Below are 72,089 nucleotides of genomic sequence, written 5' to 3' on the forward strand. Positions count from 1 at the left end.
AAAGACTCTGGAACTGATGTAGAAATGAAGATAAGATATGGGATCTTGGAATGGATAAAAAATTCCAACAGTTGTGGTTATGTGAAGATCAGCAGCTTACTTAGTGCATTGGAGGACAGTGGATTCATGTATGCAAAAGGTAACAAAAAATTTTAAGATAGATCATTTTTGTTATTTTGACTTTTAGATTAATTAGATAAATATGATTCGAAAGGTTTCAGCCTTGACATTTCTTCATTGATATACTGTATGTGTATTCAAAAACCTGGATTTCATATTTAAGCAGCTTTGGTGCATACAAAACATAACTAATTCATGAATATCATTACTACATATAAAAAAACACATAGTGCAGACCTGTGTAGCACTAATTTATGATAACACTAACCAATACCCATTGATTGCATTAAAGGTGCTTAGACACAGATTTGAAGTTAATATTTACTCAAATTTTCTGTATAATTTCATGACTTATAAGTTGTTTTAGCATTTCATATGAAAATTTGATAAAAGTCTTATTTTATCTGGAAGTTATTGAAACTTCGAATTTCTCGACGCGTTTGATAGACCCATCATTGCGCTTTCACAAATTTTAACTTTATCCTTATTACTTTAGAAAAGTAGCAATTTTGTTGTTGTTAATAAAAAAATTTTAAAACTATAATGCAGAAATTTCAGAGTAGAAATGTAGAAAGCAAAATCCTCTCACCAGTATTGTCAGTCCATGCTCAGTGGTATTCAGAGTTTAACAATTGAACACACCCGGTGAAACATAAACATTAACAACAACAGAGCTCGTGCCTCGTTTACAAAAACAATTTACTTTTCACGGGTGTATTCAATTTGTTAAACTCTGTACACAACTATACAACACTGAGCACAGGCTGACAATACTTAAGTGAGTGGGTTTTGCTTTCGTACATTTTTACTCTGAATTTTCTGGATTATTGATGTAATATTATTCATTGATACACAACAAAATTGCTACTTTCCTTAAGTATTAAGGATAAAGTTAAAAATTGTGAAAGTGCAAGGATGTGTTAATCAAACGCTTCCCGAAATTCGTAGTTTCAATAATTTCCAGATTATTAAGTTTTTAATTTTATTTTCGTGTGAAATTCTATAGCAACATATAAGTTGTGATATTATACAGAAAATTTGAGAAAATATAAACTTCGAATCTGTGTCTATGCACTTTTAAATGAATACATGAATTTATGTACAGGTACAGTGTATGGAAGTACTTTAGAAAACAGTTGGTCTGATTTGGATTTATTTCAATTCTTCATCTGCTCATTTTAATCCATATATGTTTATTCACTGTATAACACTGAAAGGTGAATGGTCATATCTTTCAATTGAGGCAAAACTTATGCATATTTGATCATTTTGAATCTTGTTATCATTCTGGAATTGATATATTTCCAATATTTATCCTGATCATGAAAGTCATGTGTACATGTATTCTGCATCAATCCAAATAATAAAAATTCTCAGGAATAAACCTTTTATATCACTTGAATTTGATAACTTGTCATAAAAATAGGGTTATTTGCAGAATCGAAACCTATTTGCATTTCTGAAACAGTACCAAAAATCTATTGACGCATGTTACATACTTTTACTTCAAACTAGAGAAATAGTTCCATTGACTTATTGTCCCCCCACTTTCCCTAAAGCAAGGGGACTTAATTTCTCATTTATCTGTCAATCTGTCTGTCACAAAAACTTGGACATAATTTTTAATTTGAATGATAAGAAATAGGGTTTTCATATTACACAGATACATTACTTGTGACAAGACCTTTCCAAATGAGTTATGATTTTTTTTGTGACCTTGACCTTGAAGTTTGACTTGCTCTTCAAAAATTTTAACATTGGTGATAACTTTTAAGTGGGAGAAGTTTTCCATGTGCATGATCTGTGACAATACCTTTTTTAAATATACTATGACATTTGACCCAATGACTTTGACCCTGAAGTTTGACATACTTTTCAAAATTTTTAATACTAATGATAACTTGTGATGGAGAGATGATTTTTTTCTGCACAGAGTCGTATCCATTGCCCAAGGGCTTTTATTTGTACATGTACTAAGAAAAGGGATGTGGCACTTAAACAAGGGGATATTATTAAGGAAATATGAACAAAAGTAGTGGTTGCTAAAAAATCTTCTCAAGAACCACTGGCTGATGAGCAGATAATCACCAAACTTGCACATAAGGATGTGGATATTGAAGATTAAAAACTGATCAAGGCATCACCCCGGGGCAAAGGGTGTGGACTCTAGGTCACTCCAAATTTGACCTTAATTATGTACGTTTTGTTAAAACTTTGATATTTTGCATACTTTAAGGACTAGGATCATCAAATTATGTCAGTTGATGCATCTTAGGACCTCGTGTCATGTTGACTCAAAAGTAGGTCCCGGTAACTTACTTTCTGAATTTTACAGGTATTTATTTTTCAGTTTGGTTTTGGTGCATATCATTGACACTTTGAAACCTATGATCACCAAAACTTGTCAGCTTATACATCTTAGGCCTTTGAAGTGTGTCAACCAAAAAGTCTGACACCGTAACCTACTTTTTAAATTGATGGCTAATCATTTTCAAAACATTTAAGTTCGTTATTTCAGATACTAAGAGGTTTAGAATCATCAAACTTTGTAAGTTGATACATCTTGGGGCCTTGAAACATCTTTGTTAAAAAGTAGTATCTGAGAAATAAAATCTATGTCTGTATATTCATCATGTTTTTCTCTGTTGCACCATTCTTTACCAATAAAGATATGGTGTAAAATTGTCAAAAGAGGTTTAAATATTTAAAAATTATCAATTGTAAAGGATTTGGTGTGAAAAAGGGGTATTTCATGACAAAGGGAAATAACTCTTGCAAATAGAAAAGGGTGATGCGCCAACACTACTCTATGGGGCCCCTTTTTCTACGATGAATTATATTTATTCTACAATGATTTTGATAGTTTTCAAACAAGAGTGAATAAATGATGCCTTTTGAAAAGTTTAAATACTTTTGACACATCATAATTAATGAGCGTTATTGCATTATCTATGATTTTTTAGACCCCATGACAGTAAAATTCGGCCTGGTTTGTGATAAAATGTTGTTTTATGAATAGTGAATAGGCGGGTCTTAGTACAATAGAAAGATATGCATTTCCGAGAAATCTACTTTATATGGCTATTGTTATTGTTTCCCACATAGTCGCTTACGGAGAACAATTGTCCAATCCGATGACTGCAGACAAAACAAGCTGGTTTACTATACATGTTAACATTTTATCACAGACACGTGGTTGAGGTCAATTTACACATTATCTCTACTACATTTCAAACTTTTAATGGTCAGCAAAGGCTTTTTTTTTTACATGACAATACGCATGGAACAATAGCGTTTATTGTTTTGAGCCAAGAAATGCACATGAAACTCCCTGATACTTGTACTTGGGAATACATGTAACCAATTGCCCATCAAACGCCTTACAAATCTATGAAATTGTACAATGTATGTTTATAAACCAATTCTTTGTAATTATGAGCAGGGAAGATGTTGACTAGTGTCTAATCTGTGACTGAAAAGCATAAAAATTTCAATCGGGAAGCAAGTGAAATAAGTGCTTTTTTCCAAGCATTACATTTCCCTAGTATTTTTGTGGTACTCACTCGTAATGCTACTCATTTAGCTGATTGATTAGTTAAAAAAATCACGCCAATGCCTCAATTAGCATATGAATTTATTCTTACGTCAGAAAAAATAGTTTCATCAATCTGTTCAAAATGGGAAAGGCCAACTAGATTTTACAATTTTTTTTAAACACAACATTTGAGCGCAGTTAGGTACATTGTTCTCCTTTCACATATAGATGGAGTTCAATAAAATACAGTGACCAACCAAAGCAGAAAAATGTACCTACTTGCGCTCGTGTATTTAAGGGCTTCAAAGAGTGGGGCGGGGACAAAATTCAATGGGAATTTGATGTTAACATGGTACCCCTACTCAAAATAAAGACATTTATCTTCCAAATTATGTTTCTGTTTTTGGTAAAAGTAGTATTTCATGATGGTACACATATAAGTGATTAAGTGCATGCTAAAATTAGAGTACAATTTAGATATTTAATTTTTTTTTTTTTTTTGTCAATTTACCAGGGGCTCTATGGCACATCATTCTTTGTATATTAATGTGAGAAATACCAGTTCTGTTCACACAAAGAAAACCTGGTTTGCTGTCGCATTGTCAGCTTTCCATTTTTTTTCAGCTCACCCGAGCCTTCGGCTCAAGTAAGCTTTTCTGATCACATTTTGTCCGGCTTCTGTCTATCTGTCAATCCGCCTGTCTAGCTGTAAACTTTTTCACATTTTCGACTTCTTCTCAAGAACCACTGGGTCATTTTCAACAAAAATTGCGATAAGTATCCTTGGGTGAAGGGGATTCATGGTTTTCAAATAAAGGGCCACACCCTCTTTCAAGGGAAGATAATTTTGAAAATGTGAAAAATTGATGGCATTTTTAAAAAATTTTTCCCCAAGAACCACTGGGCCAGGAGAGATACAACTAAATATGGAAACATACTCAGATTGTGTAGTTTAAATTTTGTTAAAATCAATCATGACCCCAGGTGGTAGGTTGAGTCCACAATGGGCATTCAATTTTTACATGGTAATATATAGGAAATATATTTATAAAAATCTTCTAAAGAACAGCAAAGCCATGATTATTCATATTATTACAGAAGCATCCTCAGGTAGTGTAGATTCAAGCTTGTTCAAATCTAGTCCCCTGGTGTAGGTCAAGGCCAAAATAGGAGATAAAACTTGTATAAAAAATCTTATGAAATTTTCTAAAGTTATTAGTCTAAGAAATATGGAGGCATCCTCAACTAGTTTAGATTCAAATTAAAATCATCCCGGGGTGGGGGTGGGGGGGGGTGCAAAGGGTCAGGACTATTTATATATTTAAATTTTTCAATATTAAACAGATTTCTGCTTTTTTAGCCTTAACCCTGAGGTGAGTGATGTGGCCCAATGGCCTCTTGTTTTGTAGATCGAGCAATGGAATTCATCAAAGGCAACCCTATGTGCGTATACTTTGGTCACATGACAGAATACGACAACAGTGGAAAGTATACGTTGAAGATTGACATCCCATTCTTTAGCCAAACAGAAGCAGATGATGTGGCCTTGCTAGAAGTTGACAGTTCAGAATTACCTCTACCCAAACAGTTTACTTTGGATAAATGGGGCAATCGACCAGGAAATGTTTATATAATTGGACATCCATCCTCACGTGGAAGTGGGCAGAGATTAGACAGGGAATGTCCATTGATTTCAGATCGTGAAGTCTGGGAAACTCATTATAAAGCAGTTAACTGGTGGATGAAAAATTTTCCGGAAGAGGACCCAAAAATGATTAGAGCAGCTTATGATTATGCATATAGTAAGGGAAAAGTACTTTTCCACTGCTCGAAATCTACAACTCATGGGGCGTCTGGTAGTCCTGGTATCATGGATTTGGAAAAAGGTGTGGCAACAGTCTTTTTAATGCTTAAAGAGGGAATTCCAGGTTTTGCACACTCTATAAACATGCAGGAAAAATTGGAGACTTGCCCTAATGAATACCTTATTGAGAGTGGTATAAGCATGCACAGTGTATATGATCTTTTAAGCAAAAAGCCATGCTTGAAAGAATTACGAGATGACATTTTTCACACCTGAATCTGATTTGTGTGTGTTTATATATATATATATATATATATATATATATATATATATATATATATATATATATATATATATATATATATATATATATATATATATATAATTATTTCAATAGTCTACATTATTACAAAAATGGTTGCAACTTGGTTTTGAAATGCATTCTCAACCACTAAAGAAGTAATTTGTGGGTGTTATTTCAATTGTGGTTGCTACAATGGACACTTCAGCTTTTTGTTTAGGGAACACTGATCAAGATCACTAATATTCAGAGTTAGGGTCAGAAAGAAAATCGTATGTAGAAAAGGGAGCTAAAACACTGAAGCAAATATTCTGTACATTCTATAAAAAAAAAAAAAAAAAAACTTTTTTTTTTTTTTTTATTTTTTATTAAATATTTATTCTCATATTTTCTTTCATTTCCTCTTGGTTGCTTTGCTTTTGTAAACATTCTTGAACAAAAAGAGTAAAGCAAATCTATGACTATATGTAATATACTATTAGAGTCTTAGTAAATACCTTAACCTTAATATCTATATTCACCGACAGTGTTGACAACAGGGTACATTATGCGTGTCATAAACCCAGAGATGTATCGAAATGTGTGCCTAAAGCGTCATTTTAGCGTGTTGTTTACTGTGGCAACTGAATGAAACAATTGTTATTAAAGGAAAAAGCCCGAGATACAAAATAGATCGTAAGTCGAACACATTCGACCACAAGTCGAACGGCTAGATATGAAGTCGAGCGCCATTTATTCCACGTCGCATGAATTACATAATTGTTAATGGGAACTGCTTTTCATGACATTAAATTAAATAGACAAACTTTGAAAAGATTTTTTTTAATCTCGTCTTTTTCTTTTATAGATAGATTTTGATTCATACCAAACATTTTGACATGATTTTCATTAAATTTATTTTAATATCAAGGAAGATTGTGGAACGTTGTTGGTAATCACTGGAAATAATTTTAAATTGAAGGAGGAAAGTAATACATGTAATGTAGAATTCAGTCAACATTATCAATTTGCAAAATTTTTCATTGATCCTCCACCTTTTCTGTTGATTTTATCTTATTTCTCTCTGTATACTTTTTTTCCCCAGTTTTATATGCTTTGTCTCTCTGTTTTTCATCCTCCGTTGAACAAGTTTGAAACCCAATTTGAAGTTATGGCAAAAAAGAAAAAAAAAGTTTTGCTTTTTTTTGACATCGATCACTGTTTGTTATCTTCATTTTTTTCACCTAGAAGTCTTTTCTAAGGTAACATTTCGAATGCTTAAAGTATTCGTTTCAGGCGAATTTATGTGGTCAGGACTCAATTCATTGTTTGAAGTTTCACAACTTTCTATGATAGGACTAATTTTCTTAAAGTTCGATTACTTTATTCAACGCAAAATAGTCTCAATCTAAACAATCTTGCTATGAAACAAATTCAATTTGACATATTTTAAAATCAGAAGACATAAAACGATTTACAAAATTGCATAAAAATTTGATGTTGAAAATTTATTTCTTCAGAAATTTTTAAATATTTCATGCGGATTTAAACCGTTCAAATTATCTCTATAAGCTTTCGTTTTTCTTTTCTTTAATCAAATGTTAATCCTCTGTTACGGCCCCTGTTTTCCTGAGATCTCAACAAATCTTATTTTTTTCTGGAACTTGCGCAAACATACTTGCAGCAGCGTTGTTTTTTTTAAAGAGGGGGGGGGGGGGGGCGAAAAAAGATTCAAGACAACGTACCTGAAAAAGGTGAAGATAGGGAACGGAATCGATCTCAAGAAAATCTACAGACAATACAAATCTGTGAAAAGGATATAAAATACGAACCCCCGGAAATTCCAGAGGTGGGATCAGGTGCCTAGGAGAAGTAAGTTGACCAGTCACACCCGCCATCAGTCTTCGAAATAACCCGGGAGTCCGATGCCCGGGACCTGGTAAAATTGCGGGCGGGCATGTAAAAAAAATGAAGATTCACATGCCCGCTGGGCATGTGTAATGTTTTCTCCATTGTAGACTGACTTTTATGTAAAAATATTTTACACAGTGGATTGCAATCTATACTCTCATTTCTGATATTAAATTGTGTACGGTATTTTATTCCATGACAGCTCCTTTTCCCTGTTTGTTTCTAATTGGCATTTCTTGATTTTTTGTGTGTGAAAATTTGAATAGTAGTTTAGTAAAAATACTCGGTAAATAAAATCAAAAGAAATTACATTTACGTCAGAAGTTATCGTTAACCCCCCCCCCCCCTCTTTTTCACTGACCTTTTTTAACAGCCCTGTTTATACATGTATTTAATGTACCAAATAAATATGCCGTCATTAGTCAAGTAAATAGGTGAAATTTATTTTTTATTACCTAATGTAACAATATCATTAAAACAGACAAGTATATATATACTAAATTAGTTGACCAAAGAAGTGCATACACATTTTGAAATCAATTTCACAGGTGTCATATGCAATGAAGCGTAACTAACTAATCCCTGTCGTCTTTCTACTGTTGTTGAAATGCACGAGATAATCATGCCACATTGTGTACACAAACTGTAATCACACGGTAGGATTTTCACATGGAATCCAAATTCAGTATGTTAAAAACTGCATGCAGGTTTTCCGTAATGATAAATTACTACATATCAAAATTTTCGGTAATGCATTACAGCAATAAAAAGTATATGTTCTTGACCACCCGAAAGAATATTTTTCACTCTTGGAAATTTTTGGTTCTTGGTCCATTCTTGTATAAACAATGGTTCATACACTGTAAAGACAGCATTTTTTTTTCATAAAGTTAAATTTTGAATAGTGCATGTAAACTTGGTAAAAGTAGTAGATGAGATGCCCGACGGGCATGTGTTGAAAAAAAATTGTTGTGAAGACTGCGCCATGAGCCAGCAAAAACAAAGAAGTAATTACCTCCAATCTCGAAAATTCTATGCAGTTGGGGGGTGGGGTCCAACTGTTTCAACAATAAGCTTTTTGGCTACATAAAACGGGGCGATTTTACCATGCTGCAAAAAATTAGGGGAAGGGGTTGCAACTAGACTTTTCAATGAACATTTTCAAACTAAATTTACAGTAAAATATTATGTTCGAAAATATACTTCGTGCTTGCGGAGCGTCAGATCTTCTTGATTAAATATTCATCTTTGTTTGTCTTTTCACTGTCGTGGTAAATGGATAAAGCATTAAGAACCCACCCTTAACATGTATTGGGCTCTGGAGAGCACTGAAAACATTGGCAGGCGCAGACCCAGGTATTTTTTTCGAGAGAGAGGGGAGGGGGCACTACATTAAAAAAAAATCCAACTCACAAATTTGTTGATAAAAAGAAAAGAAATCTCCTTTCCCCAGCATGAGGATTTTTGCACGAAGTTTAAAACTTGATTGTAGACATAATTGCCAAAATAGATGGCCTACATCTAAATTTGCTATATTACGACTAGACGTTTACAGTTAAATGATCAAGTAAATTGTGGTCTGAATCATGGAATAATTAAAGTACTGGTGGCACAGGTTTGTTCGTTTGTTCGTTTGTTTGTTTTTTGTTTTTTTTTTTTTTTTGTTGTTGTTTTTTTTAATGGAAAGAGTTGATTCATTTTCTTCTAAAATAATATAATTTTCATAAATCTTATAAAGCTTTTATTCTCTCTTGTATAAATTGCGGTATTTTTATCGTTGTTTCTAGTGTCGAACACTGATCGACTTGCGATCATTTTCGGTGTTCGACTCCATATCATTTTTCGATATTAATTCAATGAGCTTTGGTTAATTATTTTGCGAATTATGTATCCAAAACCATATAAAAACAGCTTTTAAAAATATTGATTGGTATAAATCTGTCTTTTAAAGAATTGATTAGCTTATTTGGTAAATGTTTGGAGCTTTGAAACAACTTTGATAATTCATTTACGACAGAAAATTTGGAGAAATCACCTTCAAATTTCCCGGCACCTAGAACTATTAACAGAAGAGTTCGACTTAGAAAAGATAACTCTAATTGATTAAATGGATAAAAAAGAAGACAGATAATCAAGAGTTGCCTACCATTTATTGTTTATCAAAAGGTGTAGGTGAGGTTTAAAATGCGTTCGACTCGCGGTCATGTTCGACTTTCGATCAGTTTACCCTATTATCTCAATTTTCAATGAAAAGTGTAGTACTTATGGTACTTAAAGAAGCAGTGATAAGCTTTCTAGGGTTTATGAATGTAAATCATTGACTAAATGGAGAGGAGAAATATGGATCACTTGATTGGGTGATATTTTTATCGTATTCTATCACGTGTAACGTTTTAAGCATTTTGAAATGTTTTGTGATCACGTGTCGTGTTCTAATTTCTGATATGTCATTTATAAATATCTAAGTCTTGAAGAATTCATAAAACTGTGTTTAATGAACTGTAGTGTGTTTTAGTTGAGAAATTTACACATCAGTTGAATATACAGTGTAAGTAAGCCTTGTACACCAGTGACTAAATATTGCAACAATAAATTGATGAAGCTTGTTTTACTGTATTTTGTACCTGGTTATGTGAGAAACTTAGGTGAGATCTGAATTCAGTGGAATCCTTATATGAAAACGAATGCACAGTGTTTGTAGCTTTGACAGATCACAAATTACTCTTATTATTGGTGAGCTACTGAGGGACAACCAGTAGTTTAGTTTTTCTCTTTAGCTTTTTAGCTCACCTGAGCTGAAGGTTTAAGTGAGTTTATCTGAGTACCAATTTGTCTTTTGGTCTTACTGTTTGTTCATCAATCCGACTGTAAACTTTTCATATTTTGGACTTCTCAAGAACTGGGGAACCGTCACTGTAGCTCATTCGGCCACTCCGTGATTGGAAGGTATCCACTGAGTTTACAAAAGAAAGAGGCAAAAGGACATTCAAAGAAAATGTAATTAACAAAAGAGTCAATGATTTGAAGTTAGATATGGAATGTTTCACTCATAAAAAGTTTTTAGCTTGCCTGAGCTTGAAAGCTCAATTGATCTTTTCTGATCACCCGTTGTCCGGTGTCTGTTGGTCTAACTTCTCAAGAACCACTTGGCTGTTTTTAACCAAAAAAGGTACAAAGCATCCCTTGGTAAAAGGGATTCTAATTTGTTAAAATGAACGGCCAAGCCAACTTCAAATGGGGAGAAAATGAAGAAAAAGCAAAAATAAGACTGGGCATTAAAAAAAATTCTTCTGAAGTACCAGTGGGCCAGAAAAGGTGAAACCTATTTGGAAGATTTTTTAGGTAGTGTAGATTCTTAATTGTTCAAATCATGGCGCTTGGGGGTAAGGTAGGACCACAATATCGAATCAACGTTTTACACTGAAATATATAAGAAAAATCTTAAAATCCTCTTATGAACCACTGGACCAGAAAAGCTAAAAATTATGTGAAAGCTTCTTGGGGTAGAGTAGATCCTTAATTGGTCAGACCTCTCCCTCGGGGATTGGGGTGGGCCACAATATGAAATCAAAGTTTTATTTTGAAAATATATATAGGAAAAATCTTTAAAAATCATCTCAAGAACCATAGGCCAGAAATGCTGAATCTTATGTGGAAGCTTCCATGGACAGTGAAGACTGTAAATTGTTCAGATCATTTCCCCCGGAGGAGAGGATTGGGGCACAATAAGGAATCAATATTTTACATTGAACTATATAGGGAAATCTTTAAAAATCTTCTTCTCAAGAACCACTTGGCCAGAAAAACTGAAACTTATGTGGATGCTTCCATGAGTAGTTTAGATTGTAAATTGTTCAGATTTATGGTCCGGGGGGGGGGGGGGGGGGGGTAGGATGGGGCCACAATGGGAATAAAATGGTAAAAAATCTAATGAAGATCAGCAAAGATATGATGAATCATATTAATGTGGAAGCATCCTCTGTTAGTGTTGATTTGATTTTGTTCGATGTATGGCCCATGTGTATAGGATGAAGCCACAAAAGATGATCAAAATTTTACGTAGGAATACATGTATATTGGGGGAAAAAATCTTGCGTAGAACAGCACGACCAAAGTAACTCAGGAGAGCGTTGTGGCTTTTATGGGTCTCTTTTTTATATTTTCAATCAAGCTTTTCAAATGGTTAAAATAAAATTTTTAAAAAATCCTGTCTCACTTGTGAAAAAAATTTCATATCCAACTAGAAACACAACATGAATTGCCTGTTCAAAAGAGCGAACGTTCGCGAGCTCTCCCCAAAATTCCTTATCCCTCTAACAGAAATGATAGCTCTGTTGAACAGGCCTCCGATTTCCTTAATTTATTTGCAGAAAAATTAAATTTGTAGATTTCAAAGACCAAGAGCCACTTAGGGCCTTTTTTTGGCCCTGTGAATTTCTGAAAATTCCAAACTGTATAGTATTTGTCAACAAAGCAATAAATAAAACTTGAGCACGTAGAGAATGAATATCTACTGAAAAACGACGTAATTTTCGTTCTAGTCAATGTATTATGACGTCAGGAATTGCGTCGTTATTCACATATCCTGAATACTTCTTCAAAAATGGCCATAATATGATGCCATTTTTTCAATATTTCGTATACAACACAACTTCCATCCAAAATGTGTAAATATATTATAAAAGAACTTTTAATGACGATTATAAAACATTTTTTTTTTATTTTTGGATCGAGGGATGTGCTCATATTTTAATTCTTTGCTGATGGTTCTCAAAAACACCTGTTTTCTGCAAAATTTAATAACATTGCAATTTCACACAACCGGTTTTTCAATGTCTGGACTCTTCAAAGGAAATTCTGTTATATAAACTCATAGCACTAAGTCTCTACTTTATGTTAATGTTGAAAATGGTACACGGGGTATTAGTCAATAAATTGGTATATCTACAGGGCCATTTTATGCATAAAGTGAACCTAACTCTTTTCAATTAGCTTACATGAATGTATTAAAGGTGAAAAATGGAATTAGAGTGAACATACAATAACCCGAAAGTAAGCAAACGAAATTATAATGAAGTGTATTCATTCAATAATAATAATATTCAGGGTTTTTTTTTCATTTAATATATATTATTTAATATGCATTTGCTTTCAACGAAATAAGCTCTGTCAGAAAGTACTACATTAATTTCCCAGGAGATTATTTATTTTCAAAGTAATAAAAAATCAAACAAATATTTTCTAACTAGACCATCAGTTTAATCTTAATTCTTTTTTGTTATTTGAAAGAAGTCGAAGTTACATGTATGTCTATCTCCAGGTAAGTTGTAATCACCAAACTTCACAGTATTTCATTCCACCTTCATACTCTGAAATGAACGATTTTTTTTAATAATTATATTTCACGTAAGACTATAAATACATGTATTATTAGGAAAACAACCAAAGACTGTACTAGTAATTATGTCTTTAGTACGGAAGCCCTGGAAGGACATTGACTTATTCCTTAGGTGTTTTGACTTAGTTCTTATGACTTAATTGTTAATTCTTGTTATTTTACATTTGTTATCACACGTTTATATTATTTAACCCAAAAACGTGGCATACAAGATGGAGGCTGTGTGTAGTTTCAGAAAAGAAAGGAGTATTTTGCGTTTGAATTTTATCTCAATGACAAGACCAAAAAGTAGTTATGTCCATGTGTTAAATCATTATGCACACTGGAAGTCTCGTTTGAAGTCAACATTTTGCAAATTCTATGGTCGATACAATGACCTTGTTAGCAAATACAATCTATCATTAAGTCGAATGTTGAATGAAATTTTTTAAACAAATATAATTAAATGTTAGGCCATTATTTTCATCATAACGAAAATCACACGGCGGGTGTGACCTGTTGACAGGGGATGCTTACTCCTCAAAGGCAGCTGACACCACCACTGATGTATGGTCCGTGTTTGCTCTGCACCAAATTTGTATATTGTTTGAATGGACATTTGGGCTTTATTACTGCTCGTTGTCTTCATATTTCTTTATCTTGCATAAAATTATTACGGTACACACACACACACACACACACATATATATATATATATATATATATATATATATATATATATATATATATATATATATATATATATATATACTTTTGTTAAATCGGAATCAAAACAGATCTCACTACACTAGAAACCAATTCAGAAGAAAATATTTTTACACCAAAAAAAAAAAAAAGTCTAATATCAATATTTTTTCCCTCTGAACTGGCCTTAACAGACTTTTGCAAGGAGAAATCCTTACTTTTCTTTCAGCTGTTGATCGTTTTATTATGCATGCAATGTAAAGTTAAGTGAACGCTGCCTCGAATGTTATGTCCCCTCCTGGCACAACTCCAATATTTTCAAGTTCCTAAATGTGGTAATAACAAAAATATGTAACTTGATACAACTTATAGTCAATGAACAAGATAATCGAAGAGAGAATAAATTTTGTGACAAATAGACTACATGTACATGTAGTTAAACTATGTAAAAATAGCATTTTTATGCTTGTCGGCATATATTATATCATATATGGTGATAAAATAATAATTCACATGACAGAAGCTGATTGTTATCCCGCTAAATCGTAGACGGGGTGCCTAGCATATAAACGCTGTAAAAATTTAACTATATTTTATACAAAAATTCCAAATAAAGATATGAATATCAAAAATAATTTTAAAAATTAAGAAAAAGTATATAACAATAATAATTTTTCTCTGACCCATGGTTAGCCCATGCCTCTCATGACGTAAAAGTAATGTTTCAAAAGTGAAGAAAAATATTGACATTGCCTTGAGTAGCAGAAAAAAATGTTTGTATTAGTAACGCACTAATAAAAGATTCATTCTGTAAAATTTATTTCAACTTTTAACGTCTCATCTTCCAGTTATTTGGATTTTACTTGGAAAAGTCTAGTATTGAAAAGTATGAAAATGACGAGGTTCACGAGGAAACGGCTCAATGAGGTATTATGCTCAACTGGAAATAACGGTAATACCTTTATGTATAATAAAGAATATAGAGAAATTATGAAAATACAAAAAAAAATTCTAAATATTAATTGGTTATCAAGCGGAATTGAACATTTAAAACTGAACTTTTGGAAAACGCATATGCATGATGGAGAAATCCCTTTGACGTTGCCCATGAACGACATAAAGCTAAAACCATTGTGGCGAGTGGCCAAACAATGCACAATTTTTCCATTGTCACTTTATATCAATATAGATATTCGATGTATACTGTGGAATCATTATATTTCTTGGGGGCTCAATTTTCGTGAAATTCGTGGGTACCTCTTTGATAAATTGCAAAATTGAAAATGAATAACTTTGCAAGGTTTAAGTAAAAAAAAACACACACACACACACACTATAAAAATATTTGTGCTGTTTTCATCTTCTATTATTTGGTGTTTATAAAAATCCAAAAGTACTAAAAATTTCTAATTAATATCATACATGCGCACCTATTCCTTCAACATCTGAATAGAACTTATCCAATTTAAACTTCCTGATCTGACTGGTTTATCCTTTATTATATCATACAGTGTATACCCAGAACATCAATGAATTTCGGAGATAGGAGAGTCTGTGGTATAATCCAAATCAGTATAAGATATGCAATCCCTATGCCCTCTGCTATGTCCTTGTCAAAATCATAATTTGAGACTGTGTAGATCTTACACACAGAGAAATCTTCTTTAGAGGCTCCATATGCAGGCCTCTAACTGGCGACTAATTTAGTCACCATGGCGCCTGAAATTTTTGATTGGCGCCTAAAATTTTTCTACAAGTCGCCAAATTGGCGACCATTTGAAATCGTCTCGGCGATCGTCAAATTCCGGAAATTTGGACATTCATTTTCAACAGTTTTTCAATTTTGTAAAGAGACGAAAAGAAACTTAAAAGGAGAAAATCATTTTTAGCAATGGAGATGCCGTGTTTTTTCTTTAATTGTCACTTTGATTGGTGTTTTCAGTCAGCATACATGCAAACGGAATTTTGCGTCGCGTTAGTGTACACAGAGCGCTCACAGAGACCAGATAAGGCAATAACTGCCCCAGGTAATTGTTGGCTCTACTTTAGACAGTTAATGTGGTCATTTGTTTTTGCCTATTAAGTTCTCTAAATTTTGCAGGTCACTTAGAAGCCTGATATGGAAGGTTAGATTCAAACGACCATTTTTTAGTCATAACTAGTAATCCATTGTACTTAAAAAGAAACTATAGATAAAAAAGTTAAATAATTTTATTTACAATAACAATAGGGATATATTTTTGTGTCTTTCTTATTTCCAGAGGGCTTGTCAAGGGTGATAACTCTGAGATCATGTAAATGATCTTTAGACAAAATTATTCTCTTGAAATTAAATTTTGCTAGTTAAAAGATTTTTTAACGCTAAGGGCTGTTGAATTTACAACATTAACTTAGAAAAATAAATAGCAGTTTCTTGCTGCTAGAATTTTAAAAAAATATGAGAGTTATATAAAAATGTAAGTAAAACGATTTCGGGTAACATTGAAATTAACACTAAAATCCATAAATTATTGTATTCCATTAGCAAACGCAACTATTATTTTTAGCAAGAAAATTATTTATTTTCAAAAATTTACTATATATCTTCTTTTCCTCATTTTTTTTTTTTTAAATATTTATTTATTTATTTTTTGTATTTTTCAATGAAAACCCTTTGATTTTTGTGGCAAAATTATATACATATATTAAACATATTGAAATCAATGAAAAGGGAGAAAAGATCATTTTTCCTACCATAATCTTACTTTTGTGTAAAAGCAAGCAAAAAATATCTATATATAATATACAGTGTATAAGAATAAATTTTTAGGCGTCACTTTACAAGTGATAGACAGTGCATTAAGACTCGTCTTTTGTACTCTAAAATAATTGAACTAACTTAACCCCCCCCCCCCCCAAATACAGAAAAAATGCAAAAAAAAAAAAAATTGTCGCATTAATTAAAAGGTGGTTGTCCATGTTTGTCACTGACTTGCATCACAGGATGAAACTCTGTCATTCAGTTAACTGAAAGGTCACTGAAAGATTGTTGAAAGGTGACTAAATGGTAGAGCTCTGCCATTCAGTCACCTTTCCAGACTTGTCAGTGACCTTTAAGTTAACTGAAAGGTGTAGTTTTATCCAATACATAACCTTGGGTATTTCAAGACATTTATTTAAGAAATAAGGTATCATTTTTAAACATCTATCGGGATATAAATACGGGTTGGTCACGAGATCAAATTCCATAAAGCCCGAAGGGCTTTATGGTAAATTTGATCTCGTACCAACCCATATTTATATCCCAATGGCCAGTATAAGAAAAATGCTTTTACTAAAAGTAGACTGATACGAATTAAAATTTGATATCAGCATTGAAGTTTCCATAGGTATACCTTGAAATAAAGCATTAAAAAAATATCAATTCGAAAACCTTGTTTCTTGCATTATGCATTGTTAAACCAGAGACGTGCTCTTAAAGGAATCTTTAAAATCTTTAGTTAAATGGTGTTCATGTATGTTGTCAGATTAATAGGTTTTATATCAGGCACAAAGGTGAAACAAAATGGATTCATACCGTTCTGACATCACATTCAGGAATGACGCCTCCCTCCTCACACTGAGAGACATTCACGACCAGGGTGTTACCCCTCCATAATTCTGAATCCAATGTCTGACAAACTATCAATGGGACATTTCCAACTCCAAACGAACGTAGAATTAGTGCGCTTGGTATGTGTTCCATCTTAAATAAGGGATACTCATATACAGTAAATAGTTAATCGTCTGAAATCATTCCTAAATATAGTATGTCTTAGAATCGACAAGCGTTTAACAGCCAGTAACATAAATTTCTAAATGGATTTGTGCAAAAAAAAAAAAAAAAAAAAAAAAAAAAAAAAAAAAAAAAAAACTCTAAATGTTCCATAAACGATTGCCCTATTTCATTTTCTTTAAAGCTTCAAACAATAACAAAACATAATCATTTTGTACAGGTACACATCATATTTTGAAATACATATAATTATTACGAAAAACGTCACAATTTAAGTTATGGCTTGCAAGTGTCCCCAGGGGTCCGTGGATTTGCCGTGTTTTGCATTACTAATAGCATTTCGATTTGCATTTTTCACACAATTTGCTTCCTGAAAATCAATTGCTCTCCGCCTTTGCTGTGGATGTCTTGAAAGTAACTTTATTGATTTTATTTGAAAATTTGCATGATTTATATAGAAAATACTTCTACCTTACATGTAGACCTGTGATCTCCATGCGTTGTTTTAACAATTCAAGAGGTTCATTTGCAACTCATAATTTATAACTTTATCCTATATTCAACACTATTACAGCATTAATTGTTAATTATCAATGCTAATTTTATACTTTTTACAAGCATAAACGAGATATATGCAAAAAAGGCATGCCCTAAGAACATCAACTGAGAGGGTTTACTGGTTTTAGGAATGGAAGTCTATTTAAGACCTATCAAATATATTTTTGAAGTGGATATACCATTGTCAAATTTCTAAAAAGGAATTTGATTGGTTATAATACCATTTTTTTTTAAATTCAATATATCGAATTTAATCTGTATTAACATATTTAATTTGTTATATCATATTAAATTCATTTGAATGAATTCTTTTTGTTATAACGAATTTCATTTACTTCATTTTAAACACATTTTTAAAATTGTTATTAGGAATGTATTTCTTTTCAACGACTTTTTAAACTTGTTAAAACGAATTAAATTCGACATATCGTTTTATCGAATTCACTATTTTTCCCGATAGGTCTTATAAATGTTGAATTCTATTAAATGAATTAAATTTTCTATAACAAATTTAAGAATTCATGTATGCAAATTTAATTCGTTATAATATCAACTTTTTGAATGTGATTAATCGAATTTGACATATGGTTATAACAATTAAATTGATTATACCAAATTTACAACTGATATTATTAACAGAGGATTTGTGGTAAGAAAAAGACATACCACATTTTTAGTTATGCCTGGAAAGATATGCAGCACATCAACATCAACATCAGCAGTAGCGGCATTGTTTTCGGTACATAATGTTAATTCTTTTCCGATACCTGCCTCTAATAGAAGCCTCTTCTGTACCGCACCTGAATGAAATAAATACAATTGTTAAGACCATCTTCAAAATAATATTTGTTTGCCCTCCCCCGACTGAGGGTAAAAAAGACTGGGTCGATAGGTAGGCGAGAAATATTTTTACAAGAAAATTTCAACATACTAGTGGACAGGATGAGAACATTCAGGAATGAAAAAAAAAATGTTTCCTAGAGGTTAAAAAAAGATTCACAATAAGGCCATTTATATCAAGTCGGTTGGGAGAGGGCAAAGAAATAATTTTTGAAAGATGACCTAAAACATATATATAAAAAAATGTATAAGCAGTAAAAAATACACATATGGACAAATAATCATGGCAGTTCCTCTGTGTACACAAATTCGTGTATAACTGGAATCGAAAAGTGGATAATTTTGTTAAATTCAAAAACAGTATCTAACACATACCATGTATAAACATGTGGAACCAATAATGAATATTTACATTTGCTGTGTTTTTCTACTAAGCCAACTGTGAAATTGATTTGAAAGTCATTTTTGTGTATACTCACGCGTAGAAATATAGACGTCGAAACTCGAGCTAAAATGACGTCACAATGAGGCTACAGAGACGTTAATAAAAATATGACGATATAGGGCAGCGAGAAACTCAAACACTGAGTATATTTTTGGTGCATTTAAGCATGTAAAATGTAAATATAAGGAATGTTTTTAAGTTTAGTGTGAATTATTGGTGTGTAAATCACACAGACTTGCAAGTAGGCATATTTTTCATGAAATAATGGTGTGTAAATCACACAGACTTGCAAGTAGGCATATTTTTCATGAAGCGCTAGCGCGCTTCATGAAATATGCCTACGTGACTAGTCTGTGTGATTTACACACCAGTAACTCACACAAAACTTAAAACCATTCCTTTACAGAAAATAGAGATTTTTTAAATTTAAATCTAATGTGTAGAATTCTAAGAAATGCATACAGGACTGGTGTAACAAACTATGTATTAATATTTGTTTCCTGTTTAATTTTAACAAATGAAAATTGCCAAAGTCGGAACGTACATGTATAATAAGACTAAGCCAAGCCGAAAATGATATTCGAAACTAAATCCATCCTTTAAACAAGTAATAAAATTTAAACATGGATTTTAAAAAATAATACTAGGGGATCAGATTTTCTAGCCAGGACTAGGCTAGAAGATTTTAAAGGCAATTATGATCAAGCTTAGTGACTGATGCACCATCATTCGTAGTAAATAATTATTTTCTTTCGTTATATAGACATGATATCTTTTAATAAGAAAAGATAATTTATTATTACATAAGCATGCATGTTTAAGTGAAAGTAAAGCGGAAAATAAGACAAATCTGTCTTGAATAGGCTAAATTGTAATTGTGACGTATACTGATTCCATATACAATCTCAATTCCACTTGATATTTGTTCACTTGTTCAACATATAATCTTCTATAATCATAGTTTTCTAAATCTAATACTGAGTAGTTTCTTTGAAAGAAAAAGAGAGTTTGAAATGAACATAATGTTTGTTTTCATTTGATCTGAAAATTAATACTTTTTCTACAAGTGGCATTTATCAAATGCACGTATAATTATTTTATTAATATAGATTGTCAACCAAAATCTAGTAGTTTTGATGGCTTTCTTGATCAATCGTCAATTTTGTTGAGCTTGTGAAATTTGAAAAGTGGAATTTTCATTATTACCACACAGTCTTTTGTTTCCACTAAATACGGCAAGTGGTGGAAAATTTGGAGATTCGAAAGCGTCGAAGCTAGTTGTGTTTCTCTTTCTTGCTCTATTTCCCCTAAAAAGTTTGTCGTTGAAGCAAATTGTAACCTTTGAAATAAAATTTAAATATATCTCTCACTCATTGTGCATGTAAATAAAATACAAAATAAAATAAAATGTGTGACATAGTACAATTGTTAATGTAAAATTATATTAGTGTGTATAACTACATAGTTATTTAAAAAATATAACATTCATTTCATTTCATATTAATGATTTCTTTTTTCGATTATTTTTAAACCATTATACTTGTATTTTCATCATTAAAATGAAAGTCATGCAAACATGCCACAGAAGCCCTAATTATAAACGCTCTTTATGTCTAATTCTTGCTGTCATTCTAGCAAACAAATTACATGCAGTTTACTGTGTCTTGTATTAGATATGTTGTATATATGTTGTCTTCCCTCTACATTCTTTGTTTCCTAGCATTAGTGCGAATTTTTTGGAGTGAAAAACCCATTTTTTAAAAACAAACACCCCCCCCCACCCCTCAAAAGAAACAAAACAACAACAACAACAAAAAACAAAACCAAAAAAAAAAAAAAAAAAAAAGTTTCATGCAAGTTTGCAGAATTGCATCTGTTTCTAAATGTATCATTTGTCATGCGCATTCACAAATAAATAATTCTTTATTTGCAACTATGAGTTCTTCGGCAAAGGAAATGCTGACATTAAAAGAGAGTACAAACAATCTGAAAAATCTGAAACTATATTGAAATAGACGGTATTTTCTTCCTGTATACATACTGAGTGAAAGTCTCTGTTTTATATTAATTGCATGTATTATCAATTTTGAAAATCATTAAAAAACAGTGAATGAATAAAATCAAAGAACTTAGCCCCTGTGGTTTATACATGTGTGAGTGCATGATTGCTCATTTTAACCTCAGGAATTTTTAGTGTCCCAGCAACCAGAACAGCCTTTTTAAAGTTGTTAAATCCATCGCTACCCGGCCTGAATATTGGTATCTGTGAAAAAAAAAAACATTAAAGGTCTTAATTTCTAATAAGATTTTTAAAATCCGAAAAAAGGTGTCATGGTGATGTGGAAGGGTTGTTGTGTTCTATTTCACTATTTTACTAGGAAGGTCCTGGGTGATAACACTGTTTCAATATTTTCAGAGAAATTTGAGATTCACAATAATGATTTTTTACGATAGAATTTAGAGGAAATACAGCAGTATATTTGCGTAATTTGGTGATTTTTTGATCGGGAACTGTTAGAATAACCCATTGCATTTTTTTCTAATGTGTTGGGATTTTCATTAGCCTCAATGAATGGTGAAAGGTTTTTTTCACCTTTGTTCTTACCCTCACCCACAGATTTGACTATTTGATTATACCATTTCTAACGGGTTTTTTTTAAATAGTTCTCTTTGCCGCGTAGTTATACACTTTGTTAGACAGAAACTGCTTTTGCCCATCAAAACACATCATGTTAAAGAATAATATTCAAGCATTTGTTCAATCTACCTAAAAAGAACCATATAAATGTTCAATACATACCTGTGATCCTGTAAGGACGACAGGTTTTGCGAGGTTTTCGAATATAAAAGATAATGCAGATGCAACATAGGCCATTGTGTCTGTTCCAAGCAGAACAACAAATCCTTGAAAATCAGTATAGTATTTCTGTAAAAGCAGCAAATATGAATTAAAAAAAAATATACTGATGTAAATACTAGACTGATTAAAAAAAATGAGAATCTTAATCATATTATATAATACATTCTGAGATTAATTCATCGAAATGCATTTAAAATGTTTACATGACTACATGCATTCAGAGATTTTTTGGTATCTGTATAATAAAAGTCATAACAATGCATTATAAAACAATTTAAATGATAATAATTGACTCATGAGTCTGCTGGACTGAAAGGAAACAATGGATCTTGAAATATAGCATTTAATTTGCAAACTGAAGATGTTTATTTTTGTCAATCAATCTGAACATTTTTTTCTTTTTTGATATCATACTTTTGCACTTTTTTTTATTTCTCTGGTGCATGTGTACTTATGAACTACTTTGATGTCTTGGGCAATCCTCATCCAATGTGCAAAATCCATTTCACTTGAATTCAGCAAGGTAGGATAAATCAAAATCCTTAATTCAAGTATTACACTTTCCTCAGTGTGGGACCTTGACAAAAAAAAGTATTTGTTAAAACTGAATAATTGCAGACTTTAAGTAATTCAAGTAGTTGATTTCAAATATTTGTGAAATAGTCAATTTACCTCATATTCTTAGAAAATAAACTGAATTATTGTTTTTTCTCTTGATATTCTCCAAAATACCAAATGTACAAATAGGTTTAATAAAGAATTGATCAAAATTAATTTCGTGTATGTTAATTTTTTTCCTAGCCCCTATACGAGGATTGTCCCACTAAATCGTAGATTACATGTAGGCGCCTAGCATATAAACCACGTATCGTATTCAAATAACATTTTCACCGCCATTTTAACCATTATATTCCAAAAATATGTAAAATATGAAAAAGGGAAAGAAAATATATCATTTTCTTTTTCTGGCACATGATATGTACGTGCAGCACACGACGTATAAAAGATATATTTTTTAGTTTTAATTTTAAGTTTTTTCCGTGAACAAAAAATCAGGTATTTCTTCGAGTTGCTGAAAAATTAATAATGTATTCAAAAGGCAGTAAAATTGGATAATAACTGTAAAATTTGAATTTTCTAACGTCATATTTTAGAAAATTGTTTAAATGTTTGAATTAAGAATTGATATATGCAAGTTTACTTTTGAACTTAATGAAATTGACTTCGTTTTACAATGACACGGCTTAAATGCCTGTCATAGAAAGTTAATTGTGTTCAACCAGGGATGACATCAACAGCTATATTCAATATCATACCCAACACAGAAACGTAAATGAAACAGCTTTCAAATATTGATTTACAAATAGAATTGAATATTTAGAACTGAATTATTAGAAAATTCATTCCGCGGTCGACTTACACACAAAGATGGAAACCTTGTTACATGTACAGCCAATTAATTTGTCGAGGGGTCGACATTGACAGTTGGAAAACTGAAAAGAGAAATAACGGACTGGATTGGCTGTGGTAAAGCCACTTTCCAGTAAATCTTGTCAGAGAAATAGTAATGATATAGACATGCAATGTTGTTGTGATGGTACATATTGTTGTTTCGTACATATTGTCGTCCATCGACACATATTGTTGCCGACTAAAAATGATTATACATGTACATAGTGTCGCTGGTAACATTATGTTCCTACCCTCACTGCATAAATTGTTGCCCTTAGTTAGGTTTAGTTAATGATTTTTTGTTGTTGTTTTGTTAATGCAACTGGTGAATAAATCAAACAAACGTGTCTCGTAGAATATTTCATGCAGCGCCATTTTGACGGTAAATATTGTCGTCCTGTACTTATTGTCGCCGGCGACAATCTATACCTACCATTACTGAACATACATATTCTCTTTTTCTACTATATTTGCTCACCCCTACTGCACATAATTTCGCTCTACTGTTAGATTTACAGTTATATGGATGATGTTAAACAACAAAATGTTGTCTTTAGTTTTTAGTACGGGAATTAATGTTGTTGCTGTTGCTAACGAGGGTTATGTAATTTTTTTTTACTGCAATAGCTGGAACGTTAATTCCTAACTAACATGGAAAGAAAGACATTATGCTGTTTATATTTATGTCTGTATTAATAATCATATAAAGCATCATTAAGATGGTTGGATCCTGTTATCAAAAGTAATGAGATTTATTTTTATCAAGTATATTTTTAGAATTTACACTCGTAGTTTAATTAAAAATCTAAATAAAAAATTGGGGTCAATGCGCTTCTTTTACGGATCATTTTGTATGACCTTTTTGCACTGTAATTATGTCTAATACATAAATAATTTATTTAAGTTTTTCCTCCAATACTTTTTATTCAAATAAATTATGGGGACAAAGACTGTCTTATTTCATCTTGAATAAACACATTTCAACAAAAAAAGTTTCGAATTACTTCGCACGGTCAAATATTTGACCTTTCTGTACTAAAATATATCATTTTTCTGGCATTAAAAATTCATCAGGCGAAAAAAAATCATTTGAAAGTAGTGACATTATACTGAATTTAAGAAAAATGGTTGAAAGTATCTTGAATATTCAGAAAAGAAAACTAAAAATGGGGTTCTGTGATGTTAACTTTTAGTTATTAATAAACAGTGTTAATTTTAAGATTAAATTGGGGTTATTTTTTTTCTTGATTTTCACAATATATTTGCTATATTTGTCATATATGATGATAGAATTCATGACATGTTATTTTATATATAATTTAAGACCAGCATAAAACAGTTCACGATACAAAATAACGCTGTGTGCATGCTGCATGGAAAAAAAATCGAAACTTAATAATACTTTAAATACTTTGAAAGAGAAAAAAATGAAGAAAAAAAAACTTCCGCCACACAATATAGTTCCTCACTTAATCCTTTCGGTATGGAATTTAATCATTGGATTTTAACAGAATATAATTTAATAGGCATTATAGTATCCAAATTTACTGTAGAAACTAAAACATTATGCAGAATTTTTTAAATATAGGTCAAGCAAAAATCTGCTCAAAAGCTGAGAAGTGAACCTATTTAAGTACGTTAAATATTGTATTATTGATATTCACGTCACTGTATGTTTCTGGCATGGAAAAGCCTCTATTCAAGAAATCTTTACAGTTGGCTTGCTTAGCAAGAAGTATTGATAAATGACCGTGTTTTTCTTAAGAAGAAAAGAAGATAATAATCAGTCGATGTAAATATATAATTATAATGATATCGAAAATCAAACATTCTATTTCAATGAAATAGCTTATTTCTCTTTTTTCATCCCCAGTCAAACAACTGTAATGAACGCTATATTTAATATACAAGACATTCTGTACAAGTAATAATGTGGAAACTTGTACAAAATCCGGTTTAATGAGAGGACTTTAAAAATTTTCTAACCCAAACCCAATAATATCGGTACATGTATATACAAGATGTGTTTGTGAAACACTGAGGCCCCGTATGGCAGCTAATGGCAAAGGTTAAAGTGTCTCAAATGCAAGTCAGACTCCAGATCAAGAGATCAAAAATGTTTGTGCCTAAAGAAAGGTCTTGTCTCGAGGAATATACTTGTGAAATTTGAAAGCCTTAGGGCAATTTGTTCAAAAGTTTTTAAAAGTGAGTAAAACGTCAAGGTCAAGGTCAAATGCGGCATCAAGGGAAGGGCTTGTCACAAGTGATACACATGTTCGTGAAATGTGAAAGCCCTAGAACCAAATGTAACATGTTATGGCCAAGGTTAAAGTTTTATTAAAGTAGATCAAACTTCAAAGTCAAGGTCAATGCCATTGTTGGTAACCGAAGGAAAGTCTTGTCCCAAGGAATGCACATGTGAAGTATGAAAGCTGTAGTACCAAATGTTTAAAAGGTATGGCTAAGAGTAAAGTTTTTCAAAAGTAGGTAAAACTCCAAGGTCAAAGGGGCAAAGTTGTTTGTATCCATAGGAAGGACTTGTCACAAGGTATACATATGTGATGTATGAAAGCCCTAGCGCCAGCTATTCAAAAGTCATGGCCAAGGTCAAAGTTTTTCGAAAGTAGGTCAAAATCCTAGGTCAAGGTTAAAGGGTCAAAGTGTTTGGTATCAAAAGGAAGGTCTTGTCACAATGAATACACATGTGAATGATGAAAATCATAGCTCCATCCAATCAAAAGTTATGGGCAAAGTTAAAGTTTTTGCGGACAAACAGACAAACAGACGGACGGACAGGGCAAAAGCCATATACCCCCGAATCTTCAATACGGAGGCATAATAAGAATCACACAAAAATATAATCCAGATAATTATTAGTACTGAACACAAAAATTAACATTCATTTTTCAAATATATACTAGTATAACGAGAAAACAAGATGTGTTTGTGAAACACTGATGCCCCCGTATGGCAACTTATAGCAAAGGTTAAACTTTCTCAAATGCAAATCAAATATGTTGGTACCCAAAGTACGGTCTCGAGGAATATACCTGTGAAATATGAAAGCCCTGGCAGCAACCATTGAATAGATACAGAAAAGGTTAAAGTTTTTCAAAAGTAAGTCAAACATCAAGGTCAAGGTCAAATTGTCAAAATTAATGGTGCCTTAGGAAAGGCCTTCTCACAAAAAATATAGAGGTGAAATATGAAAACTGAAGCTCCAATCGTTCAAAAGTTATGAACAAGGTTTAAATTTTTAAAAAGTAGGTCAAACTCGAAGGTAAAGGTCAATGGATTACAATTGTTGGTATCCAAAGGAAGGTCTTGTCACAAGGATTACATATGTGAAGTATGAAAGGCCTAGCACCAACGGTTCAAAAGTTATGGCCAAGGTTAAAGTTTTTCAGGAGAAGGTCAAACTCCAAAGTCAAGGTCAAAGGGTCAAATTTGATGGTATTCCAAGGAAGGCCTTTTTACAAGGATTACATATTTGAAGTATGAAAGGCCTAGCACCAACGGTTCAAAAGTTATGGCCAAGGTTAAAGTTTTTCAAAAGTAGGTCAAACTCCAAGGTCAAGGTCAAAGGGACAAAGTTGTTGGTATCCCAAAGAAGGTCTTGTCACAAGGATTACATATGTGAAGTATGAAAGGCCCAGCCTAACGGTTCAAAAGTTATGGCCAAGGTTAAAGTTTTTCATAAGTAAGTCAAACTCCAAGGTCATGGTCAAAGAGTCAAAGTTGTTGGTATCCAAAGAAAGGACTTCTCGCAAGAATTACATATGTGAAGTAGGAAAGCTGAAGTATCAATCATACAAAAGTTATGGCCAATGTTAAAGTTTTTCAAAAGAAGGTCAAACTCCAAGGTCAAAGGGTCAAAGTTGTTGGTATCCAAAGAAAGGACTTGTCACGAGAATTACACATATGAAGAATAAAAGCCTTAGCACCAATTGTTCAAAAGTTATGGCCAAGGTTAAAGTTGGATAAAATTTTGCAAAACTGGGTCAAACTCCAAGGTCAAGGTCAAATATGCTGGTACGCAAAGAAAGGTCTTGTCATAAGAAATACATGTGTGAAATATGAAAGCCATAGCTCCAACCAATAAAAAGTTATGGGCAATGTTAAAGTTTTTGCGGACAAACAGACAAACAGACAGACAGACAGACAGACGGACGGACAGGGCAAAAACTATATATCCCCGAATCTTCGATACGGGGGCATAAAAATAGGTTGATTTATCAGATTAATTCAGAATTTTGGTATATTGGCATGGCTTATTTTTGTGTACATCGATCGTTGACATACTTTTCTGATCAGTTTTCTCTCTATATTATTGCATGTTTACTCATCTAGCTATCTGCCATAGACTATGTCTGTCTAGCTGTGTTTTTGTCTAGCTGTCTGTCTGTCTCTCTGTCTACCTCTCTCTCTTTCTCTCTCTCTCTTTGTTGTTTTAATGTGTGTGGTTTTCAGTCTCTCTCTCTTCAAGACCTCATTAAATATTATTCAAAACAATATATTGGGGATAAAATGTGCAAATGTTCACATTTCATATTGTCTCCAAGGACAATATATGTCTATGTATGATTGTTAATTTTCTCGTTCATTCTGCAGGAGGAAAAATGCTCATCTTGGCAAACATTGTCGCTGTTTATACAATATGTGCCGATGTATGACTATATATGCATTGAAGGCAGGTATATATTGTCGCCAGCGACAATATGTATAGAACAACACTATGTACTGTCACAATTGTCATTTAATCGGAATTTAAACTCAGTTTGGTTAAAAAAAAAAATTAAATTGCTATCAAAAAGACGTTATGCATGCTAGAGAAAATTCTGTGACGTTACCCTAGATCGATATGACGCTAAATTTATTCTGCCGTGTGGCCAAACCATTCCAAACTTTTCCTCTGTCATTTAATCTTTAAATAATATCTGGATATTTGATTTAAATCTATAATGTTTTTATCTAAACTCATCAAAACATACCAAGTGAAAAATTAGGGAGAATGCGTTCATAATTTTTCGAGTTATATACAAAGTCTACGATTTAATAGGACAACCTTCATACCTAAACAATTAACAATTAGAATAAAATACCAGCTGGTCAAGAAAACTGGGCCATTTTCGTCTGTCCTGTTAGCCACAAAAGGGATATTTAGATATTGCCACCGTTGTCTTAGACATTCTTTGAATCTTTCATCGTTTCCTGGGGCAAATCCTTAAATCAACAAATCATGCAAAACTCCTCTTCAATCAATATAATATTTAATGTTCAGCTGGGTAATTATAATCTTGAAGCTGAACACGATTCGTAAAAGGAATGTGTCCGCCATATTCGATTGGATTCTCGCTTTATCTGAGGGCCCCTATATAAAGCCGCTGACTTGGTCACTGATCAGTGTGATCAATCGTCACTGGTGTAGAAGGACGTATGCTATACAGCACAGAATATAACTATGTACCTATTCCAATGCAGAAGAGAGATATCAAAGAAACTTACAACAGTTGAACAGGTCAGTGAAGTATACAAACAGTTACTTGTTAATACACCTAACTGCAGTAAAATGTAAACAAAGGTAATGCAAGATAACCAGCACGCACACGGGTCGCCATTCCACTCCGTTACCCGGGACAATAATGCAGTCAGGTGTAACAGATCGAGGAATCTACCATATATGGATATTGTTGTCATTGCGCACAGAGGTGCTTACAGCGAGCAATCGTCCTATCCAATGAATGTGCCGAAAAGCATGATGGTCTAATATATGTTTATATTTTACTACAAACACGCGGGTCAGGCAAATTTAGGTCGCGATTTCAAATGACTGCGAAAAAGTTAACTAATAATTATTTTTAATGTTTTTGTGATAAACACGAAAAATAGGTACTAATTAAGATTTTCCATGCTCACATTAACAAACAGGTTCAATTTTCCGTGTTAGATAGTACGTTGAAATAGAGCTCACAAAGTCTTCACAAGTAAATAAGAACCCGGTTTTTATAATTTGATATTTGTGAATTTGCCATGCTACTGGTATTATTCGATGTTACTTTGTTATTTGTTACTAGAAATTAAAAGTTAATGCAGTTATAAAAACATAAGTCTATTGCTGTACGGTATTTTAATTCTCATGTACATTGATCAAAGAACGTGTATTGAGTAGCATATGTATCGAAGTTGTATACGTAGTAAACAATGACAATACGTGAGTACACCTCAGAGTCGATTTGTTTGGACCAGGGAATAGTCACGTAAAATTCATACTGACTGATAGTACAGCACGGGAAAAACTACCACGCTATTGTCAACAAACGGACTTATACAATGAAGTGGAGAAAACCCTAATTTTACCGTTGTAAAACATTTGTATGTAAATGTGAGCATGGAACTAGTAGTTAATGATGTACATATTATATTAAGTGTGTAAAAAGTTTGGAAAAATGCATCTTGTCTTTCCGAGAGCGATTTTAAAAAACTGGCCTTTTCGAAACGTACATGTAGTATTTTTTGTAGTAACCCATAATGCAACTCATTTAGCTGATTGGTCGGTTTGCCTGTCACGTTGGGTGCCTCATTTAGCATGTAAAATTATTATGACGTCTTAGAAAATAGTTTCCTCGACCTGTATAACGAATGCGAAGATTATACCCCGCTGCTGATATCGTAGATAGTAATATCGAAAATGGCGTATGCCTATTTACCAGTCGTGTTCAGCTTTAACGCATTATTTCGTCTGCTTTTTCTGACAGTTTTATTGTCAATGTTGGCATGTACAGGTACATGTAAAGCACTGCACCAAACCACCCGAAAACAAAGACAAATCTAATGCTTAGAACTATTCTTTTTTTTTTAATTTGAATATAGGTATTGGTTTTATATTGTACAAGCTAATATTTTGGTTTCAATGTTTAGTTCTTTTGTAAAACTTACGCAAATGAGGGATTTGTAGCATATTTTTTCGAAGCCAATTTCTCTTAGATTAATGTTTTCCCTGTTTAAAAGTTTTATTTATCTTATTTATCCTGTTAAAAATAGAAAGGACCCATTTAAAGGAAAATGAATATAACTCTCCCTACTCTCCCTCTCTCTCTCTTCATATATATTTATGTGTTTTTGTCGATTTCTAGGTTATTTTCAAGCGGTGCCAAATGTTATAGTTTTTTTCTTGATGTAGCCATGTTTTAATTTCACAGTGACGTAAGCAAACCAATTACAATGAATTTTTATGATTTGAAAATCGTTCTTATACAGCTATATACTTAAGGACGATAAAACTGTAATTACCTCCATTTTCAACACAGTCATTGCCGATAGTTCCACCCGTGTATATAACTAAAACAGTTCTTGGATCCATTCCTTGAATCAAGTGTATATCCCAATAAAAATTGCGCACTATTTGAATACCTTATGTAAAAGAATTAAAATAGGGTTTTAGTGCTTATTCCTTTTTTAAAATAGACCACTCCGGCTTTGACCCACATCTGCCAACGTGTTGCTCACGTACGAAACACGTGGTGCACCCTGTTTCGTGACATGCTTCTTGACATACTCTTCACAGCAACCTTAAAATTTTCTGAGTCTCATATTACTTTCCACACAGGTAATTTTCATTAAAATAATAGCCCAGATGTCACAAATTGCTAAATTTGGGATAAAGGATGAGCGAATTATGTTTTCTTTCCCTAGTTTAATTAGCATGGTGTCCATTTCAAACCGACTTTTCTGACAAGGTGCTTTGTCTAAGTGTGTAATATAAATCTAATGTTGATTAATTCAGAGCGCTTTTTCCTCTATGACTTGCATCAAATCTGATCTGATAAGGTCTCAATTAATTGAATTTTTTTGGGAATTACGAATCATTCCGTTGTAAAGATCTTAATCTATTTAACTGTGCTTAGGCGATATGTCAATAAGCCATTAATTCCGTAGCTTAGTACAAGGAATAGAACAATTGTGAATTCTGATGGTCTTTAAATTTTCTTGTTGGCAGTTTTAAATGAAAAATGTTTTCTGAAGTTAAGGGGATTTCCATTTTAACTTAATAGGCTATATTCCTCTCTAATACCTCTTAAAAATACTGATGCAAGTTAAATATGTCACGTTACATTTGTATATCACATAACAGTCTATAAATTTGTCCTGAATATGTTAAACCTATTATCTGGTAAATAACTAAATACATAAAAACATCATCATCACGTCCGGTTTATCAGTTAATTTTTGCTTTACTGGGTTATGTTTTTAAGAAATAAAGTTCGTGTTTTCGTGGATGACCTCGGAGGTTATCCTTAAGCATCTACGATAACTAGTTCTAAAATACGGATGATTGTCTTCTCTAGAGAAAAAACAAATGATTAGGTTGTTTCATTTAACAAGAGAGGATCAACTTTATAAACTTGTGTATCGATTGCAATGAAATGCAGACGATTTGAGTTTTTGTTGGACTACAAATATCCTTTAATCATTCATAAATCTGTTTGTTACATACATTGATTTTTTATGAGTATAAAATAGCAAAATCAGTTGGTTTTATTGCTATCTCCGTAACATTACGGAATGTAAATGTAGGAAGTTCCATGGAATAGCCTTCTTTAGCTATAAAAATAGACATATATCACCGGTTCTAGGCAGTACACAACAATTAGATTGCAGAAGACGACACATCGATTTGGTCTAAACAAGAAAACATCGATGTTGCCATTAATGAAGTAAAATTTTGATCATCGATCAGCTTCGATTTGTGTAGTAAAAGTAGACATCTGAATGATCGAGACTACAGACGAGAAAAATTTACACGGAAAGCTTCTAATCGGATGAAAATCGAAAAAAAAAAGATACCGTTTTAAACTTTTTTATTATTTCCATAAGTAACTGTTTGCTGCATAAAATGTAAATTAGAATCAGACAAGTGTATCACCTATCATCAATATATATATATATATATATATATATATATATATATATATATATATATATATATATATATATATATATATATATATATATATATATTGAATTTTACATTTAAATTTAAAATTAATTTAAAAAGGGAAAGAACATTCTGATGTATAGTTTTTTAATGAATAGTTAACCTTAAATTCTGAATAACTTCTCCCACCTCAATCCCACACACCAAAACGTAAACTAATATGTATAGAGCATCCCGGGTCTCCGGGCTGCAAAAAGTATTGCATCCGCAAGTTATATATTAATTTTCACCGAAACAAGTTTGATATGCGTTCGTCTTTTGATGACGTCCAAGATTTATTGAAGAATAATGTCCGCGACATTTCTTTGATCTCGGCAATGCCTAAAATTTGAATTTTATCAAGTCAAACAATATAGATATGAAGTATTTAATATATCAAATATTTTAATCGTCTTTATATGGCTTTAATACTGACGACTCGGCGTTAAACAATAATAAGTCAATCGAAAGTAGTTTGTTATATTAGTATATATATGTATTCAGATCTCATACAACAGAGTTCTCTGTTTATCTTGTCAGCACAAGGGACTTAATAAAGTTAACTTGGGATACAAACTCTCCTAGGGTCGCCCGCGTGGCGCAGTGGTTAGAGCGTCTGCTCTAGAGTCGCGAAGTAAGAAGTTGATCCTTACGTCGCGGGTTCGAATCCAACTGTGGCACCTGGAGACCGGTCCTTCGGATGAGACCGTATAAACCCAGGTCCCGTGTCGCAGTAGGTGCTGGCACAAAAAAAGATCCCTCACTGCTCAATGGCCGTAAGTGTCGAGTATAGGACAAAATTTGCAGCTCTCCACCGGCAAGTGGTGGCGTCTCCATGTGAGTGAAAAATTCTCGAGAGGGACGTTAAACAATAAACAAACAAACAAAAAACTCCTCCTAGGCACATGACTCCACCTCTTTTGCCCAGAAGTTCGTATTTATCCCTTTTCTTCGGACGACTTTAAGATTATTCACTGTTCGTAATCTTTACCTTTGATATAATGATGGATGTCATGCTGTACTTCACAATGATTTCATTATAGGTTTAAACGTTTAGATGCACACAGAATGTTCTTGATTTGTAATATGTACTTTTTTTATAATCAAAATAATTATATGAGTTATATTTAAAAAGTTTACAGGTAGTTTGATCTATAAATTTCATAATCTAGCGACTGGTCAAATAATGTACATCAGGGATTGCAAGGAAACATTATGTCAATTTTTTCCCTCCATCCAGTGTAATTTTAATAAATAAATTGAATGCTTTTTTAATGATATGCTTTATATTCTATGTTATTTTGGGACGTATTCCACCAAAAGCTTAATATTTTGTTTCAAACATGCTTTAGGAAATTAAAGAACCATGTCGAATCTTCAAGTTTATTTTACCTTTGTTTTGTGAATAAGTAAACATTCTGTATTCCTATTATAAAGTTCCGTCTCCTAGTAAGAACATTTAAAAATGTAATCTGATAAAATATTTTTATGCTCCCGTAATCGGAGATTTGGGGGCATGTAGTCATTAGTTTGTTCGTCAGTTTACCTGCCTGCCTGTTTGAGTGTTATTACCCTTGTCCAGAACTTTTGAACGGTTGGCGCTAGGGCTTTCATATTTCACGTGTCTGTATATTTCTTCAAACAAAACGTTCTTTGAGTACTTCATTTATGACCTTTAGACCTTGAACCTGGAAGAAGAAGGTAGGTTTGGGATTTATTGTGGCCTTAAAATTTAATGTTTTCAAAAAGTTATGAAATTGTCGTAAATATGAGAATATTAGTTGAGAATAGGAATGTGATAAATCATGGAAGAATATGGTATGAAAGAGGACCATTCTTGAAATATGACGTCATTAATTTGGTAAATTTCAGTTTTAACAGAAAATGCCTCAAAATGTTTCATTTCAGGGGTAATTTTCCTTAAGAAAACAGTGTTCACGCCCACTTCAATTTTCGGTTATGTTGTGTAAAATCTTTTGAAAAATTACATTTCTCAAAATCTCTGGGGCAAGGCATATGCTGTATATTATCTGAAAGAAAATTCCACTGAAAATTGATGTCTTCTGCAACTTTTTAAAGAAAATACGGGAAAATACACAAGGTCATGACGACTAAATTAGCATTTATGAGGTTATATGAGAAAAAACGAGTTGTACATGTATGTTCTTACTGTGTGGAATTTCAATGATTAAAAAAGAATGGGTTTAAATATCTTTCAACATTTTCAAATTTTAGAAAAGTAAAGGGCCAGATTTGTATTGAAACCGTACCTTGTTCTTCGTTTTTCTTTTTTGACTGATCTTGCAATCAGAACAAACGGATTTATAGATAGTTGTGGTTTGTTTGTTTGTTTGTTTATTGTTTAACGTTCCTCTCGAGAATTTTTCATTCATATGGAGACGCCACCACTTGCCGAAGGAGAGCTACAAATTTTGACCTATACTCGGCACTCAGGGCCATTGAGTAGTGAGGGGTCTTCTTCGTGCCAGCACCTACTGCGACACGGGACCTTGGTTTATACTGTCTCATCCGAAGGACCGGTCTCCACGTCCCACAGTGGGATTCCAACCCGCTACGTAAGGATCAACTCCTTACTCCGCGACTCTAGAGCGAACGCTCTAACCACTGCGCTTCGCGGGCGACTAAATAGTTGTGGTTGATACTGCAAATAATTCAAATTTTGAAATTAAGAATTGATTGATACAGGTATATGCTTTGCAGAGAACGCTTAGACGAACCTCTCTCTCTCTCTCTCTCTCTCTCTCTGACATTTTATATGCTTCAAAAAGGATTTCCTTTTGTTTCATGGGAATATATCGAAATAATCAAGAACAGTAGGTTAATTGTCATTATGTGTGCTATTAACAAGCAAACATCCTTAGATAATTTTAGATTTGCTGGAATTTTGGCCCAACTGGGTGGGGAAAAATTGGTTAACAATACTTCATCAAAGTTTTACTTGTAAATATTTTAAAAATTAATTTAAAAAGACGTTTCCAAGAGTAACAGAGCCACATTAAGCTGAATTTGCAAGCATTCTCAAAACTTGTGGACTCATTTTTTTTCTTCACAATTTTACCCTTGGTATAGGTAAGGATGAGGGCAAAATAAGGGTTGAAAATTTAGATTTTGTAGACAGGAAAAAATTCTTTTTTAAATCCTTCTCCAGAGTGATTGACTGATTGATCCTTTACAGTAATATTATGTCCCTCGCGCAATTTCTTTCACTCATAAGAGGCGTCCCTGTATGCCGTTGAAGGGATTCTAATTTAGACCATTACTGGGCACTTAGGGCCATTTAGTAGTGAGGAATCTTTATTGGCCTTACTCCTTCCTTGACACGGGGTCTGGTTTTAAGGTGGCATCCGAAATACTCGCAATTTTCAATTCAAGGTGCCGAGCGCTCGGAGAAAAAAAATGCTTTCTATATTTAGTCGACTCAGGTTTGTAATGGATAGGTATCATGCAGTAAACGCTCTACATGTACATGTACCTATCCCTAGACGGTAAGGTCATGATAGATTTATAGTCTCATTGATATGGCTAAGATATGTTGGCTTTGCTGCAGGTTTTTCGTATTGAATGGAAGCAAGTTTTATCCTATAGTGAGTGTTAGGTAACAATACTGGTTCCCTTGTTCCAATGTTTTCTTTGAAATAAAAGCAATATTCTTCTTTCGAAGAAAGGGTCAATGTGAATCATGTGTGCATTGTAGTCCATGGGTGCTATATTCTTGATTTCTATAATCAAATAACACTGTAAGCATATTTTGCAGAGTTTGTTTGTGATTTAGAATCATCTTCACTAATCGTGGGAGGAAAGTGTTCTATGACATCAAAGAGGGTAATTGTAAACTTATTTTTTTTTTTTAACTTTTACAAGTATCTACATGTATAGACAAATACAATGCAACCTAGAAATATCAAACCTCATCACTGATGCATCTGTAGAGGATGGTTTACCGTATAGTGTGTTTTCTGCAGTTGACTAATTTTCGAGGAATTTTGCTGAAAGGCCAAACCTGGAAAACTTACTATCGCACAATATCCTTTAATACTAATTTGGGCAATCTTTCAACGCGTCAACTGTTATTCCTTAATGTGATAAGTCGTGCGTGCATCAAGGTAGATTTTCGCCTGAACTAATCCGTAATGGAACAACTAAAAACTACTACAGCTTTATGCTTACAGTGTATAAAATAATTATTAGAAATTAGCCCACTACATTAACGAAAAATTAGGTAAAAGAGCTTCAGGGCTTCTTTTCAATTGTGATTCACCTTGAACACATACAGCATGTATATTCTTCAATACGTGTACTTAAATACGCGTAAAATATGGCAGATTTCAGTCATATCCCGTAAATGAATTTTGCGGCAAATTGCAAACGCAGAAATACATTTGCCTTTTCGAATTCAATTTGCAACAGTTTGTGTGAAAAATTTCAGTCAACATTCGATTTAACAACTTAATAAAACAATTACAAAGAAGCAATAAAAGAATTCAAATTTATCATTTTAAGTCCTCAATCTTCATAATTTTTAACAATGACATCCTTTTTCACTCTTTGGGTTGAATTAGTCCATAAATTGACATTTTTTTTAATTCTTGACAATAAGAACTCGATGGATTTGGGTATTGAAATTAGTAAATGATTTCATATAGGTAAAACCAGTGTTCTTATAACAGTAACTTTTACAATTGGAGTTAAAAACATTTTCCCCATGACTAAGAATACACTCGATTTCCACTAACCTTCGATGATAATTCATATAAGGCACTTTTTGTAAGTCAACAGCAAAAATTATCCCTAGTACAGTTAATGTAGTAGTTCCCAAATTAAGATGATTGTTTGGGATAGAACCTAACACTGTATTTTTTTTTTTTATCCAATCCACACAATGTTTGTTTTTTTTTCAAAAAAAAAAAAAAAAAATAGTTTATGCATAATCCTGACATATCTGAATATGCCCTCAAAGTTTTTAGTGTCCCTGCAAGAGAAATTAAAATGTACCACGACTTTTAATACTGACTAAAACTGAGACCTTTCTTGTTTATATGACTTGAAAACATCATGACGAGCCAATTTCAAGAGAAGAAAATTTATTATCTGTCCAACAAAGAAAAAAAAATCCAAAATTGATTGGTACTGTCAGCTTAATTCACCTGTCCAAATTCAGTTTCTGCCTTTACATGAACAAAGATACGCTCCGCTTTGACTGTCTGGGATACCTATACCTCAAAGGGACATTAAATGTGTCTCTTCTCTCTGTGACTATTAAATCCTATTTAAAAACAAGGTATCTGGGCCCAGGATCATGAAACAGACTTAGACTTAAGTCAAATTTTTAATCGCCTGTAAAATGTTTATCAATCATTGAATTAATCTCTAAATTTGCAAATATCAATACTTTTGTAAAGCAATATTGAAAAATATTTTAATTTTTGTCTACTTGACTTCAACAACATATTAGTACAACATAAAGATTTTGACTTAAGCTTAAGATGTTTCATGATCCCGGGACCTGGACATATTTTGCTGAATAAATTTCAAAGTCAATGCAAATTACGTTATTTTTAACCCTTAATGTTAAATCGCTCTCTATTGAAATCGAAATCTCAGGGAAGTGACAAAATGAGGTAATTTTTTTTTAATTTACAGAACAATTGTTTTGCATCTTACGAGTATACTATTGAGAAAATTGGATGACAATTGTTCATTTTAAAAGATAATTCTCCGTTTGGATAATGGTAGACAAAAGGTAGAAATGCATCGTGTTTTGTGGTTGCGCATATCATCGCTTACGAAGATATTTCGTATTATTCACATATTAAAAAAAAGTACGCCTAATACTTTACTCTGTAGACAGAAAAAGATGTCAAATAAATGTGTAAAAGCTCATTGATGTTCCCAAAAGGGTTTAATTTTATGGCAGAAGTTCACGAACATTTTTAATTCCCTTCATATATTGCATTGGAATCTTAACAAACTTTTGAAATTGTCAGAAATGTCACAGATTCATATTATTATAATTACAGTAAACAAACAAAGGAAATATCTATTGATTTTTCATTTGTATTAAACTATCAATCAAAACAATAATTGGTTTATTTCGTTGAAATTCATGGAGTGTTGGTAGATGTGTGTCCTGTCTTTCGTCTTGTATTCACATTAGCATGTACCTACAATGAAAAAAGAAATTAAAAATGTTTTATATACATGTAATTTTAAAGAAAATTGAATTTGTTAGCAATTTCATTTCAAGTATGATATACATTTCGGCTAAACAATTCTCATCGGTAATTGAACAAATAAAGTTTTTTTTAATATATTTATAGGTCAAAACTTAATAAAGTTTAAACTTAAACTGTGTTCTTTGGTTTCAATTTCAATAAAAGAATGTTGGTAACACCTGACGAATGCAGAAGGATTTTATAACGTTTATGTTTATAATAACGTTTTACAAAAATCCCCGGCCGAGTCCTTCTAACATCGTGCAAAGATTATGCGTTTATAATGTTTTGCTCATAATTTTTTTTCATCGGAGTACGTTGTTGTGTGAAATTGCAGATGATTGAGAAAAACCTTAATTAATAAAATTATAAAATTGAGATGTCATCGAGTATGTTTGTAGCATGCATGAAGCGTTGTCCATATATATGAGAGTTTGTTGATGATCGATAGACTGGTCTGCGCGTGAGACATAAGTAGACGATTCATAATGCATTATTCACGTTAAACGTTTAATATATGTTGCTTCTTTTTGCATTTTTTTTACAAAGTTACTATAATGTTATTTAAAGAATTGAAAACTTCTTATGAAACATTATTCAAGTGTAAGGGAAACTTCTTTCAGTATCTACTCATTTTTGGACCAGATATTCAGACATATCGTTAATTGGATGTAACGTTGAAATTTTCAATGTCCCAAAGAGAATTCAAACGTTATATCCAAAGTTTACTATATTCAGAATAGTCTCTCTCTTTCTCTCTCTCTCTCTCTCTCTCTCTCTCTCTCTCTCTGTGTGTGTGTGAGGGTGTGTGTGTGTGTGTGTGTGTGAACATATGAGTGCTTATATTGTTCATACAGTGGAGTAACTTTCGTGTAAATACTTTAAGAAATTACCATGATCATCTACACCATTCCAAACAACGATCCGCTGTCCTTCGGCAACAATACCACGGGTCATTTGGTCCGCCACTTATCATACCTTGATCTCCTTTCATTTGTGCTTCAATGACATTGAGCACTACAGCCAACACAAACAGAATGACGACATGCATCAACTGCATCTGGTTAAATATGATTAGGAACCATATCTTAAACAAATTCAAACGTATTGATGCAATGATTAATTTTTTGGCATGCATATTCATTTCAGATTTTACTCATCTAGCAACGTTCTCTATATTTGTATTCATTAATCATGTTCCTTAGAAACCCTCAAGGCAAAAACAAAAGTTAACCGATGTACGGAATTTGAAATTTAATCTTTTATTATTGAACTTATTCGGATGTTGAGTAAAAGTTTAAAACACCACATTTTGATTTCCTCGTCTTATTGTCCATAAGCACATTCTGTACAAACGTAATTCAAGCAAGATATAAAGTCATTATACAAATGAAATATGGAGATAACGAACAGTAATCCAAATCGGGAGCAGAGCAAACACGGACCTCTGAAAACATCAAAGGTGGGATCAGGTGCCATGGATGAGTATAAGCATACCCTGCCGACCGGTCACACAAAATATCAGCATGTTTGGCTGGAAAGAAGGCCTCCCAATTCGGTTAAGTTTGGGTTGTTCTCAAATTTATTGCATTAAAATATTAATGAAATTTCACAGACTCAAGAAAACGATATCCCAAAGTGTTCTTTGTGTAAATTTTACGGAATATATGTGGTTTTTCCATTCTACACAAATATATTTTTTTTTTATTTTCACATTTGATGAAGAAGTTACAATCATGAGCATGATCAAAGTTTACCGATTAAACGTATCCGATGACATGTCTTTAGGTAAACTGTAAACTCATTGTCAAGAAATAAAATTTAGGTGGTTAGAATTGCATTTGCCAATCACAGTAGATCTTTCAATGATCCTTGGAAGATTAATTATAACAGCAATGTTGTCAAGTTGTTATATTTGTATTGATGAATTGATGAGAGATGTCCCTCTTTTTTAAATAAAAAAAAATAGTGATGTTAGTGTACCTTTGCTATTTATATAAAATTTGTTATGTCGTTCGAAAAGGCAAATACAAAAAAAAAAAAAAAAGAAGAAAAAAAAAATCAATGTGGACATTAAGAACGCATATCTAACAGATTTAGCACAAGGGTGAAAAGTAAGTGTTCCTTTGTAATAGGTAAATGTCGGTGTTATCCTTCTTTGTCCATGTGTTGCTTTATCTTATAGTCTGATAAGAGAAAATAGGGAAGATAAATTTATAAATAATTAGCCGTCTCGTAATCTAATATTTTTTAAAAAAATGTCTTTCTTTTTAAATTCCTTTTAAAATCTTTTCTCAGACTTTTAATTTATATTAGCTGCAGGGGCATAATAGAAGAGGCACGGTGACAGGAGTGAAAAAGTAACATCGTATTCGCTTGTCCAGGAATTAATATCAATAAAGTTTATATTCAACTTTTGCAGTACAGTTCTTTAAGCATCTTCCTCCAGGAAACAGACGACCAAGAACGTCTGGGAAATTAAAAATATAACGAATTTAACATTTATGTGTTATCCTCTGTTGTTACACGCCTGAACATGTAAACCCTACGTTGTTACACGTCTGAACATGTTAATCCATCACCAAAATTTCTTTTTTTTTTTACTGATGCGATTTATCTAAAGTAATTGAAAAAAATAGAGGGCTTCATTACAGTGTAAAAGATATACGACAGCACAGAGTCAGAGAGGTTTCTTTCATATGTGTAAATTTTAATGAATACTAGAGAAGAGGAATTAATGGAAACTAACAAGTGAACTTCATGATAAACGTAATAATTCCAGCTTTTTTATCGTCAACTTCCCTTATTTATTTAGCAATGTACAAGTACTTGCATATGGTGTTTAAATATATATATATATTTTTTTTTAAATTAGAAATACAAATTTCAGAAATTAGAAAAGAAATAGATTTCTAAATTTTTATTCTTCAGATATTGGTTCAGGAAACCCCTGATGTTTAAGCTGTTAATCGATTCATCTACGAAAACCATAAAATCTTCTGAACGTTTTTATCTAAATAAAAAAAGCGTTTTATTCCAAAGGGGTGCCTGTACGCTTATCTTACGCAAGTACACACTGTCATTATGCTAGAACTACAACTCTTAAATGCTCTTACCTTGTTTCTTTTTTGAATCTCAAAGTACAGGCATCAAGAGTGAAAATGAATCTGATTTAATATATAGAATAATGCAGGTTAAATAGAGAAATGCAACGTAAAAGAGGATCTTGAAGCAGTTTATGACGCTTAGTTTGTCAAAGTGTTTTTTCCTTTAAAACGAGTGTCATAGATTTTAATTGCAAGACTACGTGTATGAAAAATGTTACGTGACCTGAAATCAAGTATCCTTTACTATTTTTTTACGTAACAGACTTACTTGATTATGGAACACTTTGCATTTACTCTTTTAATTATCTTACTATACAATAGTTTCCATAAATAATAAGTTCAATAGCTTTATAAAAACAATTATTATTCATAATTACCTTTATTTACCTTTCAGCAATTATTTGGTTAGATTTTCGATACATGTACCATCGACATCATCACCGTAACTATTAACATAAAGTCTCGCAGTAACCTTACACTTTAAAAAAAAAACACTAAAAGGTTTGTCAGCCAATTCAAAAGTAGGCTTCTTCTTCAGTGCGAGTGGTTCTGAAGGCATGTCTGTTTTTGGAAATAATAATAATAAACAGCACTACAGCTACACTACTCAACCTTATATAACAATGAAAACAATTGATATGAAATAATTCCGGACCACTATGAAATACGTCGGGTCTATTTGGTGTAGTTCCCTTGGTTTTTTTCCCTTTGTTTTTATGACTTTCTAATCTTTCCTTTGTCATATTGGAGGCACAGGGGCTCCAGAAAATTTACCTTTTTTTTTATTATTAGTGTCCTTCGTCATAATTAGTGTTTTGTATAAATCTCTACCCTTCACAATGCATCTATTTAATAGATAAGACACAGTGGGATATATATATATATATATATATATATATATATATATATATATATATATATATATATATATATATATATATATATATAGTAAAATTTGTCTAATCCGGACTCTGAGTACTCCGGAATTTTGTCCAATTCGGCTATAAAGTTTAGTCCCATGCACTTGTTTAACAAATGTGTTAAAAAATTCTGTGTAGTCCGGATACTGTCTATTCTGTATTCCGAACGATCAAATGGTCCCAACTACTCATAATTAAGGGTAATTATTTCCTCTAATCCGGCCGCGCAGAATTACCCGAGTCACTTCAATGCAATAAACACCTTTCGTGGTAGATGTGCTAACGTGTGTTTACATAAGTGTCATTAGACGAACTGAAACGCGGCCTTGATACAACCCACTTGAAGATATATAAAGTTAAGTTGAAAGTAGATTTTTAAAAATGTTTACATGTTTAACTTGCTTTCAACTCCATATCACACAATATAACATAAAATCAATGACAATATAGATAAACGATTTACAAATCAAAATATAAATCGGAATAGAAACGCAAACGTCTCATTTCAAAATGGAGCCATAACATTGTTTTACATGAAATTTTAAATGTCAATTCAATAATTATCAAATCGTAAATAGTTGTATTTATGATTTAGTTAAATGCGCTTTCCGACTTGCAAAACCCGCACTTGATATACACTTGTCTGTAGATTTTGACTCCGTTAACATTTCACGTTGAAAGTCTCAAACTTTGTGAGCGAAAAGAAATAATTGACAGTAAGTCATGCAATACTTTTGAATAATTTTAGACTCCATAAATATCAAATGATTTTGTCATTTAATTATATTTTCCCAACATATACATTGTAATGGTTAATAAAACAACAGAAATAAATTTCAAATATTTCCCTGCATTTTTCCTGCACTCCGGATTCTGTCTAATCCGGCCAAATTTTATGGAACCGTTGGTGTCCGGTTTGGACAAATTATACTGTATATTCAATGTCTTTTTGTACAAAAAAAATAAAAAATTACAAAATGAATATTTATCCCTATAACCATTTCATCCCAGTTTAGGGTAGTGACAATAATAGGTGAAGGAAAATATTTCCCCTCCTTGCTCTTTTTAAGGAAGGATTTTCTTTCTGTTGCGTATTCTTCCTGGTACAGACAATTGATTACGTACGTAGTATCTATAATTAATTGCCCGAATAAGTATTTCTTTTCAAAAAGAAAGTAAATGCAATATGTTTGTTTGTTTGTATGTTGTTTAACGTCCCTCTCGAGAATTTTTCACTCATATGGAGACGCCACCACTTGCCGGTGGAGAGCTGCAAATTTTGTCCTATACTCGACACTTACGGCCATTGAGCAGTGAGGGATCTTTTTCTTGCCAGCACCTACTGCGACATGGGACCTTGGTTTATACGGTCTCATCCGAAGGACCGGTCTCCACGTCCCACAGTGGGATTCTAACCCGCCACGTAAGGATCAACTCCTTACTCCGCGACTCTAAAGCGAACGCTCTAACCACTGCGCCACGCGGGTGACTAAATGCAATATGTAGAACACATGGATCGTGGGCCGAGATGCTAAGATGAGTAATGTTTCCCTTTCAATTCTTCGGAGAAATGAGGCTGTATTTTGTAAGAATAAACCACAGATGTTACACCATATAATTGTTGCTTTTATCTATGTTTCACAAGTTTAAGACCAAGTGATTTAGTTTATTTATAGCTTTTTAAGTCTTTATCCAATATCCATCATACTGACTTTGAAGCTTCGACCGTCAAACAGAAGAGACAGGTTTTTTTTTTTTTTTTTTTTTTTTTTTGGAAACATCATGAGGTTGCACTCAAAGTTTGAGTCTTTAACGCTTCCTATTCAAACGAAATGTACATATTTTTTAATACATGTACTACGGTATTTGTTTTTTGTTTGTTTGTTTTATTGTTTAACTTCCCTCTCGAGAATTTTTCACTCATATAGAGACGTCACCTCTTGCCGGTGAAGAGCTGCAAATTTTGACCTATACTCGGCACTCAGGGCCATTGAGCAGTGAGGGATCTTTTCCGTGCCAGCACCTACTGCGACACGGAACCTTGGTTTATACGGTCTCATCCGAAGGATCAGTCTCTACGTCCCACAGTTGGATTCGAACCCGCGACGTAAGGATCAACTCCTTACTCCGCGTCTAACCACTGCGCCACGCGGGCGACCTACGGTATTTGAATTTTATTTATAACAATGATAGCCTTGGTAACCTTCTAGATGAACACATTAAGGTAATATTTTTATAAGCTAGTATTTTAAAGCTGCATAACATCTGACATCGATTTGAAGACCGTCGAACATCCTTATTATGTTGGATCTGCCCTAAAGTAAAGAAAAGTGCTGAAATTAAAAGGTTACAGACATTTAAAAGTTTGGACACAGGAAAAATCTTCGATTAGAGTATGTAATATGACCCGAACCATTTCTTCGGATGAGTTAAAACGTCTTGAAAGTAATTTAAGGAGCTTCAAGAGTAGACAATTTTATATCATTTCTCTACATCTCTGCTAATTGTCAATTGGCTCAACGAAATATATTCTTTAAGTCTTGATGACTGTATATAATGCAGTAACATAATACGACGTTTGAATCAACAGAGAAAGAAACTGCAGATGCTTAAAGTAATCTACATAACAAATGACGAATCGATTTTATTTTTCTTTTTTGAATGACGATATACTCATACCCAAAACAGTTATTTTTTTCATGAAGATTTAATTGAGCGAGAAAATGATAGTTAACTGAATAGTAATTTTTACCTCATGATTCGCAATTCTTTAATGATTAGTAATTAGGGCTCCTGAAAATTATAATTTTCGCCAAACATAATATATGCATTTGCTATCAATTATCGCAAATGCATATCTAATGTTTGAAAAATTTATTAAATGGGGGAAAGATGTATTGTCTACACGGTGAACACAGAAAGTCTTAATCAGTATCCTGGTCTGATTCTGAGAAGAAAGAAATTTCCTCATATTGTAATATATCTTGATTCTTCCTGTCAAAATAAACCCAATTTTTCTTACTATGTAAACATTATCACATGTTCAGGGCTTACATGTAAGACAAAGTTTCGTTAAAATTTCCGGCTAAGTTGAAAGATACACTTACTGGGGAAAAAGTTAGAAGGGATTATATTTTAAATGTAGTCGGTAAACCAGTGTATATAATTTGTCTTGTTGGCAAACAAAAAATAATAAGAAATGTTGTAAAGTAAGTATTCTTTAACACAAGTATAAATAACCATACTGACCCTTACAGAGGAAAAGGCATAATCTAAGATGCACAATAATTAGATAATGAGATAGGAAAAACTCTCGATATCTTGTTTCGCTTGAAAAATCACAAAGATTATCCAGTACACAATATACTCAGGTCTTTCCCCATGAAGCTAAAAATATACTTAAGAATTGTTGTTCACATGACATTCATATTTTCCTCAATACTTAGGTTAGTGTTTATCTATAGGTATATATCATTCTTCTCGTTGCTTATTTAGACATCTGTTGCTTACTCAGACATCTGCAGATTTGAAAATGAACCATACATCCAACGATTGTCAATCTTTCTTCACAAATGCATTGTATCCAAACACAATTATTATGATATTATTTTTGTGTTTTGGAATTATAGGTAACGGCCTGCTAATACATGTGTATAGATTTAAAATGCCAAAAACAGAAAAGAGATTCTTCATACCGATGTTAGCAGTAGCGGATTTACTGTCGTGTATTTTCCAGGCTTCTTTTGGGATCACCGAAAATTTCTATTTCATTCAGTTTCCTTATGAACTTTTGTGCAAGATATTACAATATTTTTCATGGATGACATCAACTTGGTCTGCAACTATTTTGTTGCTGATTTCTATCAGTAGATATTTGAAAATTTGTCGTCCAACTGGAAAACAATTCACACGTCACCAGAAAATGTATGCTGCGTTTGGAGGATTGCTGTTTTCAGTGGTTAACACACTTCCTGTCGTATTTTTTGTTGGCTTTCGATATCAAAATGTCAAATGTTTTGGGAGTAACATTACAGTAGCAATTTGTGACTTAAAGCACTTGGAGGGTGCGGAAAAGACCCTGCAAAATATTTATATTCCATTTGAGATTGGTATCATTTTCTCAATCGGTGTACTCACTGCAGCGTTTTACATTCCAACAGGTCTCCAAATTTTCAGGAAGTACAAAAAAAGATCAAGGATAAAATCAAAAAAGCAGCAAATATATGTAATTGAAGAGCACCCCGCTGGTGAGTTCTCTTTAACATGTGAGTACAAAACTGTTGATTCGACGTCAGATCGTACAGATGGAGTAAGTAGGAATTTAGGATCTGATGTGGAGACAAATACAGTAAATCAAACAAATACGACAATAGAAAGCGAAGAAAAAGATCACGAAAAGAGAAAAGATTCTAAACGCCCAAAAGAAGCTGATCATGAAAGTCATGTCAAAGCTGGAGGAATCAGAACTGATCCGCAGTTCATAAGTACGTTAAAACGTGTTCTTTCTCATCCAAAGGAACCCAAAGAGATCAAGGGTTTCATAAGAACACAAAGACGAACATTAAGCTTAAAGAAATCAAAGAAAAAGCGTAAAGCGAGACACAATTTTATGTATATGTTTATTACTATTATTGTTTTCTACTTTCTAACATACCTCCCGACTTTCATTACAATCCTCCTGATAACGGATGACCCATTCAGCCATTGGTATTCTATGGACGTTGTCCCTTTAAACTTCGTGTTGTTGTTGGTGCGCTCGATGATGATCAACCACATCGTTAATCCTTTCATATATGGTTATTTTGACAGGATATTCAGGAAAGCTTTTGTCAAATCGTTTAACAAGTGCAACTTCGGGGGTAAATCGATTACAAAACAGAAATAGATTTTTGTGACAATCATTGTGATATTGGTGGTTCTTAAGGATGGATATCCGCTCCTCATCGAAGAAGGTTAACTCTTATAATTATTATTTGATTGAACAAGTCTCAAAATGAAATTTGAAATTCATACCTTTTCGTGCAACAATTTTCATTTCATGTAAATCTAGCCTCGATACCAATGCTTTTTAGCATGAACTGAAATTGGAAGTGATCTTTCATGTTTTGTAAAAATAGCACTTGCTTTTTAAACAATGTATTATAGAGCAACTGAAGAACTTAGATACCGCATAAGTGTAAAAATATTTTCTAAATGTCTTGATACCTAACGTTTTTAATCCCCAAATATACTTGTTGATCATTATTCAATCAAAAAATGTTTAGTTGGTATTTTTACTTGCGTTTTTTTTTTTTTTGAAAATACAGTTAACAATCGGTTTTCAGGTGGCGTAAGAAATTTAAGGAAAATAGAACTTCCGTGGATGATAAAAGGTCTGGCCGCCTATTGGAAGGTCGTTCCTTTTTCGTATAAAAATTAAGAGCGTTAATGGACGTGGACCGCAGATACACTGTGTCTGGTATAGCTATTGAAATCGGAACATCATATAGAACGACAGAGCACATTTTGGGAGAAGATCGTGATATGAAGAAATTGGGTGCGAGATGAGTACCCAGGCTTTTCTACGGGCAGAAATGGAGAAAAGAATGGACTGTTCCGCAAAATTCTAAGTCGATCTAAACGTGCGGGTGAGATGCTCCTGGAACGTGAAGTTACATACCTTAACTTGACGTTACGTCAAACTCTCCCCCGGATTTTACAGCTGTCCATTTTAAGAAAGCTCGCATGACCTTAATGATAATGCATGGACATTTTCGGTCGGGTGAACATTTACAAACTAGCGACTACAGATATTCAGTATGGAGCGCATTATGCACTAAAAATATTGCTTAGTATTTAAACTGCTTTTTATACATGGGCTGGGATGTCCTCAAGCATGGCTAAAGGCTTTTTACCTTTTGAAACATTTTTTGAACAAGGTTTCCAAAGTTCTGACATGCGCATCTTATACAATCAAGGGTAGGTAGAGGATTTATAGTGGGGTGAGGCGAGCTGATAAGGCAGGGGGTCTGGGGCGCCTTGAGATTCCCCTAAGGGCAAAGCCCCTGAAAGATTTTGAATGCTAACCAAATATGATGTCTTCTAAGAGGACTCTTTTTACTATTTCTTGTCATCATTATTGATGAATTATTATAAATTGAATTAAATTTCAATGATCAAAACACCGATATTCTGAACAGCTGAGCGGATAACTGCGTTGGTTTGAGTGTAGTTGGAGACCTAAAATAATGCGGTTTGATGTAATTTTTCTTAGCGACGCACGTACAGGACATTTGCTCAAAAATTCAAGCAAAAACATGACATTCATCTTCAATCATTACAAAAATCAAAATATTCTATAGGTTCTTTCATTTTCTGGTAAATGTTAGTTTCTACATTCAATCCCCGAGAAGGATCCTCATTCTAGAAATATTCGTCTTTAATTTAAAGTGAATACGTTTAGTCTAATATTGATTTGACAAAGAGCTAGGTTCACTTTATGCATAAAATGGCCCTGTAGATATACCAATTTTTTGACTAATACCCCGTGTACCATTTTCAAAATTAATATAAAGTAGAGACTTAGTGCTTTCAGTTTATATGACAGAATTTCCTTTGAAGAGTCCAGGTATTGAAAAACAGGTTGTGTGAAATTGCAATGTTATTGAATTTGCAGAAAACAGGTGTTTTTGAGAACCTTCAGCAAAGAATTAAAATAGGAGCACACCCCTCGATCCAAAAATTAAAAAAATGTTTTATAATCTTCATTAACAGTTCTTTTATAACATTTTCACACATTTTGGATCGCAGGTTGTGCTGTATACGAAATATTGAAAAATGGCATCATATTTTGGCAATTTTTAAAGAAATATTCAGGATATGTGTTTAATGACGCAATTCATGACGTCATAATGCATTGACTAGAAAGAAAATTACGTCATTTTCAGTAGATATTCATTCACCAAGTGCTCAAGTATTATTTATTGCCTTTTTGACTAAAACTATACAGTTTTGAATTTTCAGAAATTCAAAGGGCCAAAAAAGGCCCTAAGTGGCTCTTGCTCTTACTTCACAATATGGACTACATATCATACAAGATGAAGTACAATATTGCCTTCTTTAAAGATATAACATTTATTGAGTTGAGTTACTAGTAATAAAATCTTAATTGGTCCAAGAATTCGAGACCCTTAAGAACCATTTCAGTCTGGGGACACAACCAAGCATTTTTGGTGGACACTACCAAGCAAGATTTACTCAGGGGCGTATTATTGTTTTTTAAAGGGGGGGGGGGTGTGGGCAGTCTGAAAAAAAATCAACTAATCCGAAAAACAATTGACAAGCAAAATAGGTTCCCATTTCTTTCATTGCTAAATTTTATTCATTAACTACTACTTTACCCGTATTTGACTATACTGCAACAAAAACGGGGGAGGATGGGGGCGCAATGTTCAATGAATATTTCATTTTCAAGGGTAAAAAGTTCTGATTGGGAAAATTTGGGGAAGCAGCCCCCCCCCCCCCCCGGCCACCTGATGCTACCTGCCTGTTCCTTTGCAAGCCAATAAAGGTCATCAGACATATTTATTGAGGGGAGGGCACACATCCATAAACTAGCTTTATTTTCTGTTGTTTATTATATCGTGCAAAATTATTTAAGGAGGAGGCCTCCACTGCCCCATTTTAGGTTCATACAACTATCATTTTCATATGTCATTCTTAGCAATTCATTCCTCACATTCCTTACCCGACGTTTGCTCTATCACGAAAATTTTGCGGAATGCCTTCCCAGTTTTTTATTTGTCGGAGTAAAGCTTACTTTTTACAAAGCTTACTCCAGCTTTCAGCATCACATGTATTCATTACTCGCAAGTTTTATAGCCGACATTTCGAGCACGTGCTTGACTTCAAACTTCTGAGTCAGAAGTTGAAGCCAAGTTTGATAACCAAATTATTCGGAGCATACTCCAAATTTCTCGTTCGAGCTAGAGTTTGAGCTAGAGCCCGAGCCAATGTTTATAATCTACTTGCCAGATTTATTATATCATTTTCAAAAGGCTAGAAATACTGTGGTTCATATATACAGAACATATACATGCACATTTGTATCATTTCGTAGTATTACGGTTTTGGCGTTTTGTATTTTGCGCAAATGTAACATGATACTTTTTGGAATACTTTGAACTATTAAAAAATGCAGCATCGAATGTATCCAATAACCATTTTGGTTAATTAGATTATATCATTTGTTTGTATAAATCATTTCATTTTTGCACAACATAGTTTCAACATTTTTTTTGTCCATAGTCGCTGATAGCTGTAGAAGTTCACCCAATTTAAAACGTCCAATTGGAGTGTGGTGAAAATTTCAGTATTACTGCATAATGGCTTTATTTCATAGATATATCGTTTGTTTGATTTAATCACGTCACAATAAAATTTTAGAAAGAAATTCCAAAAACTTTTGGATTGACCCTCGTATATTTGAGATTTAATAATTTTCCTCATGTGATGTGATAAACTTTAAAAATGAACTTTGAGGAAATACCATGGATGACATTACTTTTTAGAATTTTGAAACATTCTTGTGAGCATTTTAATTTACCTACCTGTTGATTTTTAGAAACTTAGGATCGGATTACCTTAAATATTATTACTTACTGAAATGAAACAATGAGATATTTTTTCATGAATTTTATTAGAAATTATATAAGTAAAACACAGTATGATTCAATAGTGCATGTCTATCCTAATCAATAATGAATAGCTGAATGCAAGTTTTTTTTTTTTTTTAAATAAATACCAAGTGTTAAATATATTCTCTCGAAGTTTACATTTTGCACTACACTTTATTCAAATTTTTCAAGAAGATAACCGTGAAGAAGCATGAACAATAGAAAACTGTTGATTATAATTATAAGCAACCCTTATATAATTATGTATGATTGTTAAAAATGTTGTTGAAATTGCAAATGTCTGACATTCTGAGAGAGAGAGAGAGAGAGAGAGAGAGAGGGAGAGAGAGAGAGAGAGAGAGAGAGTAAACATCAATGTATATAAGAAATCATCGTAGATAATAATTATTGCTTTCAATATGATTGTTTGTCTTCCTGTTGAAATGATTTAAGCATTATATACCTTTTAAGAGAACGCAGCTATGACAAGGCTGTCCGAAGGCTTAATATGCAATAGATATACTTTAAAAGGAACGTATTGTGTCAATAACATGATATTTCAAGAAAAACGGTAATTATTGTGTAATTTTTGTTACACGAAAAATAACTCATCCTATCGAAGAATATATATATATCTCATAAATGCATACATTGTATACTCAATAAATGTCAACTTTTTTCTAGACCGTTCTAACACAAATTCTACATTAGAAATGTAATTTCACTGCAAGGAATCTGATTTGACAATTGCAAAAAAAATATCTTTTCAATTTTGAGCCCAACAATATAGTGATATCATTGCTGACAAAAATATATTTAGAGTTCTGCATAAATAATTTGTTGATCCCTTTCATTTAATTGAATATTTTCTAAATTAAAAGCTTTTGACAACAATTCAGTTAAGTCTTTTTAAAAGATAACGAACAGTGATCGATCTCAAAAAAAAAAAAAACTCCAAACAGAACAAATTTGTGGACAGGGCATAAAATACGGACAATCCGAAATTCCAGACGTGGAATCAGGTGCCTAAGATGAGGCTGCATCCCCTATAGACCGGTCACACCCGTCGTAGGCCCTGTGTATTAATCAGAACAAGTAGCTGGAGTATTCCGTGATCAAATTAGTGTAAAAAAACAACTAATAACTGATATGACATATGCCAGTCAAACAACGACCCAATGATAAATTATATTTGCTAACACGGTCATTATGCAGACCATAGAATTTTCCAAATGCTGACTTTTAACTTTTCTGCCAGTAACCTGCCTTGGTTAAAAAATGATTGTAGTCAGGGCATGCTCTGAGTATCCACGCAGCTGTGTTAAGGCTGTCCGAAGGCTTAATATGCATTAAAATATACATTTCATTTTAAGCTAGATTTTAATTTCAATTAGTAATCTATGTATGTTATTACAGTCAACTTGTGATGAGAGTGTAATCAGGTATTATAATAATACATTTTTGTGATGTTACGTTGTTGATCACGTGATGGACACTTATAAATTCCTAAATGTTGCACAAAAATTGCATCGGCACAAGTGCAAAACAAAATTATTGAGAAAAATTTGTCACATAAGTCAATTCATCGTGATCTTTGGTACATATAAAGTGCTGGGGGCAAGTCTGAATTTTACTTCTTGAGAAAATATTCAATGGGAAATTCAAGTTACCCACATACAAGGGGGCATTTTCCACTCTTTATCGCAATTTATACAAAATAGGATAAATTACATACAATGCCCCAGCAAAATTCAGTTAGAGGACATACTTCTTTAGTAGATTCACACAAAATATCTTTAATTTATCCTTATACTTGTGCCAGTCAAATATATACACGATTTATAAATTCTAACTCTGTCCAAGGACGTGTAGGGGGGAGCGTTTCTCAGTAAAATTTTTATTATTGTTTGAGTAAATGTATATCGGACAAGTTAAAGGAATAACGATGTTAAACTTCATACCAGCACACTTATGCATAAAGAACAATCCATACACTTGAATCAAACAACATCGCTAAAATATCTTTACATGTGAAAGGAATGAAAAGTTATGACACTTTCCCCGTCATGTCAGCTCAAGTATTCAGTGACCTGACGTCATATGCAATTATGACGTCATATCTAGGTAGTTCAGAGAAGTTACTACAATTGGAACAGTTTGATATTTTACGGACAGCCTTATCCTAGCCGCGCAATAAGTTTGGAGATATAAACACCATCTACAGGTGGTAATAGAATAATTTATTATATACCCAACTGTTTGTCACTCAGTTTTACTGTTGAATCCACACAATCACGTGACGGTGTGATCCGACGTTCCGGATCACCACACTGTGGTTTTCTGAATCCATATCACCCCTCTCTGAAACTGATGACGTAGTACACAGATAAATGACGTTTTTATTCTCGCGCATCAAAATGTTCCTTGACAAAATGGTTTGTTTAATGGATAAAAGTTATGTAATTGATCCAAAAAGTTTCCTTTTATTTTACTTTGCTAGTTGTAAAGGGGTATATAATAAATTTATCATTATAACAGTAACTTGATCCGAAGAGCCGTATCACGTCTCGTTGACAGGCGCGGATCATCAGATCAAACTCGACGCTTCGCGTCTCGTTTGATCTGATAATCCGCGCCTGTCAACTCGACGTGATACGGCTCTTCGGATCAAGTTACTGTTATAATAATATATATATATTAATAAGGAAAGTAGGCATTTTAAAAAGCTGAAGTCATCTCGTTTGTCATACAATTTAGTTGTCAGCAAATACAATTTATCATTGAGTCAAATGCTGAATGACGTTTTTCATACTAACTGTTAGGCCATTATTTACACACTGAATTTTTTTCTGTTATTTCCCGATCATGACAAGGAGCACACGGCGGGTGTGACCGGTCAGCAGGGGATGCTCACTCCTCTATGGCACCTGATCCGACCTCTGATGTTTAGAGGTCCGTGTTTGCTCTGCTCCTATTTTGTATTGTTTAATGGACTTTTTTTAGCTTGAATACTGTTCGTTATCTCCATATATTTCATGGAACTTATCGGCTATAGTCAGTAAAACATCCAAATACAAAACAGATGTGAAAGACCCTAAAGTTAAAATAACTTGAGTTCACTGGTTTATATCTAGTCGACATATGAATGGAATCAACTATTGTTAATTGATAAAACGTCGTAATATATCTGAATGTCGAATTGACTAATTGATTGATTGTATGTAGTTTTACGTCCCGTTCGAGAATTTTTCACTGATATAGATAGAGACGTAATCGTATACTGGTGAAGCTCTTCAAATTTAGATCTTTACTCGGCACTTAGGGCCAATGAACAGTGAGAGATCTTTATCGTGCCAACGCCAGCCGCGACACAGGGCCTCGGTTTTTAAGGTCTCATCCCAAAGACCCGCAACTTTCACATCAAAGTGCCGAGCACTTGGCGAAGGAGCAGTTGCTACCTATTTTTTATCGACTCAGGTCAGTCACGGCTGGGGTTTGAACCCATGACCTTCCGATCATGTAGCGAGCGCTCCACCGACTGAGCTACCGTGAAGGGTGAATGTTGAGTTGAATGCCACAGCAAGTGGTTTTTCCTCACGTAAAAGCTTAAGATTTTTTTTGATGAAATCTGCTTCATAGGAATATGAATACATATCCGTTAATAGAGGAGCACAATTAGGACCCATCGGAATTCCAACAGTTTTTTGAGGAAGACATGGTCTTCAAAGACTAGATAATCTTGTTCAATGAGGAACAGCTCCAGCATCCTTTTATCATCAACATCAGAGTATTTGTGTAGAAGCAGATTGCTTTTTATTGGAGTAATTCTGTTGATGACCAATCTGAAAATATAAAATTTTCCGAGTTCCCGTTTTATTGAAGAAGCATTTATGTATTATATGAAAAAGCCTAGTTTTTAGTTTATCGTGAGGGGTGGTTGTATGAAGTGTTCTTGTCTTTCTAATTCTTTTAGAACCTCCAACATAGTAAAAGAGGAAGGATGGAAAGCATATTTTCAAATTTTCATTGTGTTGAATTAAAGGTTTCGCTAATGAAAAAAAACCCCTCTCCCTTAAAAGTATTTCAGGCTTTAATTGGATTCATCAACTAAAGATATAAATAATACAAATACTGTGTGCATTATTTTAATTATTGATCTCTTTAATTGAATTATAATTAGCACCCAAAGTCAATTATTTATATCATCAAATAACTTAAAGAAAGCAACAATTAAGCAGTTCGGTAGTTTTATTCATGCTATTTGAAACAATGCAAGCAATAATTCAGAATTAAGATAACTATGACTATTTGAAGATACTCATATTGAATTGTTGAACGTATTAGATGATTCATACTTTAATACTAGTTCATCTCATGATATGTTCAATTAAAGGGGTATTTGAGTTACGTTTATTGAGTTACTTTACTTTACACATATTTGAAATGGAAAAGAAAGCAAGCATGTTGATGTAAAAAAAAAGAGAAAAAAAACGATATTTAAAATAAAATTTCACGTCGTCATTCTGTTGATCGTTAAAGCTGGAAAAATATTGAAATTGGGGAACACTGTAAACTTCTTCAACAAACCTTGTGATTTGATTAAGATTTAAAGCAATATCTTTTTTTCTCTCTTGCAAAACAATATGCTATGATTCAGACAAGGACTTGGTTGTATAAAAATTAAATAAGCTTTTTCATATTTCATCAACTTAATGATACTTTAAAAAACTCTTGTGAATGGTAACATGACATATTTTTTGGCCATGTTATAACAATGAAGATTTCAAACTTGCAGTCATTTCTTGCATATGCCTTGAAAGAGGACAATGAAATTAAAAAAAGAAGAATTCGTTAAAAATGTTAACTAAGAACCATCTAAAGCTTCAGTCTTTCATCTAAATTGAGATCTTCCAGAACAATACATGTTCTATCTTCCCTTAGGTATCTTCTAATCACCAAACTTCACAGTTTTCTCTTTTACTTCACATTCTGGAAAAATTTTTCCTAATTATATTCCACGAATGACAGAATAGGACTGTAAAATATGGAATCTCTAGAAATCATTGTCTAACCGAGATTTAATGAATAAGTGAATTTAATCGATGAAAGAATACAAGAGTAAATATATATAATAAATTGTATTTTAGTCTTTAAGAGTATCAACTGGGACTTGAATATGCAGATATATTAATAATACAAAAGCTTTGATGAAACATTAAGTGACTTTCAAGCATACATTTTAAAAAATAACATCTCATGATCACCATATTTGTTGCACATTATTTGTCGTTGAAATAAATTAATCAATACAGAATTTTGAATACCGAGAAAAAAATATATTCGTATCTTGTAAATGCTGAGATATTAATTTAAATCTCTTTTTTTTCTGACACGCTATTTCTGGAGGAAAGTTATCCTAATGAAATTACATACATTCGTGTTAAAGACAAAGAAAAGCATTCCGAGTACATCCCAGAGCGTTCCATCCCTTCTCATGTTCGTTCTCCTTTTCGAATGGTTTCAAAGAATTCCTTTAATCACAAATGACCACAGTTTCAAAAATACTTTACTTAGATTACTGTGATTTTAATCGGAAGTTATTGATATTAATATTATTGATACTTAGCAAGATATTTTTCCTAGATAAAAATACTGTTCAATGTACATTTGTTACATTAATGTCGGAGATATTAAAAAAAGTTCACGAAACTAGGAATTCTTACTTTTCTTCCAGCTTTTGACTCTTCTATTATGCAAGCAATATAGAGTTTAGTGAACGCTGCCTCGAATGTTGTATATATACTGGTACAACACCGATCTCTTCAAGTTCCTAGGTATAGTAATAATCATAAAATGTATTTTTAATAAAAGCAGAAGTCTCCTTATCCTTTATTAAATATTCTGAGCTTTAAGATAAGCCCTGGTCAAAAGGATGATACAGTTTGAGGTCATGGGCAAAAATATAAATATTTGAATTAATCCTGCCGACGAATTTCATAGTAAAAACCCATATGCAATTTTGTGACGGACGGACAAGCTGACCATCACGTTAAATCTTTTCCCTATATCGGATTATCAAATATGGAGACAAAATATCATTTTTGTATATATTTGACGTACACTTAACACAGTTAACCACATAATCTGGAAGTCAGCAATTAAAAGTAAACGTTAAAACTTGTCACAAATTTTTGTTTCATATTTACGATAAATCAATTCCTGAGCTTGATAATTTTAAAATGTTGTAAACCAACTTTTATTCGCAACATCTTTTATTCGGGGTTATTCAAATTCGAATCCATTCACGACTTCTAATTTCCACCACTTACGCAACATTCTTCATAAATATATAGGTGAAGAATTGGTTCGTGACAAGAAATATTGGACAGAAAAAGAGGTCGTGAAACTCACACATATTTCTCGCTCGCGAAAAAAATCATACTTTTAATAGTCTTGTCAAATCCAATTATTTTTTCTAAAATTTCAAATACAACAATTATATAGAACAAAATAGTCCCTTACTGTTCCAATAACATATTCAGGCCTGACATCTCCTCCCTCACACTGTGATGTATTTACTATGAGTGTTTTTTCCCTCCATAAATCCGAATCCAATGTCTGACGAACTATCAATGGAACATTCCCAACTCCAAAGGAACGTAGAATTAGAGCACTTGGTATGCGTTCTATCTTTAAGCAGGAGGGCAGTCATAACAATTATTAATGCATACGCAGTAAATATTCTTTTCTACCAACTTGTACTTTCCGTAAAAGCTTAATCAATTTGAAATTAAACAGAAATGATAATGGAGACGCATGCCAGAAGATGCGTCAACTGAATTAATGACGTTGAGCTTCATAGTGCAAAAATACATGTGAATCTGTACATTTTTATAGCAGAATTGCATTAACTTTCCAAAGTTAGCAATGCTACCGGTTCTCTTGTGTTAACAGATTTAATGGCACACTAACAACTGATATCGTTGACAAAGAGATTGTCACTACACAATACATACCACTTTTTCAGTTATTCCTGGATAAATAAGCAGTATGTTTACGTCTGCAGTGGCAACATTTTTGTTAGTGCATAATAGTAGCTCGTCTTTGTCGCCTGGTGCTAATAGAAGATTCTTATTTACTGCATCTGAATAAAATATGTATATTGCTAAATAATGAACAGGCGTGAAACATATGAATATACTATAAATTATGTCTGTTTCTCAAGGCAGATTGTATAATGAATATATATATACAACATGTATTTAATTGTGTCTTAAAAGCAATGTACATAGAATACCCCATATATACCACGCATAAACAAATATTGCATAACAGTGAACATTATATTTGTAATCTTTGTAATTAATATCAAATATACTTGTTTTTAAAGTGACATAAACCGCTTATATGTTTCACTGACTTTGGTTATCAACCCAAACTGTGAGGATTTCTGTAGACTTTCAATATTTATGTAAAACATGTTCATCAAAATTGAATCTTGAATAAGTACCACATAGTCTCTTGTTTCCACTAAACACTGCAAGAGGTGGAAAGTTTGGAGATTCGTAAGCGTCAAAGCTAGTTGGATTCTTCTTTCGAGTTCTATTTCCCCTAAATAGATTGTTGTTGAAGCAAATTGTAACCTTTGAAAGCAAACCGTAAATTTATAAACACCAATTGTACATACATATGGAAACAAAATACAAGACATACATGTACATGTTCACAATTTTAGACTTAATTCTCTACATTTATGTAGTCTTTGTAGACCAGGGCTTCTAACAAACTGTTGGAATTTTGATGGGCACTAATTTTGCTCCTTTATTAGCCGACGTGTTTTTTATTCCTATGAAGCAGGACTTATTCAAAAACTTCCGCAAGAGAAGAAGAAAACACATACTGTGGCTTTCAACTCGACATTTAGATATATCGACGACGTTTTATCAATTAAAATAGTAACTTCCATTCATATATAGACTCAATATATCCCAGTGAAAAGAGATAAAAGACACCTCAGAGCGACTATGACATTTGTTTCATATTTGGATGTTTTACTGATTATAGACGATAAAGGCAAACTAACAAGTAAATTGTATTAGAAACGAGATGACTTCAGCTTTTCCATTATCAACTTTCTTTATTTATGAAGTAATATCCCACTATCACCTGCATATGGTGCTTACATCTCCCAACGCACGAGCATGCTCCGAGTAAGATAATTTTTAAGTCGAGGCAGGGTACTTACAGATACATGTAAGTTGATGTTTCAGGGATTTCAACAACCTATTTTAAAGTCAGCATTTCGCAAATTGTATGATTGTTATGATGATCTTGTTAGCGAATACAATGAAATATGTGGAGATAACGAACAGTATTCGAAAAGTCTATTAAACATTACAAAATAGGAGCAGAGCAAACACGGAACTCTAAGACATCAGAGGTGGGATCAGGTGCCATGGAGGAGTGAGCATCACCTGTCGACCGGTCACACCCGCCGTGTGCTTCTTGTCATGATCGGGAAATAACGGAAAAATCCGTCAACAATTCAGTGTGTAAATAATGGCCTAACAATTGGTATGAAAAAAAAGTTGGTCAGCATTTGACTTAGAGAAACCTGTCATTGGGCCGTATTTTGGCTGAAGTGTTTCATACCAAATGTAAGGCCTTTGTTTTTATTAATGAATTTGACTACAGAATGTTCCATCTACCTGATCTATACATAGGGCTCATGGTGGGTGTGACCGGTCAACAGAGGATGCTTACTCCTCCTAGGCACCTGATCTCACCCGTGGAATTTTTGCGGGGCTGATTTATATCATATACCTTGTAGTGTATCAGGCCTGATACAGGCGTTTCCGATTAGGTGAGACAGCATCTTAGAACTAGGGCTGTGTCGCCCTCAGGGTTGAGATATCTCTGTCTAAGCCCACTGTCAAGAGGCTGTCTCACCCTCAAATTTTAATTCATTATTTCTGTTCAATTTGTGTGAATTAGGCGTAAAATATATATTAAAGTGTTAAATATAAATATTTTGCATACTAAAATTAGACCAGAATCTTAAAGAATTATTTATTTATGCTAGAATATTGAGAAAATTGTATTTAAAAAGTGCGCCAAGTGATGGTACTTGTGACGTAAGAGAGGTAACTCTTGTTTACTGAGAACAGCAACAAATCGTGTTATGAAAAGAAATGGACGTTAATTTGCTTTGACAGTAAGATAATACCAAGTTTTCTAATTATGTGTCGTTTTTTATCTTAATACATATCGTAAGCAAAACAAACAGTCACTATAAATCTCAGACTTGTGAAGATTCGTTGAAGATGTTGTAACCAGGTTCGATCCAAATTGAAAGTAGATTGATTGATTGATTGATTGTATATTGTTTTATGTCCCATTCGAGAATTTTTCACTCATATAGAGACGTCACCATATACTGGTGATCATGAAGAGCTTCCAATTTTGACCTTTACTCGGCACTCAGGGCCATTGAGCAGCGAGGAATCTTTATCGTGCCAACACCTGTCATGACACGAGGCCGCGGTTTTTAAGGTCTTATCCGAAGGACCCGCAACCTTCACTTCAAGTCCGTGATTTTTAGTATTTCCTCAAGTAGATTTGTGCTGTGTGTTATTACTGATTATGTAATAAACATAATAAACAGTACCTCTTTCACATATTACATCCTGTATCAGCCCTTGACCAATATCCGCCCTCGAGTCTTCGGCCCTCTGGCTGATATTGGTTTTTCGGGCTGGTACAGGATGTGATATGGAACAGGGTATGTATAATTCTATTTATACAGTATATTACTGTCAGCATATCTTGTATATGTGAAAGGGTTTGGTCGTTTTTTATAACACTTATCTATTCTGTTTGGTAAATATCTAAAAGTACCTCGAAACTAAAGCATTTTATTAATACACATTATGTGTTTTATATGTACACAAATAATGTTATTTTTAAATCATTTAAATAGGAAATTAAAACCATTATTTCAACTTAATTACATTTATCATTATGCACAGAAATTCAGGTAAAAATTGAGCAACCGAGCCCCTGTTCTGTTCTGTTCTGTATGTTTGTGTTTGTTATAGTGGTTGCTTGTTTTTACCTCAGGAATCTTTAGTGTTCCTGCTACCAGAACAGCCTTCTTAAAGTTGTTAAAGCCATCGCTACCCGGCCTGAATATTGGTATCTGTTAATAAAAAACATAAAAAAAAATCATAATCAGAGCAATACCACTCTTTGTTAAAAAACGGATTAAAAAATCTTTAAGTAGTGATAAATTCCTGCCTGGCCCCTCTGTGCACTTTCCACAACAGTGTTTGAGACCTATTAGCAAATTTCTTTTAATCTATGGATGTATGCTTCGAAGTTTTGGTGACATTTCATTGTTCATTTTATATCCTTATTTTTATTCTTTTTTATATTTGGCTGCACGAAAGTATGTTCATGGGAGAAGAAGTTTGTCCTGTGACTGATTGCTTTCATTTATTTCAAAGTCTATAAATGTCTTTCTCTAATCACTGTTTACATACAAATTGAAAATGTACTTTATAGGTTTGAAGATTTCTTGATCTGCTTACATCACCTACATATAGAAAGCCATATCAACATTTTTACACTTTAAATCGTGACTTTTCAAGAGAACTTAAGTAATACTATTGAACATATTTTTTACAGGAAGACACCTTATGAAAATTTGTTAACTTGGCGAAAAGTCAAGACTGTTGTAATCATCAGTAAGAAATGTTTTTATATTTACATTTAGTCTGCCTTTTATTTTTTTTTTATGCAAATCACTTTAAAGGAAAACAAAATGTTCCTTTTTTAGCTTTGAAGTAGGCGAAATAGACAACGCATGTTGTGAAAGTATATTTCAGCATTTGACCCAGTTTTATGAAATCATTACATACAAAATTTAATACATACCTGTGATCCTGTTAAGACGACGGGTTTTGCAAGGTTTTCAAAAATAAAGGATAATGCAGATGCAGTGAAGGTCATTGTGTCTGTTCCATGTAATACAACAAACCCATCGAAAGATGTATAGTAATCCTGTATAATTATACAGCAAATAATAAAACACTACTACTTTGTAAAGAAATAGGAATATAAATAATTAAAGAAATAAACACTTCTCATCATACTAGATACAAAATACTAATTTGCAAAAAAAAAAAAAAAAAAAAAAAAAATTGAAACTTATTTTGTAAAGAAATAAGATACCATTTTTAGAGTGTCATTGGGATATGACATTAAATTCCTCACGTGATCAAATCATTTAAGGCCCTAAGGGCGTCATAGATAAATGTTACAGCCTTGTCATTGGTATCCAATTGCCTAGTTTTATAATTATTCTTAGCGGGGGTTTTTTCTTCTCTTTAGCTCTACTCAATTATTTTTGATATGTAACAAAAAATGACGTATATTTCATTGTAATTCCTTCTTTATTGATAATAATTGAAAAAAATTATTTCAAAAGATGAACAAAACACGTGATATAAACTCTGGTTGATGTGGTAACATAAAAGTATTTTATGAATAATTTAAGTGTATTTGAATGATTGTGCAAAAATATAAGTATTTAAGTATAAGTATTTTCGTGGTTTGCTCAGGATTCAAGGGATATATGGCTATTGAGATTGTTGGTACAATGATATATTCTATTATCACAATTTGGCTTTCTAGGTCTACAGAATGAAATACAAGTAAAGGTATTACAGAAACAGTAAAGATTCATATCCTTTCTGAATATATATCACATGTACTTGACATGCAATAACAAATGTAATAAATATCAATGTATGCGTTTCACTTTACTTTCCGTGAAATATACATTAACTCAAAATTAATTGAAAAGGGCACTACAGTAATTAAGGTGATATAACATTGTAACTTTATAAAACTTAAGATCTCACTGCACATATAAAGATGTAAAACTACTACTTTATAGTTTTTTTTGTTTTGTTTTTTTTTTATAAGTTCATATTTCTTAAATCTACATGATGTCATTGTTATTATATTGAATTGAAAATACTTGACTGTTGACTTTGTTGGCTCAAGGAAAATTTTGCACCATGAAATAATGTATTCAGTTTACATTAACATTTTGTTAATGTATATTTTCTTAACAATAACTTCCTTAATTCCTTGACATATTAAACTGTAGCTAATTTATTTGAATTCTAATGTGCCCTATGTCTATGCCACTTACTTTGATGTCTTGTGCAATCCTCATCCAATGTACAAAATTCATTTCACTTGAGTCCAGCAAGATAGGATAAATCAAGATCTTTATTTCTAGCATAATATTTTCTTCTGTGTGGGACCTTATTTTACAACAACAACAACAGCAACAAAATTAAAGTATATATTTCTAAGAATGTCTCTTTATATCAAATTTTAAACAATAACAAAAATTGCTGTTTCTTCGATATTCTCCAAACTACTTGCATGCAGATATAAAAGTTTTATCATTGACCAATCAAAATTATTTTCATTTCTGAGATTGTTTCTTTAGTTTCTGTACTAATCAATAGAAAAAAGAAAGCATGAAAATACCAGGAGGTCAAGAAAACTGGACCATTTTCGTCTGCTCTGTTAGCCACGTAAGGAATATTAAGATATTGCCATCGTTGCCTCAAGCGCTCTTTGAATCTCTCGGCGTTTCCTGGGGCTAATCCTTAAAGTAACAGATACAAAAGGTATGAATTTGCATAAATTTTTGGGTTTTTTAGTCCATGTGGATGATTTGTAAATACTGATCATATTTCTTTTTTAATGTGAAGAGGGAGAGGGGCCGGGTAAAGATAGCAAATACCAAACTAAATGTGGCAAAAACTAAAAATAAATGTATATCTGTATATTCTTCGAATAATCTGTTGCAGATTCTTGTTTCTCCACAGTAAAAAAACAAAGACGCGTGAATGTATTTTCATTACTAGTCCCGCTATCATTTTTTTGGTATTTACATACAGATCTGTAATTTTAAGAAACCAAAAGTTCTAGAAGTCTGCATAAAAATATGACAATGTAAAAAGTAATCGAAGCATTGATATAAAATCACACGTACAATGTATATACTTAGGGACACTTAAAGTAGATTTACCTTTGTTTTCAATAACCTCCATACCAATTGTTCCACCCGTATATATGACTAAAACAGTTCTTAGCTCCATTTTTGGTATCAGGTATATATCCTATTGGTCGAGGTATCAGGTATATGCCCTATTAGTCGAGGTTTACAATTGTACAATTCTGAACGATATTACGTTTTTTTTTTTTTTTTTTTTTTTTTTTTTTTTTTTTTTTTTTTTCCTGCTTAATGCATATAAACGATATTACATGTATTTCGGCTTTATGCGCATAAACGATATTACATGTATTTCAGCTTTATGCGTATATACTCGGAAAGTATGACTATATATCAAAGGTATACTAAATATGGACTTTGTATTAATTACTTTCATTATTACTAAACAATAAACGTTCATTCAACAAATCATCGTTTTTTCTTATCCAAAATTTACGATATCAGAAGGTAACTTTTTTTCTAATTATTACATGTAGGATAATAATTACTGGAGATATTGTAATAATTTTTACGACAGCTTACACTATCTTGTACATGTATGCATTTTATTGGTAATAAGCTCATAGTAATAAGAACTTTTTGAAGCCTACATAAGACGTTAATCGTTAAACTGAATTCAGCTAAAAGACTGAGTGTAACTGTGGATGCATATCTACATTTTATTGGTAGAAACCTGGGATGACATGGATTATTAATCTTAAATCATATGCATGTATTATTCCATTTTGACAATATTTCTCCATTTAGGTAATATATCTCAGTCTATAAAAACATCAATTTCTTGTCCTGAAATTGAATTGTTTTCCCAATTATTCAACTAAATGACTAAATAGATAAGAATCATATTATCTTTTGGACAATTTGTTTTCAATGGGTGAATCATTTCTAGGTTATCTCCCCAACATCAGATTTAATAGGCAATCGTCCTCTTAAATACCTCTGACAAATCAGTAGTTATCAATGGTACATCATATCTTTGTTACATTGTTAAGCAAACATTCGATCAATAGATATGACCATTTGTGTTTTTCCTTTTTATCTATTTAAAAAAATAGTTTAAAAAATATTATCTAGCCAGATGTGGATAATCTCTAATTTTTCTAACTGATACAATGGAAAGTTATCATTTCAAGGTATAAACATTTTGAACTGATCATAACCTTTTTTTCGTTTGTTTGTTTACTGTCCCTCTCGAGAATTTATTCACTCATATGTGCACGTCAACACTCGGCAGTGGAGGGCTGAAAATTTAGACTTATACTCAGAGCCATTGAGCAGCGAGGAATCTTTTTCGTGTCAGTACCTACTGCGATACAGAACCTCAGTTTATGCGCTTTCTTCTGAAGGACCGGATTCCACATCCCACAGTACGATTCGAACCCGCGACGTAAGGTCCAACTCCTTACTCAGCAACTCTAGAGCAAATGTTCTAACCACTGCGCAACGCGTGTGACGCTATATATTGTCGTTTTGCACATATTGTAGACATTTATTGAACTTGTCAATTAAATGGGAGAGTAATACTTGCAACGTATTGTTTATATACTAAACTAAAATGCTATTTCAACATTGATTTTGATTTGAATTCATCTCACTTAATGGGTAACAATGTTTTCACAAATGAAGAAAATATAGGCCCAGATGTGACCTGCGTTGTCTCATGTTGCAATTCTTCAAAATGTTTTTTCTCACTAGATATTATATCATTTTTTAATAAGAAATAAATTCATAGGCTAATGAACTTATTCCTAAATACGTGATGCTATTGTTTTTACTTGTAAGATCTTTAAAATTAGTTAAATCTGTCTGGGATCACACACTGCAACTTTTCAAATCCATTATGATAAAATCAATGCAATGTGCTGTCCCCATTTGCCTCCAAATTAATAATGTTTTAAAATCATTGCACACAGATATTGGAAGGTAATGCTAGGGCTTTAGCAGAGGGGGAAGATGGCTTCTAGTTTTAACTCTCAAGGGTTGGAAGTCTTGACATTAGGTTAATAAAATGTGATATGTTTACATCAAATAAATATTCATCGCATTACAAAAAAATCAATTATCAGTACAAGAGGAATAAAGAGAGCTGTTGCCAAGGGAAAAAAGAAACTATTGGTATAATGTAGGGTTGTAGAGGTAGAAGAATTGAAAATTATTTTCACTTTTTATTCTTAATATATAGGCCCCCTATTGAAAATATGTTTGACAGTATGTACTGCTATATGCCTTATTGATGTCAGGCATAGTGTAATTAATAATCAAGAAAAGCAACATTCCCTCACTAAACATAATATCTTTTTATACTTATGTAATAAGGTTAGGCCTCTTCATTTAGGGTACTCAATGAATCCTTGAAAAGTGTACTTTGTGCTACAATAGGTATGAAATTACATCCAGCTTCGAATATTTAGATATCGCTGGCTGTTTTTCAAAGCCACTTGTATCTCCGTTACAAAGTTTTATCTGATATTGAAACTGTTTTGGATTTCAAATAAGTATAACAACCTAAGAAGAATTGATGTCTTGCTAGAATGGTGAAAAGGCTGGAATTTTAATTTTAAAGGATAAAAGGAGTGTATTGTAGATATTTTCTATACTAATAGTTTGATTAACAAATGTCATTTGAATTATTCAAGTGACACTTTTTACAGAAATATATTGTTTGTCGGCTTGTGACCTCTGATACTCTCCTTTATATATATATATATATATAATTATATATATAAACGAGGGCCGTTCAAAAATTACGCGGACTCTGCTATTATTTACTCTTACGGGCGTCAAATAGTAATGAAATTTCACAGAAACATATTTCTTAAAAGATTCCAATAAATTTTTGTGAATTTATTTGGATTTTAATTAATTTTTCGTAAAATTATTGCTGTTTTGATATCTCTGATGGTGATGTACGGAGCACGACAAACATTTTGAAAAAGAAATCTGCGGAATCCAAAATTTTACTCATTTATTTTCTATAATTGGCGATATTATTCGACAGTTTTCTCAATGGTATCTTTTTTTATTGTTTAATTATTATGTATTTTGATTTCTGACCTAATAGTTGGAGTTTTAACAGAAATATAACATTTTTTCTCCGATACGATACCTATAAAAACAACTGCAAAAATGACGTCCCGTGAATTGACGGAGCAGCGCACTTTTATCAAATTATATATAATGCTCCAGAAAACGCCAACATACACCCAAAATATGCTTATTGAAACATGTAGTAAACCAGGGCATTCCCGACATCCCTCTACAAATAGCAAAGTGGAATTTTAGACGGTAAGACCTCTGTGAAAGGCAATACGAGAGAGGACGGGAAGATCATCGACAAAAACTTTATCAGGACTTTTAAGAACGTGATTGAGAGTGACCAACGTCACACAATATTTCAGAAATATCTGCAGTTTTGGGGTTTAAAACAAACTAGAATATATATATATATATATATATATATATATATATATATATATATATATATATATATATATATATATATATATATATATATATATATTGTTACGTTCCGATAAGTTTACCTGTGAAATTCGGATTAACTGTTGTTGACAAGTTCCGAATAAACGGACCCTGAACCCGATGTGTATAAACTACTAAAATATTTGTCAATGAACAATGAACGAAAGAAATGAACAATGATTTATTATTTGAACTTTATCAATTTGATTTATGTATTGTAATTACAAAGCATTATGTTGTATATGTTCTATATAGGTACAACGTTATTAAGTAATTTTAGTGGTCAAAACCCGCTAACTTACAAATTAGATATTGATTGTGACGTTATTGGTTTCTGATGTTTCTACGTCATCATAACAACTTTTGTCTATAAAAGACAGCTGTTTTGTGGTTAGAAGTCACTCTGCATTGGGTTGCGACTCCGTATACTTCGGGTGTAAGACAGTGGTATGTACAAACAGTACCAAGTCTATGTATACGAAATCATTAGTGAAGAGTCATTCAGAGTAGAAACGTCCTGGATTGACCATTGGTTCGTCATCTTTGTATTAACCAAATAACGTTGTACCAACCAAGTTTATCATTGAACCATTTGATCGTCTTAATAAATATCATAAACTTTACAACGTGTTATTCGTCACGGTTCTAGTGCAGATATTATAGTGAACTAAAAATTGGTCATTTCGCCAATTATTCAGTGGACAAAAAATTGGTCATTATTCCGATTGTATATAAACTTTGTGGATAACCATTTCAACCTTGACCAGTTACCAGTAACCAACAGCGGCCCACGATTAACTGATTAAGTAATAACCTTATACCCTCGGTTTCGTTACAATATATATATATATATATATATATATATATATATATATATATATATATATATATATATATATATATATATATATATATATATATATATATATATATGATTGAATAATTGCCATCTCTTTGATTGGCGGAGATCCAACAATGTTAGAAAAATACTACGTTAATATATTGACCTCACGCGACCTTTCAGGTCAATATAAGGAATTATTTCCAGGTCAATATAAGGAATTATTTATTCTACATTGGACCAAAAATAGATAATCATATAATAAAACAGTATACACCTATTTACTGGCTATGAGGACAATAGCAAGTTTATCGTCCCCCAAGACAGCAACTATTTCCCGAGGCGCAGCCGAGGGAAATAGTTGCAGTCGAGGGGGACGGTAAACTTGCTATTGTCCGAATAGTCAGTAAATAAGTGTTTTATTACACCGAAGCCGACTTTACTTTTGTTACGTCACAAACCGGATACGTCACAATACCACAAACCAGATAGTTTTGAGATGAAAAATAAGGGAAATGGAATGCTGCCGGTGAATAGTTTAATGACTATTTCACCACGGGCAAATAGCACAAAAAATATTCCACAGTAGCGGTTGTTCAGAAAAAATAGCAGGTTTATTTGTCATATTTTTATATAGAAAAAATTCACAGAGGTATAATAATTATTGCTGTTTCTTGAGGTCAATACGGTGATTTAGAAACTTTAGAAGTACAATATTCTCCTCGCCTTTCGGGCTCGGTGAATAGTTGTCTAAATCATCGTATTGACCTCAAAAACAGCAATAATTGTAATATATATATATATATATATATATATATATATATATATATATATATATATATATATATATATATATATATACATATATATATATATATATATATATATATATATATATATATATATATATATATATATATATATATATATATATAGGTTAGATTGATTTTTTAATGTGAGAAATTTTTTCTAACATGTACAATTTGATTTTACCAGGTTTCATTGTCACTGAAAACCCTACATCAATTATACTGTCTTTTTGAAACAAATCGTATTTTTTTTTTTTTTTTTTATTTTTTTTTTTTTCATTGCGTAGATTTGTCAATTTGCATATACGGATTCGTTGTGTAGTTCTGCAGTTTGAAATTTTTTTGATACCTTTTATTCAATTTTAAAAAAGACATCCGTTTAAATTTCAGTGTTTGTAAAAATTAAATGCCTCATTAATTGATACACTTATTCACGGTAGTAATTTAAAACTTGAAAACGCAGTATCAAAACAACACTGTTACTGTTTCTTAATTTTTTTTTTTATTTCAAAGTGATTTATATTAAATTTGTTTTTTCGTCTTCCGATCGGATTGGCGTCCACCTGATAAAAAAGATTATTATTAATTATTTTTTATACCATATTCATGTTGCTACTCATATACATGCATAAGCTTCTATAGCAATTTAAATTTTGATAGATTTTTTTTTTTAACAGATTTGTAAATATCGCCCGGAAGCTAAGGTGTCCGGAATATTGGCATCCGGATTAACGAGGCTCCACTGTATATACTTTATATTGTCAATATATGCTGTGCAATAGAAAGAAAAATCTGAGTTGTTCCCCTTAAATATAATTTTTTTTAGCTTGAAGAATTTTAGTTACGTTGCCCCCCCCCCCCATTTCGCAAACTGATTGTTTCCCATAAAAGAAAACATTAAATCTTTCAAACGGATGACAATATTGTAATTTTTATTCAGTCAAAACTTCTGAAAAAAATCCAACGCAAATATGTATAAGAGATCTAGAAAGTAAAATTCTCTTTTCTTCTGTCAATAAATAACATTTTAAAAAAGTTTCCAAACATGAAAATAGCGAATCATATTTAATATTCAAGCTATTCAAGAATATATTTCATATTGTATCAAATATACCTGTCCCCATCACCTGCACCATTCCAAACATTCGACCTTATTTTTCCTACAGCAATACCACTCGCCATTTGGTCCGGTGTAAAGACGAATAATGACCCCCGTAGAATAATGACCGGGGTCATCGAAAAATGACTCCCTAGCCGTAGAAAAATTTATTTTTTTGTAGAAAAAGAACTCTAAGGGTCAGTGTTTTATATGTGCAACCTATAAGAAATTGACCCCCGTTGAAAAATGACTCCCATCGGAACAGATTGATACAAAGTTCAAAAGAGATGATTGATGCCAAGGTTTGGATTCTCTTGCGTTTTATCCGATTACATGTAATATTAGACGAACAAGCAATTAAAATTTGTTTAAAAACATTGCATATGTTTCTTTCTATTAGACCTATTGTGTTAGCCCAAAATTAAAATTGCACAACAGATACGTCACAGTGGCTATTGTTAAAAGGAAAGTCAGGAAGATATATTGTTATCGCCAGACCTATTATTTTGTCTGAACATTTTCTCGGACATGACTTTGATAAACTTAATGAAACGTTTCAGAAATGACGATCATCAACAGTTACTGTAGATGTTTTCATTAAACATTTTGATTTTTAAAACTGACAACCGTTGTCATGGGGAAAAATTGTCAACTAATATTTTCATGGTTGGCTTGTTAAATCTTTGTGAAACTTTACAAATGCGTTTACATTTACATGTAAGATTTTTAAAACTGTTTCCATTGCCGTCGAAACGACTGGACAAACCTTTTCTCACAACGAACGAGTGAATTAACGCGCAGAGGTACAAAACTTTCGTTACAGGATCATTTATGGATCATTGTGTATTTCTATTGTATGAGGCGCAGCATTGGTATTTATTGCCATTTAGTAATATCACCTATTCGAATAAGTGATATCACCTGTTTGAAAAGGTGATATCACTCATTCAAATGGAATAGGTTATATCATCTATTCGAATAGGTTATATCACTTAATCGAATAGGTGATATCACTTTTTGAATTGGTGATATCACTTATTGGAAATGAATAGGTGATATCACTATTGGAATAAGTGATATCATCTTTTTGAGTTGAATAGGTAATATCACTTATTCGAATAGGTGATATCACCTATTCGAATTGGTGATATCACCTTCTTGTTTTGAATTGCGCAGTACAGTTAAGGCAACATTTTCTATAAAAAGGCACCAAAAACGAGACACTTAAAGTT

At 32.6% G+C, this 72,089-nt stretch overlaps 1 protein-coding gene and 1 long non-coding RNA gene across 2 annotated transcripts; both read right to left on the minus strand.

Moving 5' to 3' along the window:
* Positions 1-13,956: 13,956 nt before the first annotated feature.
* On the minus strand, positions 13,957-31,106 carry LOC133178767 (L-asparaginase 1-like). The gene is made up of 9 exons (XM_061313473.1): positions 30,932-31,106; positions 28,744-28,864; positions 22,652-22,766; positions 22,130-22,255; positions 21,509-21,592; positions 20,536-20,668; positions 18,711-18,844; positions 17,289-17,456; positions 13,957-14,058 (listed from the first exon to the last, which is right to left on the minus strand). Exons 1-9 carry the CDS (start codon positions 30,999-31,001, stop codon positions 13,996-13,998), a joined length of 1,014 nt encoding a protein of 337 aa, XP_061169457.1. The 5' UTR covers positions 31,002-31,106; the 3' UTR covers positions 13,957-13,995.
* Positions 31,107-38,676: 7,570 nt separating this feature from the next.
* LOC133178532 (uncharacterized) lies at positions 38,677-42,045 on the minus strand. The gene is made up of 3 exons (XR_009719989.1): positions 41,965-42,045; positions 39,742-39,908; positions 38,677-38,797 (listed from the first exon to the last, which is right to left on the minus strand). It is a non-coding gene; the product is annotated as an uncharacterized LOC133178532 (long non-coding RNA).
* Between the last annotated feature and the right edge of the window lie 30,044 nt (positions 42,046-72,089).

Source organism: Saccostrea echinata, unplaced genomic scaffold, assembly GCF_033153115.1.
Source record: "Saccostrea echinata isolate AGI-Se365-2 ecotype Australia unplaced genomic scaffold, CSIRO_AGI_Sech_v1 ptg000003l, whole genome shotgun sequence".
NCBI classification, from domain to species: Eukaryota; Metazoa; Mollusca; class Bivalvia; order Ostreida; family Ostreidae; genus Saccostrea; species Saccostrea echinata.

Coding starts and splice junctions, on each gene's coding strand:
- LOC133178767 (XM_061313473.1), bottom strand. CDS start 31,001: ATGGATCCAAGAACTGTTTTAGTTATATACACGGGTGGAACTATCGGC. Junction 28,865..30,931: donor TGACTGTGTTGAAAATGGAG/GTAATTACAGTT, acceptor TGTTGATTTAAG/GATTTGCCCCAGGAAACGAT. Junction 22,256..22,651: donor GGATTGCCCAAGACATCAAA/GTAGTTCATAAG, acceptor CTGCTTTTACAG/AAATACTATACTGATTTTCA.